Source organism: Centropristis striata, chromosome 1, assembly GCF_030273125.1.
Source record: "Centropristis striata isolate RG_2023a ecotype Rhode Island chromosome 1, C.striata_1.0, whole genome shotgun sequence".
Classification (NCBI taxonomy): domain Eukaryota; kingdom Metazoa; phylum Chordata; class Actinopteri; order Perciformes; family Serranidae; genus Centropristis; species Centropristis striata.
Window position 1 is genome coordinate 2,561,997 of NC_081517.1, and position 72,089 is coordinate 2,634,085.

Below are 72,089 nucleotides of genomic sequence, written 5' to 3' on the forward strand. Positions count from 1 at the left end.
AAGCTACATATTAACTCGGCCTGTTGTTCGCTGCTATTCTGCTCTGCTGCCATCTGGCTGAATTGGCTCCTCTCTCTCTGACAGACAGGACAGTAAGGGTCAGGTCACCTGCAGGGACAGGCCAGAGTACATTAAGGCATAATGGGTGAGCTCCAATGTGTGTGTGTATTCATGTGTATGTGTGTGTGTGTGTGTGTGTAAGAGGCAGTGAAAAGGAGAATTGTTTGTGTTGCTAGTGCAGATAGTGTGTGGTGTGGGAACTACGATTCAAAGACAGTTTGGCTGCAAAACAGAAACTCTGTGTGTGTTTTTTTTCTGTGTGTGTGTGTGTGTGTGTGTGTTTACATTTACTTTTGCACCTGTGTAAGAAAAGAAAGTGACTGTGTGCACTTTGTGTCATTGTGGTCGTCCTTTCACCGCCACAAGAGAAAGTGTGTGTGTGCAACTGCGTGTGGTAAAGTCTGTGTGTGTGTGTGTGTGTGTGTGTGTGTGTGTGTGTGTGTGTGTGTGTGGTGGCAGGGGGCCTTCCTCACTGAGCGAGAGCAGGACAGTTAAGGTGTCACCGCCATGATGGAGAGGGTCCTCCTTCACAGGAGGCCAGCAGCTGCCAGGTTTTCAGCAGCTTGTGCCGACGGACTCCACATAAGTTAGTGGTCAGAGGTTTGGGCAACTTGTGATGAAAAGGCCGCAAAGCACGAGATTTACAGCAGAGGTCGAAGGTCGGAGGTCAAAGTGTGGAAGGTCACAAGGTGCACTTTCTCCCTCTCTCTCTCTCTCGCACACACACACTCACACACACACACACACACACACACACTCACACTCACACACACAATGTAACCTTTAAGGGTCAGTTCATCCAGTCTGCAAAAATGCATTTCCTCACCTGTGGTTTATGACATCATGCAGATAATTTGGGCAGCGGTGGAAAGTAACTAAACATTTACTCAAGTACTGTACTTAAGTACACACACACACACGCACACACACACACACACACACACACACACACACACACACACACTTCACAGCCCTTACTAAAGCTAAAGTCATGTAATGTAACCTTCAGGGTCAGTCCACCCAGTCTGCAAAAATGCATTTCCTCACCTGTGCACTGTAAAAAAAAAAAATCTGTTTAATTTATGGTAAAATACCGGCAGCTTTGGTTGCCAGAACTTCACTGTAAAAAATACAGTGAGCGTATGTAAATGTAAATATCAGCAAAAACTGTAATTTATACTGAATAATCCCATTACTTTTAGGATAATTGTGTCATCATGGTATTTCTCCATTAATTTTACATCAAAATTTTATATTTTTACACTAAAACTTTGTGTTTTCTGCAGTTTATGGCAGTTGAATTTAAAGTTTTATGATATTCTTTGATTTACAGTAATTAAAAGTATTCACTACGGTGATGTACAATGTTTAATTTGACAACCTATTTCTGATGCAATTTGACAGTGTTTTACTGTAATTTCTACAAAGGTTTTTTACAGTGTGGTTTATGACATCATGCAGATAATTTGGGCAGTGGTGGAAAGTAACTAAGTACATTTACTCAAGTACTGTACTTAAGTATCATTTTGAGGTACTTGTACTTTACTTGAGTATTTCTGTTTTATGTAATTTTATACTTCTACTTCACTACATTAAGATGCAAATATTGCACTTTTTTACTCCACTACATTTAGCTGACAGCTTTAATTACTTTTCAGGACAATATTTAAAATTTAAAAAATTGATAAATTAAATGTTGTTATGCATTTTAAACTCAACAGCTTATTAAATAGGTAAAGGGAGCACTACTCACATAAATTAATCAATACCAATAATCTAATAATATATAAACAGTCTGAGTCCATTCTGCATAATAAGTACTTTCACTTTTGGTACTTTAAGTACATTTTGATGCTGATACTTTTGTACTTTTACTTCAGTAAGTTTTGAATGCAGGACTTTTACTTGTAGTGGAGTAATTCCACAGTGTGGTATTAGTACTTTTACTTTAGTAAAGGATCTGAATACTTCTTCCAACACTGCATTTGGGTTCTATTTGGCCACATTTAAATGTTTTGCCTCCAAACTAAGACAATAATAGAGACTCTTTAATGGAGAGGAGCTGAAATAAAACTGTTCACAGTGAGTCTGTGGATTATCCAGAGTGACCAGGAAACTGTGTACTCATATCATGAATTTTTAATATCTCAAGCACCACAGATGCAGTCCCATTCAGTGCTGTTATTGGGTTTTTGGTAGAAACGTCTTAGCCCTCCTGTTATGTTTGATTCTCACGTGTTTATATTTCATTAATAACTCTATTACTAACCATTTAAATCAATATTTAGTGCAATAATGTTCTTTACCTCTCACAGATCATGGTTCAATGAGGTAAATTCACTTGTTTTTCATTAAAAAAAACGCATGTTAAAACTTTTTTATGTACATTGGAACGACCTACATATAAAATACAATGGATTTACATGATTCTTTTTATGAAAACATTTTTTTTCAGGTTTCTAAACTTTTAAATCGGTCAATTAGACCCGCAACATAACAGGGGGGTTAAAACCTTATCAAATAAAACCAAAACTATCGCCAGGGCTGTAACCACCACTACTTGAAAAACAAAGTTTGGTAATGTGTTTTATTAGTTGGATATATACATTTTTTAACCTGCTCATTTATATTTTCTGCAGGTATTATTTTATAAGCAGGGTCAGGGGAAGGGAAGGGTTTAAACCAGAGCTTATAACACAAAGATGTAAGGCTCAAAGGTTTGTATGAGGCTTCAAATCACAAAATTCCTCTAGAAATCAGCAGGTGCTATTTTCTACATTTTTAGAAAACCGATTAGTTTGTGTTGTTGTCCTAAAGTGGTGAAATGAAATATTCATTCTCAACCAGTTTTGAATCATGACAACCGCTGCTTTGTGTGCCGAACCCCAAAACCTTTAAAACAGTGAATGTCACTTGTTTACAGCCATTTAAAAACACTATTTAAAAAAGTTAGTAAAAAAACTTAAGTTAATGTTAGGAATGAAAACTACTTGCTTAGGCTCGGTAAAAAGAACATGGTTTAATTTGAAAAAACAAAAACAAAAAAACACACTAATTCTGCAAAGCTTTTAACATTACATTGCTTTATCACCAGACTTTTAAAAAATCCTGCTTCAGATTGTCTGTGGTTTATAGAAATCTAAAATACTAATATTTTTTCTGACGACTGGGCTGCACAAACTAAGTCACTTAAATAAAGGTTCAACCAAAAACAGCAGCTTGTTTACATTCTATCCTCCGTTTACAAAGTTTTGACAGGAACATCTTTCTATTCCCAACAACGCTTTTGCTTTTACATTTAAACAAAATACGATATTCATCACCCAAGCAGGTATTTTTTTTTACGAATTCTGCTGTTAGTGAAGACTGAAAAGATACTTTTTAAAGTCAAAGTCCTCTTTTAACTTGACAAAAGTCAAATAAGAACCAAGAATAGCTGTTTTAATCATTCCTCCTCAATTTCAAGGATGACCTTTAAATCTACTTAGAGAAAAAGTATCTCCACAAACTGTATTTAAGGCCAGTAAATAAATAAATAGCCTCATTAATCACCACTAGATCAGAGTAGACACTTTAACGCCCTGACAGTCGACTTGGCATCCCCCCTTATTACACTGTCATGGACCAATAAACACCCATGCCAGCGCCACTCCACCAATCAAACACATGGCATTTTGCAGGTCGTTAGGGAAGACGGCGAATCAGATCCCTCGCTCACGCAGGGGAGGGGAGTCGGCTCGGTGCCCGGACCCTCCTAATCTCACCAATGGGAATGCAGCACTCCTTGTAATCCAATTAAAGGAGCGTAAGCGGTTTGTTAGACACTGTGTGTTAATGTAAGCACTATCCAATATACTCTGAGCTGGTAACAGCATGACTGGGGATACACTTTGGTCCGTGGAACATAGCGGTGGTATACAGCTGGAGGGGCTGCTGTGGTAATATCAGGGTGGTGGTGGAGGGGGCGGGGAGGGGCGGGAGGCCTGGAGCTGTCAGAATGATAATACTGCTGACCTTTGGTTGTTCTTCTTCAGGCATGATGACGGAGACAAAAGGTTTCAGGAGAAGAAGAAGAAGAAAAATGTCACACAAAGTCATTTCAGATACCTGTACACAGTGAACCTCAGGCCTGTGAAAGTATTTTGTGGTTCCCTCATTGTTATTCAGCCCCATTATCTGTGTAGATGTACAGTCGTGCATCTTAATTGCATTTTCTAAGCAGCATTTAATAACTGTAGGTTTGTACCATTTGCAGTCATTGCAGATGTAAGGACAAGTGTTTTCTCACACTGGCACCTCCCATTTCCTCCGATCCGGCAGCTGCACGAGAACGTGCCGCATCTGACACGCAGGAACTTAATCATATCTTCTTTTTTCTCTTTCCCAGATGCACCGAATTGAACTTAATTAGATGCTACATCACCTCAGTGAGGGGCTGCGTGGCAAATCTTATTAAGAAAAAGCAGTGTGTTTCTCCAACGCTCGCTGATTCCTTTACATCTTGGCGTCTGTGGGAGAAAAACCCCGCCGAGGCGTATTCTCCAGCCCCTGTAACTAATGACGGCGTTGCCCAGATCTGACAGTGAGCTGTGTCTGTATATTGTGCTTAATATCATAATAATAATGAGAGCAAATTAGAACAATCAATTTCCATGGCTGGTTGTTGATTGGAGGAAGAGGTGGAAGTGACAGGGGGTGATCCATCATCCTCGGCCAGTCACATTAAGGAGAGCGCCGTGGAGCAGGTGGGCTGGGCTGGAGGCCAGCCGCAGCCAATGGGAACGGGGCGGGGAGGGGAGGAGGGAGATCCATTACACCCAAATCAAGTGCTAATGTAGCTGTGAAGAGGGTAAAGGAGCAGAGGAGGAAAGAGGGGATGACGCTGAGACTTCAGACTGCTTCAAGTGGGCTCTTGAGCGTGTGTGTGTGTGTGTTTGTGTGTTTTCTATGAGGATTCGGCTATTCACCTGTCAGTGCGTCTTTGCATAACGTCACCTTAATGCTAAACCAAAGCTAACACAAAAAACACCCTTTTTTTCAGGTCCGTAATCACACTCACACACTCCTCATGAACTGCAGCTGGAGTCCCACAAGGGGTCACTAAAGTCTCCCACAATCCTCCAGAGCCCTTACTCTACATGTAGTTGCACAATGAAGCAGTTATATCACAGAATCAAGTGCCATTTGCAATTTATGTATATATATATATATATATATATATATATATATATATATATATATATATATAATAATTATTATTATTATTATATACATATTATTTACCCTATTAACCCTAGATACATATTATTTACCCTTATATACATAGTATTTACCCTATTTACCCTATATACATATTATTTACCCTTATGTATATTATTTACCCTATTTACCCTATATATATATCAATTACCCTTATATACATATTATTTACCCTATTTACCCTATATACATATTATTTACCCTTATATACATATTATTTACCCTATTTACCCTATATACATATTATTTACCCTTATATACATATTATTTACCCTATATACATATTATTTACCCTATTTACACTATATACATATTATTTACCCTATATACATATTATTTACCCTATATACATATTATTTACCCTTATGTATATTATTTACCCTATTTACCCTATATATATATCAATTACCCTTATATACATATTATTTACCCTATTTACCCTATATACATATTATTTACCCTTATATACATATTATTTACCCTATATACATATTATTTACCCTATTTACACTATATACATATTATTTACCCCTATATACATATTATTTACCCTATATACATATTATTTACCCTATTTACCCTATATACATATTATTTACCCTATATACATATTATTTACCCTATTTACCCTATATACATATTATTTACCCTTATATACATATTATTTACCCTATTTACCCTATATGCATATTATTTACCCTTATATACATATTATTTACCCTATTTACCCTATATGCATATTATTTACCCTTATATACATATTATTTACCCTATTTACCCTTATATACATATTATTTACCCTTATTATTACCCTAGGCCTCCTCACTGTCCGTTTTTAAAAGTAATCTTAAAACCCATTTTTATTCACTGTCTTTTAACTCAACATGAGCCTTTGCTCTGTTTGAGTTGTTTTTATCTGTTCTTCGTGGTTTTTAAAATTAATTTTATAACACATTTTTATTTAATGGTTTTTACCCAGCATGCCACTCACTCTGTTTTAGTTGGTTTTACTTATTCTCTGTTATTATTGTTGGTCTGTCCTGCCATATACAGCACTTTGTATCAGCTGTGGCTGTTTTAAAGGGCTCTATAAATAAAGTTGATTTGATATACATATACTGTTGCTGCCATTACTATAATTACTATAAACTGTGGTATACTACTATTATTATACTGGTCTTATTATTATTATATTATCATATTATTATTATTATTATTATTATTATTATCATTATTATATATTATATATGTACTGTACTCTTATTATATACTGTCTAGTCACAATAACTGATCTTCTTTTCAAATAGTGTCCTTGTTCTATTCTGTGGTTTTTTTCTATTGTTGTTTGTATTTATTCTACCTCAGTATTTTTATTCTATTGTATTTTATTGTACTTAAATACCCGACTGCTGTGACAACCGAATTTCCCTTCAGGGATGAATAAAGTAATTTATCTGTCTGTCTGTCTGTCTGTCTGTCTGTCTGTCTGTCTACCTCAATATGCATGCAAGAATGCAAAATTATCAATTTTCCTTCCACCGTCTGCTGACCTTACCACAAGCAAAGAGAGATAATTATAAGCTGTGATAACAATTGTGGAAATAATTAGCCTAGCATGGAGGTTTGCTTGATGACAGTCACTCCACTTCATGGTTTTTAAACTGTGCTGACTGACCTCACACACACACACTTCATTTCCCTAACCCGCTTTCATCACACACACCAAGGAGCACAGCCATCCCTCAACAGTTAATGTCCCACAATCCTATTGGAGTTACTCGACCACAGCCAAAACTTCTCTCCATTTTTTTTAAATAAGAAAAAAAAAGCGACATTAAGTACATTTTGCCTTTTATCAGCTCGTGTTGGAGCCTTTTCTCTCTAATCCCATTCCTGCCAAACGATGGCATGGGGCGAGTATATTAGATTTCATCAGCAGCCATCAATCATGGCCGCACTTAACACGATCAGCTCCCCAGTTTATTCAGAGCGAACAATGGGGGACAGGCACGTCCCGCCTGCAACTGAGTAAATGAGGAATTTAAATACTGCACAAGAGACTACGGCGGCTCGGAGGGGGCTGACTGATTAAAGGCCACAATATCTGCTTTTCTAGGCAGATGATCTGTCAACGGGATGCAGGAGGAGGTTTATTGAAATAATGGGCTGCTAATGTGAGGTTATTCTGGAGCACACACACACACACATGCTTGTGAGGACGCTCGCCGTGGCAACATGTCTTTGCAGCGCACACAAAATCGACCCACGGTGTAATTTTCACACACATGCACACGCCATGTTTCCCAGCAAAGCATCCCCATACTGTCTGCTATTGATGGGTAATTTATCAAATGACATCTCATTCACTGTTGAGAGGAAATTAAATCATGTAGTTCCAGATCCTGATTATGGTCATGAGATGTCCCTCTTGTAAATTATGTTCATTTCTTTTCACAGCTTTGCCAGCGTCAAAGTCTCTCCCTGGTTTTTCATCTAATCATGGTGTTAATGAGCAGATACAATCAGTTACTGGGGATGATAATGGAGACTGGAAAGACTTGAAGCATTTCTTTCGGATTGGAAAGGTCAACACTTTAGATTGCTTTTCTGTGAAAGGAGTTTGAGTGAGGAAGTGGGATAAGTTCTGCATTTATTTTGTGCTTTTGAGCAGAGAAACGACCACTACAGAGCTTCTTCCGAATGGGTGAAGGAATTAATAAATTATTGATGTACACATACTAAATTATCCGTAGCTCCAGACTGTCCTTCCACAAAAATGACCACACAGGTTGTTTGTACAAGCTGCTTATTAGATCCTTATTAGGTTTATTGTTACAGCGGCCTCTAGTGGCAGGAGAGGCTGTCATCATGAACTAACTCCACCAGTTTTAGATTATTTTTTATTCAAAATTGCTGAATTTTCACATTTACTGTTCAAATAGTGAGAAGAGACCATAGACTGTATATTAATAATGGACGTAGTCACCGTGACGTCACCCGTTGGTTTGATTTTCTTTACACTCGTCGCCGCCTTGCGTCGCTATCCGATACAGGAAGCAGACCATATATGGAGTGTGGAGGAGGAGAGGGATCTGATCACTGACTACAGCCTCAACCTGACTGAGAGAAGCTGCTGCTAATTCATGTTAGCATTAGCTGGAGCATTAACTGGGATGTGAACTGTGTCATTCTAACCTTCAGTCCTGTGTATGATAAAACATGGAGTTATATTAGCATTTCCGTAATTAAACCGATAACTTTGTCATCATTTGTGAATCAACATTTGCATTTTTTCAATGTATCTTTTCTTTTCCAACCAGACTATTTTATGTCACAGCAAAGAAGTGTTTGAACTTCTCTTCTTTACGCCATTGGCCCTGTAAGTTGCGTCCCTCTACGCAGCATAATTGATTTTTTACACAAGCCCAGCATGATACCACCGACATTTCACAGTGATAGGAGTCATGTGACACAAGCCGTTTGACTGGAGTGGTAGCTTTAACTTGGCTAGTTGGGTTAAAGTTGGAGTGTGTTGGAATGAATAGAGTGACAGGAAGTACACTATAAAAAAGAATCTGTTAAAATTACGGTAAATTACCGGCAGCTGTGGTTGCCAGAACTTCACCGTAAAAAATAGAGTGAGTGGGTTTTCCACTGTAAATATAAATATCAGCAAAATGTGTTATTTAGAATGAAAGGTCCTGTTATTTTTAGGGTAATTGTTTCATTGTGACATCATGGTATTTCTCCATTAACTTTACATGAAAATGTTATATTTTTACAGCAAAACTGTGTATTTCCTACAGTTTTTTGACAGTAAAAGTACAATTTTTGTGCTATTCTTTGATTTACGGTAGTTAAAAGTGTCTAGTATGCTGATACACAATTTTTAATTTTATGCCCTATTTCTGATGCAATTTAACAGTGTTTTACTGTTATTTCTACAAACATTTTTTACAGTGTAGCAGCAGGGAGAAGAAGCCTGGTGGAGGGGTAACACAGGTGAAAAGGTGGTCTACATTATATATTGTTTGAGGACTTTAGTGGTGATGCGGTCATAAGGAAAGAAATGCCACTGACTGGATTTGTCTCAATATATATACATATATAAAAATTATTAAAACACCCTTTTCCTTCAATTTCTTGTTCATTTTAATGCCTGGTACAACTAAAGGTACACTTGTTTGGACATATTGAATGATAACAACAAAAATAGCTCATAAAAGTGTAATTTAAGAGCTGATATCTAACCAATTTTCATAGTTTTCTTGATAATAACCATGGAAAACCATGGAAAACGGCTAAATATTAGCTTAAATTAAACCCTTATGAGCTATTTTTGTTGTTGTCATTATATTTCTCCAAACAAATGTACCTTTAGTTGTACCATTTGTACATTAAAATTAACAATAAAGTAAAGAAAACAAAAGTGGTCTAATATTTTTTTCCATGACTGTATATTCTTGTTGAATGAAAACATCTCTTTGCTGTCAATATGTACATTTAACAACATTTAATCACAAATCCTGCAACTTTAAAACGTTTATCGTTTCACAGCAAATGAAAACTTCCAGCAGGTCACATGGTTGCTTTAAAGAAAAATGAAAACTAAAATAGTTTACTATGAAATCATATGTGAAGCAGGAGACACTGTGACCAAAGCCCATGAAGAGGTGAGCAGATGCTGGGGCACATGCGAAACAGTCATGTGTACTGTAGGAGTGGACGGACGCAGAGCATCCTGTCTCTTTATATTCATTCATGCAAGACAAAACCTGTCTGGAATATCTTAAAGGGACAAACACAAGCAATACTGTGCTAACAAAAGGTTTAACTTAATGGAATAGGGCTGTACAGAGAAGTGTAGTAAAGTAAAAAGAGTTTTAACCCTCTGGAGTCCATCTATTTATTGAAAATACACATTTTATTTACAGTAATAACTTTATTTATATATGATATGTAGACAAGCTGAGAAAGCCAGTTGAAAGTGCAATCAAAGGAGCTTTCACAGTGTGACATTTATGTTTCTAGACCATTTTTTAAATGTGAATTTTCTTTTTTACAATGAAAACTATTACTATTTTTAATTTACATGCAAATAGACTGTTTTGCAGTTTTATTATTTATTTATTTTTCTGCTGTTTTTGTGTGTATAAATGGTTAAAAAAAAAAAAAAAAAAAAAAAAGTGCATTTTCATAGACACCTGTGTCTTTTTGTTTGTATTTTTGGTTCCTGGCAGCTTTATACTTATACAAAATTTGACTTATAGCCAAGTTTGTGTCGAGAAAAAAGGACAGACTGAAAGATGCTGAACAGAGACAGAAATGAATGCATGGGAAGTTGATTTATAAAATCATCCCCAATTCAGGTCCACTCAACATTATTGGCTATGAAAATAACTTAAGTAAAACATGCCATGATTTCATAAGTTAACGGCTTACCATAAATTGAGATTTTGGATTTCAAAAAGCATAAAAAACATCACATCCTATTAGCTGCTCTGCCCTCTTTTTGCATATAAGATGCAAAACAACAAATATTATATAACACAAACATTAGTAAGTCTGAAATAACTCAGTTAAAGAGGCACTGGTACAAAGTGAGTAATTGAATTACTGATTTAAATTATATCCTGAACCTAAAAACCGGATCTCAAATATATAGCAGACTGCATTCTGTTCAGTCAAATATATATAAAACAAATGACACGTGGACATAAAGTATGACAACAGTGTGGAAAACACCAAAACTCATCAGTTAGAAAACATTAAGATGCTTTATCATATGATGCACATGTCATAGACATATGACTTACTTATTAGTAAACAGAAATACAAACAGTACTACAATGCTCACACTGCAAAAAAGCCAACTTGTATTTTTTGGCCCAGTGATTTAAGTTGGTAAAACTTGGAAATATAAACTATTGACATTTAGGGCAATAATGTAAGTTAGCACAACAAAGGAAGCCAGTTGTCTGCTCAAAAACAAGTTGGTGAGTTGTTGTTACTTATATCTTTAAGTTGGGGTTCACAACAAGGGACAATAGTTCTGATAACTCTTATTTCTTTGTTGGGAAATGCGGGAAAGCTGTGAAATTCGGTCATTAGTGAAAGCTAGCGGCTAACTGATGCTAGCGGCTAACTGATGCTAGCGGCTAACTGATGCTAGCGGCGCTGCTTGTTACAGCTACAAGAGTAGCCATTAGCGTATCAATGCTAACTCAAAATTGTGGTCGCAACATTAGCTGACAAGTTAGCAGAAGTAAGGATTAAAAGTTATTACAATATAAAATTATAAGTTAGTACAACTTACAGTTGAGTTAACAAAAATCTGAATTCAGAGTTGAGCAGACTCAAAAACAAAACTTAAATTATTTTGTTCAATTGTCCAACTTAAAATTTTATCGGAGTTTGTTGCCTTGAAATTTTGAGTTCACCCAACTTTTCTTTTTTTGCAGTGCAGATCAATTCTGTACACTACAAAGATTGAACACAAAAAGCAGATTTAAACGTTTTGTCCACACGAAAATGGTTCTGTGCATGTATTAATTACAGCTAATATAACACTATCAGACCTGCAGACTCATTCATCTCACACAGATCAACAGCTGACTGAAGAAACTCATGATTCAGAGTTCTGCAGACTCACTGTACCATCAACAACAACAGATTTAACCGATCGCAGCACGTGATGACATCATCTTTATCAGGAGAAGCAGCAGTCAGGGTTTTGCGTAATGATGCTGCGTAATTATAACGTGATAATCAATCAGACAACACTCACCATCTGATTGTTCCCGCTGAGAGTCTGCAGCGTCACAGCGGCACGTTAGCGTCACATGATGACCTTTCACCTGCCGCAGGTCATGAACTCTGAGAATAAAGTCAGAACTCTGAGAATAAAGTCAGAACTCTGAGAATTTATTTAAGAGCTGATATCTAGACATTTTCCATGGATTTCCTGATAACGATTTTGGTTATTATCAAGAAATCCATGGAAAAAGTCTAGATATCAGCTCTTAAATTAAACTCTTATGAGCCGTTTTTGTTGTTATCATTATATTTGTCCAAACAAATGTACCTTTAGTTGTACCAGGCATTAAAATGAACAAGAAACTAAAGAAAACAAGGGTGGTCTAAAAAATGTTTCCATGACTGTATGTGAGGGTTAGGGATTTAAATGTTTCTACCGCCATCCAAAAAACTGAGGTGAATAGATCTTAAATTGTGAAATCTCTATTTCAAACATTCAACAATAATCTTAATTTCAAGAAAGTATGTGGATTTCCATGCACATGGAGTGTAAGTGTAATTTACGAGCTGATATCTAACCAATTTTCATGGTTTTCTTGATAATAACCAAAATCATTATCAAGGAAAACGGCTAGATATCAGCTCTTAAATTAAACTCTTATGAGCCGTTTTTGTTGTTATCATTATATTTGTCCAAACAAATGTACCTTTAGTTGTACCAGGCATTAAAATGAACAAGAAATTGAAGAAAACAATGGTCTAATAAATTTTTCCATGACTGTATATAAGCAAACAAGACCATCAAAGAGAACATTGGCTATTTCTGTATAGTTATTCATATTCTTAATGGTGTCTATAGTGACCAGCTCGCCGTGGACAGACCCGCTGCGACCTTTGACCTGCAGTTGGAGCTTCGGTGCCAGAGGTGGAGTTCAGCACCTCAGCTGCTGCCCCACCCGTGTCAATATCAACACCACCCTGCTGGAAGCTCACGCTGAAGAACCACATCCAGGACTTAGCGGAGGCCTGTCAGAGGTCGCTCCAGTAAAATGAGAAGGTTTCTAACAGCAGAGTGGTGCTCCTAGAAACACTCAGGCCCTGCCGAATTCATATAAAATAAAAAATTCTTTGTAGGTGCTTTAATATATGTACATAGGCATACACATACATGTGTAAGAGAAAGGACATAATCACATCAGGCGGCAACCTCCGGTTCTGAGCAGGGAGGCAAACCAGGAAGTGACTTAAGATGCATTCTACTGAAAATTCCAGCAGGGGGCGCTAAGTTTGGCTGCAAAAACATCTCTGTCCATTCATTTTAGTGCAAAATGAGAAAACTTCTCACTTGATTTAATACCTCCCAAAAAATTTTTAGGACAACACTATGGTCTCAATCGCTACTAAAAAATCTTCTTCAAGGCAATTTTATGTTAATAGTTCAAATAATGGCCCCATTTAGAAGAAAATAGAAGATAAAGAATCGTATGATTTGGGGCGGGGCTACCTTTGATTGACAGGTCACTGACAAGGAGAGCCGTCATTAGGAGAGAAGCAGAACAATGCGTATCCATGGCAACGTGTCAATAAAGTTATATATAACATTATATAGATAGGAAAAGGACGTTTACCGATTTGGTCTCATAAGTTTGACCCTTTCACTGTATTTTCACTTAATGACAGTTTATTTGAACGTTTTGTTCAGTAAATGTCTTGTTCAGTGTTTGGTTGGACTAACAGACACTCCAAGGAGTCGCTGGACGCGGGATAGGATATCCCGTGACTATTCCAACATACAAAGTGATTATGTACATTCACTGAGTGAATATTTAGAAAATAAAACATATATTTCTCGCTAGAAATGTGATCAAAATCCATTTTTATGCAGAAACTAAGTCAAAATATTGATTTTTTTTTCACTAAAAATGTGACTTGGAACAAACCAATAGGAACAAATATCCATGGAATAGCCACGGGATATGACTGTCATTAACTTGCATTGTAGTGAAATCCGTGTCAGTTTCACGGAAATTTGAGTGATTCCGTGGCTATTCCACGGATTTTGAGTTAAGCGAATCCGTGGCTATTTCACGGATCCCTGTGAGACCAGGTTCACCAAAACACACCCTCCATCCAGTCTGGCGGTCTATTTAAGATGAGAGTCATCCTCAAGCTTTCTCTCTGCTGCTGCTGCATCTGTACTGCCGCTTGCTTTCTCAGCCCCACCCCCGCCCAGCATCCACCTGTAAGCTCCGAAGGGAGATTTTACTACATCACCCCTCAGTACCTCGTGTAACTGCCTGAGGAGTGATAAGGTCGGAGCCTAGCCGCCAAATCTAATATGTTCTGCTGTAGCAATAAACATATACTGCGTAACGTGAGTTGACTGACTGAAATCATGTTTATGATCTTCATTAATGTTTTAGTGTCAGCCAGGGGTGGACAGGAACAACACACATTTACTGAAGTACTGTACTTGAGTCATTTTTTCAAGTATCTGTACTTTACTTGAGTATGAATTTGTTGGAAACTTGAAAGACTATATTTCTATGAAGGTTCCAGTACTTGTTACTTTGAAGCAGAGCTTTGAAGTCAGAGGATGAATTTTTTTTTCTTCTAAAATGGGAAATGCAGTACATTGTGCAAAAGTATAAAAGTAAAAGTAAGTACATTGACACTTCAGTGTCAATGTACTTACTTTTACTTTCACTCACAGGTGCAACTCAATAAATTAGAATATCATAGAAAAGTTTATTTATGTCAGTAATTCAATTCAAAAAGTGGAAATAACACATTATATAGATCCATTACACACAGAATGAAACATTTCATGTCTTTATTTATTTAATTTCTTCTAATTATAATGATTATGGCTTACATTTAATGAAGTGTCTAAAAAAATAATCTTTTTGGTCATTATGTGTTTGTTTTAGTCATTTTGTGGGGGGGGGGGGGGGGGGGGGGGGGGGGGTTTGGTCATGTTGTGTCTTTTTTGGTCATTTTGTGTCTTTTTTGATCAATTTGTTTCTTTTTTGGGTAATTTTGTGTTTTTTTGGTCATTTTGTTTCTTTTTTGGTCATTTTGTGTCTTGTTTGGTCATTTTGTGTCTTTTTAGTCATTTTGTGTCTTTTTTGGTAATTTTGTGTCTTTTTTGGTCAATTTGTTTCCTTTTTTGGTAATTTTGTGTCTTTTTAGTCATTTTGTGTTTTTTTTAGTAATTTTGTTTCTTTTTTGGTCATTTTGTTTCTTTTTTGGTCATTTTGTTCCTTTTTTGGTCATTTTGTGCCTTTTTTTGGTAATTTTATGTCTTTTTTGGTCAATTTGTTTCCTTTTTTTTGGTAATTTTGTGTCTTTTTAGTCATTTTGTGTATTTTTTTGGTAATTTTGTTTCTTTTTTGGTAATTTTGTGTCTTTTTTGGTCATTTTGTGTATTTTTTGGGTGATCTGAACTGTGCGTGTGAGATTGTGTTCAGTGAGCGGGGGTCGTGGACAACATGGATGTTAAATTGTGGGTTGCGAGTCAAAAAGGTTGAGAACTACTGATCTATATGACTCAATACTTGGTTGGGGCTATTTGACTTGAACTACTGGAAATGGACTTTTCCATCATGTTCTAATGTATTGAGATGCACCTGTATATTACCAGGACAGGTATAACTACTTTGACCTAAGTTGGGTACTATAAGACATCTAGAGGCTGAAACCAGTGGTGGATAACCACTGGTTTCAGCCTCTAGATGTCTTATAGTCTTACTTCATAGAGTCCAATGATTCATTTTTATTTTCCTCCTTAAACCTGCACCCAAAAAAAGAAGAAGTGAGTCTTTAATTGCTGACAACCCCCCTCTCTGGGTGGGGGTGCCCCTGGGTCTGAGCCAAGCCCCTTATGTTTACTTATCGTGAAAACGCCCCTGGATACACTTAGTCATAGGCTATTTAATAAGCACTGTGGGCACTTCGGGACGCAGGATGAAACCACTTGGCTCATGTGATCGCTGATGGACCGGGGAGAACGACCGGCGGCTGGGACGGGCCCGCCCCGCGACGCGCTCCGGTGATTGGAGATCGGGAGTTTGACAAGCTTGTTAATTCCGCCCATCAACACGACACGCCTCCTCTCTGCCTCACGAGCATGTCTGGAAACTACAAATGGGGAGTGAAGAGTTAGAAAAGTTGTGCGGATGAGCTGTTTCTCATCTCCAAGGAGCAGAGGACACCGGGAGGAACTGTTCATGACTTAATGGCGGAGGAACTACTGATAGAAGACGATGGGAAGCCCTCCACGGTGAGTGATTGTTTCATTAACACTTTGATTGACATGTAGATACACTCTATTATCAGCATCTGTTGGAGTCACATCAATAATCAATAACCATTAACCGACCTGGTTAAATAAAAAAATTAAAAAAAATCTTTGGAGTTCATCCTGACCCTTGAATTTAAACCATTATTCAATCTATCTATCTATCTATCTATCTATCTATCTATCTATCTATCTATCTATCCATCAATCTATCTATCTATCTATCTATCTATCTATCTATCTATCTATCTATCTGTCTATCCGTCTATCTATCTATCTATCTATCTATCTATCTATCTATCAATCTATCCATCCATCCATCCATCCATCCATCTATCCATCTATCTATCTATCTATCTATCTATCTATCTATCTATCTATCTATCTATCTGTCTGTCTGTCTGTCTGTCTGTCTGTCTGTCTGTCTGTCTATCTATCTATCTATCTATCTTTCTATCCATCCATCCATCCATCCATCCATCTATCTATCTATCATCTATCATCAAAATCATTGGAATCTAGTTTGAGTTTGAGATTATTAACGGTTAATAACAGAAATGTATCAATACAAAACTGTACATCGTAAAACTATACATTGTTCTAATTGAAAGAACTGAGTTTATGACTAATTATTACAGTTATTCTCTGTAAAATGGTATTCTAAGGGCTCTTAAAACAGGACAGCCCCGCATTACCTTTAAAAAAAAAAAGTAACATTTCAGCACTGTGAATGAATGTTGTTTTGACAAGTTGTCTCGTCTTGTTCAATATTTGCACTTCAGCCAAGCAAATGCTCACTTCCAGCTAAAAAACATCTTTGCTTAGGCTTATCTTACTACAATAAAGCTATAAATCTGCCTCATTTTGTTTTCTCAGTGTGATGTTTGACCAAAAACCCGTTTGATTTTCTTTCCTTGGCTGCAGCACTTCTAGTCTAGTTTATTGGTCATGTTTGCATTTCTGTATGTAAATAATGAGATATATTACTGTACATACCATAAAACAACCATATACAAAACTAACATTTAAAAAAAGATGTTACATTGACAAACAAACAAACAAAAGACGAGGACTAAAAAGACGATAGTAGAAGTCTTAGTAGTTGCTCAGAGCTTCAGCCAAACTGATGCAACATGTGAAGAGCGCCACATCCGACAGATAATCAACCTAAATTGAATGCAGACTGGGAAGCATTGTCTGCTCTGAGCTATTTTCACGTGTAGTCGTCTGACTCGGTCCAACAGGCTATTAACCGGCTAAATTAGGTTTCTTTAATGCATCTATGGTATTATTGTTCAGCCTGAGCCTCCCCTCTCCGTTTCCTCTTCTATAACACCAACATCCTACTTTTTCCGCATAAATGGATTCCTTTGGCTCACCAAAATATGCAGATATTGTGTTTTTTAGAACTTGATTTTAAATCAAATCGAATCAAATCAAGTTTATTTGTATAGCCCTTTACAGTAGCCAGAAGGTACCCAAAGTGCTTCACAGGAAATCCATAAAAACAATGCATAACACATGCATAACATATAAGTACAAAATAAAAGTGCTGCAGTGCTGCAATGTAGTACGAGCCATAGACCATAGCCACACATAGAAAGGAACAAACAAAATGAGAAAATTTATTCTCCTTGGCGTTCGGTCCCAGCTAGGCAAGAATCCTTGGCTTTCTTTTTACTTTTTTACCCTTTTATTTGTCTTTTTTTTAATCTCTAACTCTGTTTTGGATTGAGTTTTTATTACTATTTATTCTATTTTATTTTATTGTTTTACTGTTTTTAGTATTTTTTTCTTTTTATTGTTTTTATTTATATCCAGTTGTGTATGATTTATTCTATTTTAATAACTGTACAGCACTTTGGTCAACTGAGGTTGTTTTTAAATGTGCTCTATAAATAAACTTTGACTTGACTTGACTTGATTTTATTTAAAATGATGAAAACACCAAAGCGTGGTGCTCCATTCAAAGGTATGGACATCCAAAAAGCTCCTGACCTTCTTCGCTGGAGGTCAGCTAAGCTCTCTGTGCTGGAATTTCGGACGGCAGCCAAGAGGGTAGCTGCAGTGCATTCCTAATGAAAATACAGTGGGCGACAGTAAAGAGCTAGTGGGGCTCATGTGACTTTGGCGTGGTCCATCAGAAGTGCACAGCTGAGGCTTTAAACTGCCATATGCAACACCAAACGCCCTCTACAAAGCTGCAGTTTTCCTGAGAAGTGGAGCTTTCAGGAAATCTGTGTTTTCTGCAAATGTGTGATTTGTTCCAAACGCCTCTCTCTCCCAGAGCTAAATGTGTTTACAAGTGAGCACGCTAGCTGGATGTGGCCTGGATCCAGGTGCCAGTTTGTGTCAGTTTCTTCTGATTCAGTCACATGCAGCTTGGCACCTGTTCAGCTCTGCTGCAAAGTCCAAAGGTCACAGATTTGTATGCAACATATACTCTTATAATAATGCTGTTAAATACTGTGGAGCTAATCCTTTTACAAGCTGCTGACAAGTCTAATGTGCACAAAACATGTGCTTTGCTGTTGATTTTAAATGTGGAGGTTTTTTTTTTTTTTTACCTGAGATGCCTTGAAAGGAACATAGAACCCTCATTTGTTATGAATATCTAATAATAGAGTCTTTTTACTGTAAAGCTGCTTATTTTGAAATGCATATTGAATATGAAGTTAACTGGTTCTTATTTCTATCTTATTACTTAAACGGGGCAGATGCATGTATATGTATAGGGTTATATATACTGTATGTGTGTAAATGTTTATATGTTTATGTACATCTGTTTAATGGTGTCTATGTGAGTATGTGTATGAATATGTATATGCATCTAGCCTACGCTGTTGTAGTTTATGTTGTTTATTTTTTTTCGGTTCGAAAGAAGAATTAATAAAATAAAATTAAAAAAAATAAAAAATAAAAATACATTGAAGGTAATAGCTTACACTTCCTGCATTTTAAAGGGGAAAATCCAGTTGCTATGTCACAGTTTTATAAAAAAAAATCCTTTTGAAGCGTAGCGTACAGGCCTTGGGACATTTTATTGTGTAGCTTTAGTTGGTATGTGACTTTTTTTATCTTGTTTCTTCAGCACCTTACGAAGCCTCTGCTGGCGGTGGCTTTCTTGGCGTCGTTTGGTAGCTCCATGCTCTACGGCTTCAATCTGGCGGTGGTCAACTCTCCTGCACAGGTTTGTGTCTCCACCACACACTGTAAAAAATAATCTGTTAAATATACGGTAAATTACCGGCAGCTGTGGTTGCCAGAACTTCCCCGTAAAAAATACAGTGAGGGGGTTTTCTACTGTAAATTTAAATGTAAATATCAGCAAAAACTGTCATTTAGACTGAATAATCACATTATTTTTAGGCTAATTGTGTCATTGTGACATCATGGTATTTATCCATTAACGTGTGTTTTCTACAGTTTATGACAGTAAAAGTAAAAGTTTTGTGTTATTCTTTGATTCACGGCAATTAAAAGTGTCTACTACGGCAATACACAATTTTAAATTTTCCGCCCTATTTCTGATGCAATTTGACAGTGTTTTACTGTAATTTATACAAACATTTTTTACAGTGCAGCACCAACATCAACATCAACAACAACAACAACAACAGTTTTCACACTTAACCTGAGAGTTCAAGATGTTCTCAGAATGAATGAAAGAGTCTCACTCTTTATCTCCAGATGACTTTTAGTTGTTAATGGACATATTGAAGTTGAGATTGTATATTATTGTCATGTGAAGTCATGTGGCTTTGTGTATCAAATCTCCAGGCTGCTGTGAGCCTCGCCATGTCATCGATTTCCTGTCGTTTTTATCCATCACGTGCTTTACTCTGTTCCCTCAATGTACGATTTGAAAATTACCAAAAAAAGACACAAAATTACCAAAAAAGACACAAAATGACTAAAAAAAACCCACAAAATGACAAAAAAGACACAAAATTACCAAAAAAAGACACAAAATTACCAAAAAAGACACAAACTGACCACAAAATGGTAAAAAAAAGACATAAAATGACCAAAAAAAGACACAAAATGACCAAAAAAGACACAAAATTACCAAAAAAGACACAACATTACCAAAAAAGACAAAGAAATGACAAAAAAAGACAAAGAAATTACAAAAAAAAAGGACTGAAATCTCACTAAATGACCAAAAAGAGTTTTCACACCTGAGAGTTCAAGATGTTCTCAGAATGAATGAAAGAGTCTCACTCTTTATCTCCAGATGACTTTTAGTTGTTAATGGACATAGTGAAGTTGAGATTGTATATTATTGTCATGTGAAGTCATGTGTCTTTGTGTATCAAATCTCGAGGCTGCTGTGAGCCTCGCCATGTCATCGATTTCCTGTCGTTTTTATCCATCATGTGCTTTACTCTGTTCCCTCAATGTACGATTTGCCGCGGTGCAGTGACTAAGCTGTGAACCATTCCTGTTTGGACACGGACCCCCCACACCGTAGCATGTGAGCATCAGTGCCAAGTCTCATGCTAGTGTGAGCTAGCCTACTGTGTAGAGTCACGGAAAGAGCCTCACCTGCTGCTATGGGCCCTCTCATGCTGGCTCACTTAAACATTTCTGTCCTCAGTGAAGCAGAAGAGACACTCATTGAAATTATTTTTCTACTAATTGATCAATGGACAAGTAATACAAGTGAAGTTCCAGCTCTCATTTAAATCTAATGTGTGGATTTTTTATGATATTTGAGTACCTTTAAATTAAATTTTCTTCACTTTTGTTAGTCTAAATGGATGTAGATAGACATTAGCATTGCTGTTTGCCACAGTCTCTGTTTTGATAGTCCTACCACTGTGGACACCTTCAAGAATTTTATGTTTTATCACACAACAGGTTTAACCCTCTATGGTGTTTCCCTCAGGCAACATACCCATTTTTGGCCTGTCAAATTTCTACAATGTATGTTTTTGAGTGATTTTTACATTACATTACATTACATGTCATTTAGCAGACACTTTTGTCCAAAGCGACTTACAATAAGTGCATCCATGACTTAACCGAGGTATTGTTGGAAGAGATAGGTCTTCAGCCTGCGACGGAAGATGTCCAGGCTGTCTGAGGTCCTGATGTCGGTGGGGAGCTCGTTCCACCATTTGGGAGCCAAGACAGAGAAAAGTCTGGAGGAGGTTTTGAGGCGAGTTGACTCACGCAGGGTGGGAGTCGCCAGCTGTTTGGCTGATGCAGAGCGGAGAGGACGGGCAGGAGTGTAGAGTTTGACAAGGTCCTGGATGTAAGTAGGACCTGAACCGTTAGCAGCAGAGTACGCCAGAGCTAGAGTCTTGAAGCGTATCCGCGCAGCCACCGGTAGCCAGTGGAGGGAGCGGAGGAGGGGTGTTGTGTGTGAAAATTTGGGAAGATTGAAGACCAATCGAGCAGCTGCATGATGCGTGATGCGATACTAAAAAAATAGGGAAGAGTATAGGGAACCAATAGCAATGCTTTAATTTGTCACATGACCTCCAGGAGGCCATATTGAAACCCTATTTTGCAGACTTTTCCAAAGGAAACAGCTTTGCCATTTTGCGCCACAAAAAAAAATCACTCAAAACATAATTTCCTGGCCCTTTTCCATCTGGAAAAAAAATATTCCTACTAATAGGAGAGTAAACCTTCATTTTTGATAGTTTCATACACTTAGACTGTTCAAGACATTCATTTGAATGGGTCGTTGGTTCAATGGTACAATGATTCCTACAAAAAAAAAAGTTCCTTTTATAATGTTTTTAAATTTAAAATGTCATGTATTGTACCCTGTTGAAGCTACTGAATCTTCTTTTTTTTCCTAACTTGCATCATAATGCGTACCATAGAGGGTTAAAGAAATTCATAGACAATTTTGGAATTTGCTTTTTCACTTTCTTATCAATACATTTATGTCATTACGTAAGTACAGAGCCAGTCAGGAGATGGTTAGAATAGCTAAGCATAAGTAGGGGAGATTTCTAGCCTGGTGCTGTCCAAAGTTTAATACTTTTACCTTTAAAGCTCATTTGTTGTACACACAAAAACGTGAAGGTGACAATATGTAGTTTGACGGGAAATTACATGCTGTAACTAATCTTGTAACTGATGTCAGCCAGGCTAGCTTTCCCTGCCTTCAGGCGCTAAGCTAAGCTAAGCTAAGCTAAGCTAGCCTCCTCCAGCTCCATATTTAATGGATAGATGAGAGTAATATCAAACTTCTTATCTAACACTTCTAACAGAAGTGAATGAACAATGTCCCAAACTACAAGTAATGAACACAAAATGTACATATCATCAACTTTTAAGTTGACATGGAGCAAGTAAAACTTGTTAGCAAACAGTAGTTTATTTACACATTCGGCCGTTTTAAAGTGACTTTTAACTATTCATTTGAGGTTGTCTGAGTCCAATTTTCACTCTCTTCTACCTCTGTTTTGGCCTCCACCACTTCTGAGGGAAATATCTGGTTCTTTAGTAGTTAAATACGTCACTATGTTCACCAAGTTGCTAACTGTGTCTGTCTGCTCTTCATGACAGCAGGTTTTTAAAGCCTTTTCACCGAAAACGATGCTATGTTGGAGAGTTGTTTGTAGATTTGACATGTTGCACATGGCTCCTAACGGCTCCACCTCTCATTTGTAACACTTTACAAGGTTTCACCAAACTTGAACGGTGCAGCATTTCCTTGTTAAATTCAGTGGTGGAATGTAACAAAGTACATTTACTCAAGTACTGTACTTAAGTACAATTTTGAGATATTTGTACTTTACTTGAGTATTTCCATTTTATGTTACTTTATACTTCTACTTCACTACATTTTGAGGCAAATATTGTACCTTTTACTCCACTATATTTAGCTGCCAGTTTTAGTTACTTTTCAGTTCAAGATTTAACATAAAAACATAATTAATATGAAATGTTTGCTAACATGTTAACATGTTTTAAATTGAACATCATAAGAGTATATTAAGTAGTAAAAATGAGCCCTACCTTGGGAAAATTAAAGCGGTCCATACATAAATGCATCAAAAATAATAACCAACAATATAATTTTAGAATATATAAAACAATCTGAGTGGGTCCATTCTGCATAACGAGTACTTTTACTTTTGATACTTTAAGTACATTTTGATGCTGATACTTTTGTACTTTTACTTCAGTAAGTTTTGAATGCAGGACTTTTACTTGTAGTGGAGTAATTTCAGTGTTGTATCAGTACTTTCACTTAAGTAAGGGATCTGAATACTTTTTCCACCACTGGTTAAATTAGAGGCAAAAGCTCACACACTGCCCACATATTTCAAACTGCTGCTAATGTGGTGAGGTCAGGTCAAAACTTTAACCATGGTCCATGTGACTTCAGTGCCCTTTGTAGGATTCTGACTGCTGTGTGTCATCTGACATTGGTTACGCCCCTGAACTCCAAATCCAATTTTAGGTGTGGCAGAGTGCTCAGTTGGTGCACCAAGAGAAAATTGTTAAAGAGGTTTTTCTAGGATACTTAAAGAATAATGAACTCATTTTGCATGTCTTATCAGGCCTAATCAGACCACATTATTAAAGAAATCAACTTTGTCTCTGCTTTTCTCACAGCAAAATTAGCATTTTTCAGTTTAGCAATACTACAGTCTTTCAATCTTTAAAATCATTATGTGTCTATAAGCCTTCATTTAAATGTATCTGGCCTTGAAATGGCTATAAAAGAAAAAGAAAGTCAGATAATAACTTCCTTTGGGGGTCTCCAGACTTCCAGTAGGACTATATTTTTTGTGCAGGAACACTGAATGATAAAAAAGACACAAATTGACCAAAAAAAGACACAAAATGACCAAAAAGACACAAAATGACCAAAAAGACACAAAATGACCAAAAAAAGACACAAAATGGCCCAAAAAAGACACAAAAGGACCAAAAAAAAGGACACAAAATGGCCCAAAAAAGACACAAACTGACCACAAAATGGTAAAAAAAAAAAAAAAAAAAAGACACAAAATGACAAAAAAAAAGACAAAGAAATTACCCAAAAAAAGGACTGAAATCTCACTAAATGACCAAAAAGATTACGTGTCTATAAGCCTTCATTTAAATGTATCTGGCCTTGAAATGGCTATAAAAGAAAAAGAAAGTCAGATAATAACTTCCTTTGGGGGTCTCCAGACTTCCAGCAGGACTATATTTTTGTGCAGGAACACTGCACACTGTGCAGGGTTACAAATTGAAGAAGTTTTCCCCTCCTCCTGTGTACCTTTAGGTGTTTTGCTGACTTGCCATGTGCCCTATGCGATTTTTTCTCTCTGGACACCGATTCTGATAACGAAACTGGGGTCCAGGCTCCCAGAGTGCTGCACTGACCAGAGCTTTTTCAATGTGTACCTTACTCCATGGCACTGATTAGGATCATTTCTCTTAAAGGAAGGCAACATGAGATTAGAACTCTTTGCATCTGAACTATAAGTGAAAATTACAAGTAGCCATTTAAATTGCGACATTAAGTCGCTGCAACAAATGAACAGAACAGAAAACAATGGTGCTCCTGCTGTGAGAATACAGTTAAAGTGACAGAATAATAACTGCTGGTAATAATAAGGTAATATTATCATTATTATTATGCACCAAGGATTGCTGTGGTGCTCAAATTTCGGTTAAGGGGCTAGTGCAACTGCATAAAGGTAGATCACTGAATTTTACAACAGTCAATAAGAAACGTTTTTAATGAAGATTGGTCATGTCTGACTGATAACTGAGGATTATATTGATACTTGGATGGATATTAGATTGGTCCCACTGGCAGACTGCTTCACCAGGAGGAGAGGAGATCATAGAGCAGTAGTTCTCAACCTTTTTTGAGTCGCGACCCCCTAATTTAACATGCATGTTGTCCGCTCACTGAACACAATCTCCACGCACAGTTCAGATCATACAAACTCAGTTGATACGACGTATTTTGGACAAATAATGAAGCAGACAACAGCTAAAAACAGTCAGCTTCAAGCCAGAGACTCCTTGTAAAGTAATAACTTGCTACTTTGGCATTTGTCAGAAAAGACACAAAAGTACCCAAAAAAGAATCAAATTGACCAAAAAAGACACAAATTGACCAAAAAAAAGACACAAATTGACCAAAAAGACAAAATGACCAAAAAAGACACAAATTGACCAAAAAGACAAAATGACCAAAAAAGAAACAAAATTACCAAAAAGACACAAAATGACCAAAAAAGGACACACAATGACCAAAAAGACACAAAATGACCAAAAAAGGACACAAAATTACCAAAAAGACACAAAATGACCAAAAAAAAGACACAAAATAGCCCAAAAAAGAAACAAAATGACCAAAAAGACACAAAATGACTAAAAAAGACACAAACTGACCACAAAATGATAAAAAAAAGACACAAAATGACCCAAAAAAGACACAAAATTACCAAAAAGGACACAAAATGACAAAAAAAGACACAAAATGACAAAAAAAGACACAAAATGGCCCAAAAAAGACACAAAATTACCAAAAAAGACACGAAAATTACCAAACAAGACACAAAATGACAAAAAAAGACAAAGAAATGACAAAAAAAAAGGACTGAAATCTCACTTAATGACCAAAAAGATTTTTGGACTAAATGACCAAAAATACTAAAACTAAAACTACTTACCATGACAGAAACCAACTTTGGAAAACTGTCTTGTATATTGTATTGTATTGTATATATTCTGTAGCAGTGTAGCATGAAATGTGGTGGAATAAGCAAGCTAGCAAGCTAACTAGCTAGCAGCTCTACACAGTGCGTTTACTGTATGTAGTCTGTGTTTTTGGCTTTCCGCAGCACATTTTGTAATATGCCGCACTTGTCGACCACTGTAGATCTCTCTGAAATCACATATAAACCTTTTGCTTAGAGGTTTCACTTTAATTAATTACTCCAACCAGTAAAACTCATCTAAATAGACAGGAGGAATATTTGGCAATAAGGCCAACAAGGCTGAGTAAAGATCCATGTCTGATTATTACCAGCATCTGTCATCCACAACTGCCTTTCCTTTTAAACAGCAGGTATCTTGATTACACACACAACATCCACTGGTTACCTTAATTAATTCTTGCTCAATCAGCACCAGGCTGTTGCAGGGGAATAATCATGAACATTAAACTGGTCAGTTATACGCCAGAACTGTACACAGAAAGTTTCTAGATTTAATCTCACGAGACATTCTTGGACAAATTGGACACATGCTGTCCAGAGGTCCATGACAAATTGACAAATTAAAACTACTCTCTTTCTTTTCATCACTGCACTCCCTCCTTTTAACCAGTAAAATAAATCATCTTTTAATATGTTGATCAGTGTGCAACTACAACTACAATTATGCAATTAAATTAAAATTAACTTTTATTTTACATTTCCTGTTTTGGCTTTCTGACATTTCATTTTGCAGAGAGTGACTGAATGGTGTCTCTTGAGATGCATTGGGTTTAATTTAATGGCTTCTCCAGGACAGTCTGATCTCAGTGGAGTCTTCAACCTGAAATCTGGAGCATGTAGTGTAAATTTTTTGTCACACCACAAGAAAAACCACTGTCATTTTATCAAGCATGCAGTTTATGATCCCTAATTGCTGAATTTGATTTGACTTTGACTGTGGGGGCTCGATGAGCTTCCTGTCTGCTCAATATGGCTGCCGGCCTCTCCCGCTGATTCAAACATCTTTTCATTCCATCTATCCGAGTTCATCTAACTACTAGTGTTGACATTTGGATGTGTGGCACAGTGGAAAGTCATGTGACGATGTTAAATTTAATGGCCATTTTTTTTTGCACATGGTTTTTTGTGAGTGACACACTCAACAAATTAAATATTGCAAGTTTATTTTTGTCTGTTGTAAAGGCAAAAGATGATTTATTTTTTTACTCCTTCCCTGCTGGACAATGTTAACTGTGGGAGACATCAGGAAACTCTTTTTTTGCAGTGCTTCCAACCAACCTTTAAGCTGTGAAACAAGACAACTCAGTAATTTTGTGGGCTGCTTATGTTAGAAAATACACTACCGGTCAAAAGTTTTAGAACACCCCAATTTTTCCAGTTTTTTATTGAAATTCAAGCAGTTCAAGTCAAATGAACAGCTTGAAAGGGTCCAAAGGTAAGTGGTGAACTGCCAGAGGTAAATAAAAAAAGGTAAGCTTAACCAAAACTGAAAAATAATGTACATTTCAGAATTATACAAGTAGGCCTTTTTCAGGGAACAAGAAATGGGTTAACAACTTAACTCTATGGAGTCTTGGGCTATTTTGTCCATTTTTTAATTCTTTTCATGTCTTTGTAAGTCATTTTGTGTCATTTTTTGGTCATTTTGTGTCTTTTTTTTAGTCATTTAGTCCAACATAAAATGTGATTTTGAATCTCTTTTTTACTTTCAAAACACTATCATGCTCAATAAAGAATTTTAAATGTTGCAAATGTGCATTAATTTCAGAGTACACTGAGACATTAAACTGCATCATTTTCAATTAAATTCTGGAAAAGTTGGTGTGTTCTAAAACTTTTGACCAGTAGTGTATGTTATTCAAAAAGCCATTGAGTCATTCAGTAGCCCTGCCCTAAACCCTGCTTTACCGTCTATTTTACTCTAAATGGGACCATAGCTTACAAAATGAACATCATGCTGTGTTGAAGAGACTCAAAACTAGTGATTGAGACCATCACCTCATTAGGAAAATGTTTACTGAGGCTCCGTTTACACGAGGACGGTCTGAACAGAAGACGCAAAAGTGGCGTCGCGTCTTCACTTTTTATTCCTCGTTTAGACGAGCGTTTTCGGGAGGAAATCTGCTGCATACGGTGACGCAAAAGTGTGTGAAATTGGATTGTATGCAGCCAGGCGGCATCACTTAAAGCGATAAGAGCATCTTTGGGCATGCAGAAGTTTTCACATTTTCATCAGCTACTCCTTCCACAAAGTTCTCCACCATCACTAGATCTCCCAGGTCTCGTTCACAGCCGTCTGGCTCCTCCGACCAATTGCTGCATCCAGAATGTGATGGAGGTAATTCCAGATCCTTCTCTGTTCACTAATACTATCTGTACATATCCTGGACATTTGGTGGAAAGACTCCTGTAAGTTTATTAGAGCTGCCAGAGCAGCTTGAAGGTCCCACCATGGAAATAATCCCACGTTTCTTTATTTCCTGTCCTGGAGCATGTATGTGACGTAAACACATACGTGACGTGAGCAGATCAGATCAGAGTTTTGTGTCTTGTCAGTGTAGACGACACGCTACGGAGGAGAGGATTTAACTTTTCCACTTTGGAGGGTGGTTTCAGATTTTTGCGTTTTTAAGCCCCAAATACGCCGTCACCGTCTAAACCAGGGGTCTCAAACTCAAATTACCTGGGGGCCACTGGAGGCAGTATCAAACCAACCAAAAAAAGACACAAAATGACAAAAAAATACACAGAATGACCAAAAAAAGACACAAAATGACCCCCAAAAGATAAAAAATGACCAAAAAAGACACAAAATGACAGAAAAAAATTAAATTACTTAAAAAAGAAACAAAATTACCACAAAAAAAGACAGAATTACCCAAAAAGACCCAAAATTGTTTTAAAAAAGGCACAAAATTACCAAAAAAAAATAATTAAAGGGAGCTTCCACACACAACACGGTAAAGTGCCATTCATATAAAACTCACATTAAACTTTCATATCAAGGTGGGGGCCACAAAATATCGTCACGAGGGCAGCAATTGGCCCGCGGGCCGCGAGTTTGAGACCCATGGTCTAAACGAAAGGCACTTCTGATAAAATATTTTTACCCGCAAGCGTCCTCGTGTAAACGGGGCCTGAGGTAAAAAAAAAAAAAAGATAATAATTTGAGAGGACTTAAATACTAGCTGACTTCTTTTTGCAACCAGTGGAGTCGCCCCCTGCTGGACATTAGAAATACTGCAGGTTTAAGGCACCTGCATTTTGGCTTTACTTTTCAGACCCCAAATGAACTTATTTCTTTTTTCCCCCAGTACATCAAACAGTTCTACAATGAGACGCTGGTAGAAAGTTACGGCTGGAGTCCGGATGAGGAGCTCCTCACCGTCCTGTACTCCCTCACCGTGTCCATCTTTGCTATCGGTGGGATGACCGGGGCCCTGCTGGTGGGCAGACTGGTAACCAAATATGGAAGGTTTGTGTGTGTTTATCAAGGTTATAATAGTTTTGGATTTTTTCATTAGTTTTAGTTTTAATTTTGTTGTGAATTTTTGTTTTCAAATTCAGTTAGTTTTAGTTAGTTTTTAGAGTGAGTTTTCTAGTTTTAGTTTAGTTTTTATTTTTTGAAAATGCTTAGTTTTAGTTTTGTTTTTATTAGTTTTAGTGTTAGTTTTAGTTTTTTTTGTAATGGGGCATTTGTTGGGTGATTCAAAGAGGTCATAATAAATGTTTCCTTTATTTCCTTTGGTTTATCATCTCAGCCCCAATAAGGTTATTAACTGTTTTGAATTTTGGTTCTAGTGTAAACATCCCAGTCTCAGTAAACATATTCACCATGTGTTGCATGTTCAAATAGAAACACTGAATTATGAATGAAAAAAGTTGACAAAAACAAAAACTAAGGACATTTCCACTATAATTTCAGTTAGTTTTAGTTAGTTTTGTAACCACACAATACAGTTTCAGTTAGTTATTGTTTTTTTTTAAAAACTCTAGTTTTTATTTTTATTTCAGTTAACTAAAATGTTTTTTCAATTCTAGTTTTCGTTATTTCATTAGTTTTTGTTAACTATAATAACCTTGCTCAGTGGAAGTTTGTAAAATGCTGTCTGCTTGTGCTTCTGACAGTTACAAATATCTTATTCTTTGGACACACTGTGATCCGTCTTTATTCAACGTTCTCAAACAGGAAAGGGACGCTGGTGAGATCCACGGTGCTGGTGTTTATAGGAGGAGCTCTTATGGGCTTCAGCCGAGAATGCAGAATGCCTGCGATGGTCATTTGCGGACGTTTCATAACAGGAGTACACTCAGGTAGGCCTGCCTCTTTCCCAAATGACTGAAATTATTCAAGTCAAGTCAAACTTTATTTATAGAGCACATTTAAAACAACCGGGGTTGATCAAAGTGCTGTACAGATATCACAGTTGCAGGAAATACGGTAGAAACTAAAATACTAAAATACATAAACACAGTGCAACAATAGAATAAAATAAATTAAAAATATAATAAAATAAATTAAAAATTAAATTACTTACAATATGTCACAATTATCCTCAACATAAAACAGATGCAATTTCAAATGCAAAAGGGAAATTTTGCAGATGAATATCACAAAGCTAAATAAGTAGCTGCATGTTTTTGTACTGCAGCCTGTTTCTGCAGAGCTGTTTCACGTGCTATTTGATGATTTGCAGTCTTTTATTTTGAAAGTGCTTATAATGTTTAGATTTTGTTCATTAGACCTTTTTGGAATCAAATTGTCCATTTGTGATATTCAGTGTGTTTTTTAGTTACTGTATAACAATTAAATATTAAGATGTTCATACTTTAAAAAAACTAAATTAACAAATAAAAATAAAAAGTTTGCAAAATTTTGACACATGAAGAAATTTGCTTTGGTTTTCTTGGGATGATTTACTAATGTGACAAAATTGAACCTGAACACGAGACCATTGAATCATATAAACAAACAATCTGTATTTTTTTTTTTTAAATGTGCCTTACACCCATTATACACAAAATCAGAAAATTACACACAAATTTCATTAATGCTAATATTGCATTGATGTAGCCCTTTTTAATCCATTTCTTTTTCCTTTTTTTTTTTTACCTCAGGTATCTCTCTAAGTGTGGTCCCCATGTACCTCGGTGAGATCGCCCCTAAGAACCTGCGAGGCTTCCTGGGTCTCGTCCCCAGTATTCACATTTGTCTCGGAGTCTTCACGGCTCAGGTCCTGGGACTCCATGAGCTGCTGGGAAAGGTACATTACACACTGGCCCCCTGCGCCACAGTTAGGACCTGTGTGAATGTAACCGGTCTGTATTTTCTCTGCGTTGTGTTCTGGTTAATGATGAGTAAGGAGACCCAGGATTTCCACACACGGCACTTTACTGCAGTGGCACAAGAAACAAAACAGCATACAGTGTGATGAGCAGTGGCGTGGTGTCTCTCATAGCTCTCCGGTCAAACAGAAGATAGATTTTTGTTACTTTAACATATGAACATTTCAATTTACACATAAAACAATTTCAATCAAAACAGTATCAAAATTTCAGTCCACAGTACAAATATTATTACACAACCATAACAAAAATAATCTCCATAACAAAATAATCTCCATACCTGCAGTGGCACAAGAAACAAAACAGCATACAGTGTGATGAGCAGCGGCGTGGTGTCTCTCATAGCTCTGATGGGAGCAAGACGGATGCCGTTAGTAACAGAGCTAAACAATGCTAGCGAATTTAGCGGCAAATAAATACACCCAAAAAACTCGACATAAACTGTACAGACTACGGCGAAACTAACAGGCAACATCCGTGACATCATCATCCATTATATATGTTAATCCGACATTGTTTCAACTGTAAATGACATTTATATGAACTTTTAATGGAAGAGAATAGTAGTTTTGTGCTTACCTCCGGTCAAACAGAAGATAGATTTGACCGGAGCGGGCACGTACGGTCCTACGTCATCACGCCGACAGTCGCCGCACACATACACACAATTCAGGTAAAACTCACATACAGGCAGGAGATTAAAACAAAATATAACAAATAAAAATAAATGTTTTTTGTGGAATTCACATCTGAACCTGCTACATGAACAGATTTAATATATTGTGGTAGTGAATTTGAAGCATAGACATTAATTTAGGAAGATGAAAAACTATATTTATGTCATACAGATGACACAATAAGTTAATCAGTAAACTCTGCTGATTGTTACATGAAGTAAGCTGTCTGTAATGTTTTTTGTTTCACACAGGAGGAGCACTGGCCTCTGCTCCTGTCTCTGGTGGTGTTTCCTACCACGGTCCAGCTGATGCTGTTGCCATGGTTTCCTGAGAGCCCACGGTACCTGTTGATAGAGAAGGGAAATATTCACGCCACCATCGCAGGTAATAAACTGGACTCTTTGTTTTCAGAAAACCGTCTACCCATCAACAGCAGATTTTTCAGATCTGCAGGTATATAATCAAGAAAGGGTGTCCAAACAATTAAGAACAATTCGTCCTTTCCCTTTACAGCAGCTTGTAATCTTTCATGAGGCAGGATATCAAAGATCTCCCTGTACCAAAGAGTGACACTAGGCGGAAGGGTTTTGATCCAATTTTTTGATATACACTTTCGAGCAACGAGAAGGAGTTTATCAAGGAGCTTATGATGTGACACAGTGAGATGTAAGTCCCTAGAGGGAAGGCCTAGGAGGAAAACCCCGGGGTCTTTCTTAGGCCCCGTTTACACGAGGATGCTCGCGGGTAAAAACAACAAAATATTTTATCGGAAGTGCCTTTCGTTTAGACGGTGACGGCGTTTTTGGGGCTTAAAGACGCAAAAATCTGAAACCACCCTCCAAAGTGTAAAAGTTGAATCCGCTCCTCCGTAGCGTGTCGTCTACACTGACAAGACACAAAACTCTGATCTGATCTGCTCACGTCACGTATGTGTTTACGTCACATACATGCTCCAGTACAGGAAATAAAGAAACGTGGGATTATTTCCATGGTGGGACCTTCAAGCTGCTCTGGCAGCTCTAATAAACTTACAGGAGTCTTTCCACCAAATGTCCAGGATATGTAGAGATAGTATTAGTGAACAGAGAAGGATCTGGAATTACCTCCATCACATTCTGGATGCAGCGATTGGTGGGAGGCGAGCCAGACGGCTGTGAACGAGACCTGGGAGATCTAGTGATGGTGGAGAACTTTGTGGAAGGAGTAGCTGATGAAAATGTGTGGCGTGAAAACTTCTGCATGCCCAAAGATGCTCTTATGGCTTTAAGTGATGCCGCCTGGCTGCATACAATCGAATTTCACACACTTTTGCGTCACCGTATGCAGCAGATTTCCTCCTGAAAACGCTCGTCTAAACGAGGAATAAAAAGTGAAGACGCGACGCCACTTTTGCGTCTTCTGTTCAGACCGTCCTCGTGTAAACGTAGCCTAAAAATTTGTATTTTAAATATCCCACTGACCACCTTTGAAATAAGTGACCAAAATCTGGAGATTGCAATGTACCTTTTTGATGTCAGGACTGGTGTTTCTTCTTCTTCTTCTTCTGGTAAAAGCTTTTCTTTCTGTCCTTTCAGCCCTGAAGTGGTACCGTCCCAAAGGAAACATCCAGGCGGAGGTTGATGAAATGCAGGAGGAGCAGCGCTCCCTGTCCTCCATCCAGACCATCTCCGTCCGCGGCCTGCTCATGGACCGCTGTGTCCGCTGGCAGGTCATCACCATCGTGGTGGTCAACATCGGCATGCAGCTGTCTGGCATCGACGCAGTAAGTGTAAAAAAGCATCGTGTGTGCTTCTCTTTGTGCATGTGAGTGTGCAAAGAGTGTGCAGCCATCATGAGAGTCAGAGCTCATATTGCTGTAGTTCCCAGCTGTGCTCCACCCATCTCCACCTCCTCCTGTCCATACATCACAGTCTCACATGCAGCCTCTCAGTGACTAAGCAGGGGGCAACAGGACCACGCCTCATTATCTCACTCTCTCTTAGTGTTACCCCACATGAGAAGGCCCATCCATTTACACACAAAGTCAAACCCATTTCATATGTGGATGGAGGCTCACATGCTAGCACCATTTCCCAGCGGGGGTACACCCCACTGGGTCCCACTGTCCCAGAAACACTAGCAGGCCTCAAACATCCACAAGAACCCATGTGTAGAAACACTGTGTGCTATAAAACCAGTGGTGGAAAAAGTATTCAGATCCCTTACTTAAAGGAACACTCAGCTTAGCCCAGTTCATTCATTAGGATCCAAACAGATGGACAGTTAGAAGCGACCAAACTCCTCCACGTTTTCCCTATTTAAATACAGCTACACGAGTAGTTAAACGACCAAGTATGGCGACACAAAATAAAACGTGGCGCTTTTCGAAGCGGATAAAAAGGATAACTATAATGTATGGCGGAATAGCACTTGGGAGCACTTCGACTCGGCGCAGTAATATCATCACTCCTGACGGAAGTGAGAGGGAGCGGAAGTGATGATATTACTGCGCCGAGTCGAAGTGCTCCCAAGTGCTATTCCGCCATACATTGTAGTTATCCTTTTTATCCGCTTCAAAAAGCGCCACGTTTTATTTTGTGTCGCCATACTTGGTCGTTTAACTACTCGTGTAGCTGTATTTAAATAGGGAAAACGTGGAGGAGTTTGGTCGCTTCTAACTGTCCATCTGTTTGGATCCTAATGAATGAACTGGGCTAAGCTAAGTGCTAGCCAAGTAGCTCCGCGCGCCAGGGCGATTGAGTGCACGCATTGAGACGCAAGAGGTCTGTATCAACTCGTCTTACTTACCCGAATAACATGTTTTAATATGAAAAAACGGTGGAGTGTTCCTTTAAGTAAAAGTAATAATACCACACTGCAGAAATACTCCTCTACTCGTTATGCAGAATGGACCCACTCAGATTGTTTTATATATTCTAAATATATTATTGCATTATTTGTATTGATGCATTTATGTAAGCAGTTTAATTTTGTAAAGATGGGACTAATTTTACAATTATGAGGTTTAATGCATTTATATAAAAAAAAGTCAAATCACTTTAAATTGATCATGTTTTTTTATGTTAAATCTCGACCTGAAAAGTAACTAAAGCTGTCACCTAAATGTAGTGGAGTAAAAAGTACAATATTTGCCTCAGAATGTAGTGGAGTAGAAGTATAAAGTTATATAAAATGGAAATACTCAAGGAAAGTACAAGAACCTCAAAAGTGTACTTAAGTACAGTACTTGAGTAGATGTACTTAGTTACTTTCCACCACTGTATAAAACTGTGACACAAAATGCTGAATGCTGAACATTTTCATCCTGAGCGTTTAGAATTGTATTTATATGGAGCACATTTTTGGCACATATTAGTGAGAGAGTTATTATGGGGACCGGCACATCTGGAACCACTCGACCAGCGACAGAATCTATAACTAGTTTTCCGACACCTCCATCAATCTTTAAGATACGACTAGCTGTCAGAGCATTCTGATCATAAAGTTGCTCTCCCTCCCACCATTGCTATTTCTTTCTTTCTTGCTGGCTTTCTTTTGATCAAGGATAGAGGTATTTTTATCAACAAAAAAACAATTAAATAATTAAATCAAGGACAGACAACATCAACAAAAAACAAAAAAAACAAAAAAAGAATATACATATATATGTATTGTTTGACGGACAAGAACAGTTCAGTAAAACAAACTACTTAGAAATGAATCAAACAATGACTAAACTAAGAAGGAAAAAAAAGAAACAGCAATAAATATTTAAACAAAAATTATGGGGAGTGACAAGCTTAACGATAGGGGCTATATATTCCCTAACTCTTTTTGTTTGTTGATGATCCAGCTCTCAAAATGAGAAGAAGCCAAGCAAAAACAAAGTGAAGTGGAGGATAACATGCTTTTAACTTCAGACACTGATGATAAATACACGCTGATCTATTAGTACAATCTGACAGTGCAGGGCCAAGGCAATAACAATAAAATGTTAATGAAAGTGAATAATTTGTGTATCTGCTTTGTAATTTGCTGCAAAATTGAATGATTTCTTCTTTGGCCCACGCGACACCCTTACACCAAGTTTTTTATCTTGAAAATTGGACCAGTAGTTTTTCTGTAATTCTGTTGACAAACAGATTATTAAGAAAAATTGAGTAACAAACAAAACAAACTGAAAACATAACCTTCTTGGTGGAGAAAAAAAGAAATGCGGTGAGTTTTATCCTAGTCATTAAAGAGTGAATCAGTTTATATTTTTTTCGTATTAGGAGAAGGAGGCACTTTAAAAATGTAGGCTGTGCTATGTTACAGATTGCAAAACAGTGAAAGTGAGGTTTGTTGTACTCTTGACATGTGGTGATACTTTTGAACACATTCCCCTTTCTTCTCTTCAGTGATAGTTCATCAAGACAGCTGTCAAGTTTAGTGACATTAGAGTCGTATCTGCACTTTTGCAGATGATGATGTCGTTTACTATTAACCCATTGAGGCCTAAAACGCCTGTAAAACCTCTGGGCGATTTTAAAATAACCCCTAAAACCTGAAGTTTTTCTGGAAATTCAACAGAAGTGTCAACGCTTCTACTAAATAATAGATTTTTCAGCTTCTGTAGCAGATAGAAATGAAATTCAAAAAGTACTTGAGAGCTTATACAAATACTACAAAATGACGTATCCGCTTTCCAGGCTTCAATGGGTTAATGGACTGTAACACAAACCAGATAAATCTGTGGTTGAATGTGATATCATCAGCCACAGAGTCATCAAAGTCACGGTAATTTCTCCAGCTTAAGGAGTCTGGTTGATTTCATGCAGAAAATGGGAAGCTAATAGAAAGCGGATGAGTTTCCGGAGTAGATCCTGCAACAATAAAATTGGACCCACAAAGCAAGCCTCCTGATTTACAGGCCTGTCTTCATTCTGACCATTGATGAGGTAGTGGCCTAAAGAAGTGATTTCAACACAGCATTACCAGCTCACTCCTAAACAGGGCGAGGAGCCAAATTAAACAGGAAGACGTCAGAGTTTAGAGGATTCAGATTAGACGGCTGAGACAGGTGCAGAGTGTCCTTAAGGTGCCTCCCTCTGGCTGTGTAATTGGGAGAAGACCTTGTTGTACATCCAGAGCACCAGAGGGACGACATAAATCAGCTGGTCCAGGAACAGCTTGGGCTTGGCCTAGAAGAACTGGAGGAAGTCTCAGAGGGAAATATGCCAGAGCAGCTATGCTAACCCAGTTAGCCTACGGATGGATCGATGGATGGATGGATGGATAAATATATGGATGGATAGATGGATGGATGGATGGATAAATATATGGATGGATAGATGGATGGATGGATGGATAAATATATGGATGGATGGATGGATGGATGGATGGATGGATAAATATATAGATGGATGGATGGATGGATGGATGGATAAATACATGGATGGATGGATGGATAAATATATGGATGGATGGATGGATGGATGGATGGATGGATGGATGGATAAATATATGGATACATGGATGTATAAATATATGGATGGATGGATGGATGGATGGATGGATGGATGGATAAATATATGGATGGATGGATGGATGGATGGATGGATGGATGGATGAATGGATGGACAAATATATGGATGGTTGGATGGATGGATAAATATATGGATGGATGGATGGATGGATGGATGGATGGATAAATATATGGATGGATGGATGGATGGATGGATAAATGGATGGATGGATGGATGGATGGATAAATATATGGATGGATGGATGGATGGATGGATGGATGGATGGATGGATGGATGGATAAATAAATAAATAAATAAATAAATAAATAAATAAATAAATAAATAAATAAATAAATAAATAAATAAATAAATAAATGGATGGATGGATGGATGGATAAATATATGGATACATGGATGGATAAATATATGGATACATGGATGGATAAATATATGGATGGATGGATGGATGGATGGATGGATGGATGGATAAATATATGGATACATGGATGTATAAATATATGGATGGATGGATGGATGGATAAATATATGGATGGCTGGATGGATGGATGGATGGATGAATGGATGGATGGATGAACGGATGGATGGATGAACGGATGGATAGCTAAGATAGATAACACAAGATTTCTGTTGAGCAGGGTAAATATTATATCCCTTGTATTTTTCAAGACAATTCATGTGTTTAAAACAATACATCTGGTCATAATTCTATAATTTTTCCAACTAGTTTGTGTTTGTGTATGTATGCTGCTGTTATAAAGACATGTGTATATGTATACTTCACTGCTGCTATGGTGATGAAATGGTATATGTATGGTTACTAAATCAACAAGACAGCATTTAACCGCACCAATCATGATCTTGTCCACACCTCATCAATGATGGATGTTGCATCAGCAAAGTGTGATTAATGAGAATACACAAATTAATTTCAAGGGGAGCACTTGTCAGAAGTCCATACTGATGAAACACTGCATCTCAAATGCATGAGTGATGGTCGGCGGGATGATAATGATCACAATGATGAATCACGTGGAAACGCCAAATAAGCAGAGCGACTTTTGGCTACTCATGGAAAAAAAAGACAAACTTTCAAGTTTAAAAGTGTCTGTCTGTGTGTGTGTGTGTGGTCCAACATATTCAGCATATTAATTAACTTTATGTCACTGTCAATTTCAGATCTGGTTCTACACAAATGACATATTTAAGAATGCAGGAATCCCAGATCCGCACATTCAGTACACAACTGTGGGAACCGGAGCCATCGAGGTCATCTCTGGGATGTTGGGGGTGAGTGAAGCTTGTCATGTGTCTAATATCGAAGCAAAAGGCACACTTTAGTGTGTTTATCAGACAGATCAGGCTTTCTGTTGACTGTTATCAGATATAGTTGTATAAAGCAGCTATTCTCAACCTTTTTGAGGGGCGACCCCCAATTTAACATGCATGGTGTCCGGGACCCCCGCCCACTGAACAGAATCTCACACGCACAGTTCAAACATCTCTCTGTCTGTGCATTGATATATTTTTTATATTTTATTGTTACTTTTAATCTAAGTCCTTTGCTATAAGTTTAAATGTCCATTCTGACCTCCTGAGTGTGTAACAGTCGGCTTCAAGCCAGAGACTCCTTGGAAAGTAATAACTTGCTACTGTGGGATTTGTCAGAAAAGACACAAAATTAACCAAAAAAGAATCAAATTGATCAAAAATGTAAATAAAATTAACCAAAAAAGGACTCAAATTGACCAAAAAAGACACAAAATGACCCAAAAAAGACACAAAATGCCCCAAAAAAGAAACAAAATGACCAAAAAAGAAACAAAATGACTAAAAAAAAGACACAAAATGACAAAAAAAAGGAAACAAAATGACAAAAAAAGACACAAAATGGCCTTAAAAAGACACAAAATGCCCCAAAAAAGAAACAAAATGACAAAAAAAGGAAACAAAATGACCAAAAAAGACACAAAATGACAAAAAAAAAACACACAAAATGGCCAAAAAAAGACACAAAATGCCCCAAAAAAGAAACAAAATGACCAAAAAAGACAACCAAGGTTGAGAATAGCTGGTATAAAGTGCTTAAATAGTTAATAGATTAGTGGATCCAATGTGGGGTTTCATTGCTTTTCTCCATTTTTATCAACAAAACAAGTAGTTTGCTGACGTCACCTTTGGGTCTGTGACGTTTTAATGAGCATCTTTATAGACTTGACAGTTAATCAATTAATCATAAAAACATTGAGTGATTAATTCTCACTGGAAATAGCCATTAGTTGTACCCTGAATTCCATTTATTATCCTTAAACAGCAGAATTTAAGTGACAGTTTTGACGGTCGACTGATCATTTTAGTCATTAATCAAGTAGAAATCCAATAATAATAATAATAATAAGAAGCTGTTTTTTTCTTTTTCGTATTGTTGAATCTTCCTCATGGACTTTGAGACTGTTGGTGACACAAAATAACACAGAAGAAATACTGAAAATGTCACTTTCCTACAGTTGTTTTTTGTTGAAAAGGGTCATTTGTTTTTGCATTTTATAAAATGAATTAGTCAACGAATTGAAACAAGTAATTGGCAGATTAATCAATCATACAATTGTTAGTTTCTGCTCTAATAAGATGCTGTGTGAGAGTCATTTGTTAATGTATGACTAAATGAAAAGAAAATAAGCTTCACAAATTCACAACTTTTGTCTCTTTAGCTGTCTTTCTCTGTTCAATATGTTACTCACAGCACTTCAACTTAGAAAACAGATCATAGAAGAGGTTATTTATCATTCATGTCGTCTTTTCATTACGTTTTTGTGGTAATTTATTGTGTTGTAAATTGGGGGTTGTTGTTTTTTTTGGGTCTGTATGCAGTGGTGGAACAAGTATTCAGATCCTTTACTTAAGTAAAAGTACTAATACCACACTGTGAAATTACTCCACTACAAGTAAAAGTCCTGCATTCAAAACTTACTGAAGTAAAAGTACAAAAGTATCAGCATCAAAATGTACTTAAAGTGTCAAAAGTAAAAGTACTTGTTATGCAGCACGCCCCCACTCATTGTAATGTATTATCTAATATATTAGATTAGATTATTATTAGATTATTTGTATTGATGCATTTATGCAAGTAGTGCTTTAATTTTTTTTTTTTAATGGGGCTGATTTTAACCACTTAATATACTGTTGTGAGGTTTTAAAAAAAAGTTTTCAAGTTTTTATGTTAAATTTCGACCTGAAAAGTAACTAAAGCTGTCAGCTAAATGTAGTGGAGTAAAAAGTACAATATATGCCTAAAAATGTAGTGGAGTAGAAGTATAAAGTCACATAAAATAGAAATACTCAAGTAATGTAAAAGTACCTCAAAATTGCACTTAAGTACAGTACTTGAGTAAATGTACTTAGTTACTTTCCACCACTGTATGTATGTGAGTTGTGTACAAGAGAACGCTTTTGCAAACTAGAGTTATGCCATAGACCTTTATCACAGCCGGCAGATTGACTTTTACTGCTATGAAATCAAAATGATACTGTAATATGTAGCAGAGGTGGGACCAAGTTATGTTTTGCAAGTCATTTGTAAGTCTCAAGTCCCAAATATTTACCTTTGAGTTGTGAGTCGTAAAAACAAGTCATAATGCACTCTTCATTCATTTTAACAACAGAGTAATACCACAGGAAATTACCAAAACATCATGAATGCTTTTTAAAATGTGTATGAATTTGTTTAAACCAGTTTTTTTGGTAACACTTTACAATAACCAACTAAATAATTTTTACAGATGGTTTATAGACCAATTATTAACAATTTACAAAGTGCTATATACATATTTAATCTTTAAATGTTTTCAACCAATTTCTTAAAGGTATATGAATCATTTCAAAATCATTAACATACTTAATATGGTGTTAAAAATGAAATAATGAGTGCAAGTAAAACTATTAATAAACTATTAATTATAATTTGATTGTTTGTCAATGGTAAATTAACTATAAACTTACATTAATATACCATCTGTTTGTCATTTATAAATGATTTAGTTTGTTAAAAAGTAATAAATTATCTATTTACCACTCTAAATGGCTTATAAACAGTTTATAAATGATGATTAAACATTAATAAACTATCTGTTTACCGTTAATAAATGATGGTTATTGTAAAGTGTTACCGTTTTTTTAAACAAGTGCAATTGAACTTGCACTTTCATAGCATAATGCACGGTTAATGGGAAGATATCAAGTATTTAATTATATAATTATATCATTGAGTGTGTTTGTAAGAACACATGATACTATGTTATCCACCAGGCTTCTTCTTATTCTCCCGTTTCTTCCGTGTTTTTTTTCAGAGTTTCGGTCGCACATACACTACTGGTCAAAAGTTTTAGAACACACCAACTTTTCCAGAATTTAATTGAAAATTATGCAGTTTAATGCCTCAGTGTAATCTGAAATGAATGCACATTTGCAACATTTAAAATTCTTTATTGAGCATGATACTGTTTTGAAAGTAAAAAAAAGATTCAAAATCACATTTTATGTTGGACTAAAGGACTAAAAAAAGACACTAAATGACCAAAAAAAGACACCAAAAGTCACAAAATGACTAAAAAAAGACACTAAAAGTCACAAAATGACTAAAAAGACACCAAAAGTCATAAAATGACTAAATAAAGACACTAAAAGTCACAAAATGACTAAAAAAAGACACCAAAAGTCACAAAATGACTAAAAAAAGACACTAAAAGTCACAAAATGACTAAAAAGACACCAAAAGTCATAAAATGACTAAAAAAAGACACCAAAAGTCACAAAATGACTAAAAAAAGACACTAAAAGTCACAAAATGACCAAAAAAGACACAAAGGTATCAAATCGACCGGCTCGGCCATGACAAGTGTCTTTCTAAGGGTTTTGGCAAACATTTTTCAAATTATTTAGTAAAAATACAGCAAAAATCCCTCCAATGTTACCTTATGGAGAGGCTAGAGTGGATGAAAAAAATTTGGAAACTGCACTTGAGGCCGTAGATGCCACTCTACAGAAATAATCTATACATAGAAACATATGAAAATAAGTCGTCTCACTCAAATTTGTCTGCTAAAGCTGTCAGAGTTATAGTTTGGGCTTTGAACTCTCTGTATTATAACAATGATTGTCAATAAAACATTTCAGGCATTTCAGCATCCTCACCGCACTTTCTGGAGGAAATGCAGTTTATTTTTTACGCCCTTTCACAATATTTCTAAGCAAACTGTTAATGGTACATTTTTAACAGCCTATTTGTTCCCTTATATTTCATTTCACCTTTATTTATTCAGGGAGGGCCAATTGAGAGCAAGCTCTCATTTCCAATGGCGCCCTGATTACAGTACAAATACAATTTTAACACATTACACTACATATCCATAATAATATATAATCAACAGAAGCACAATAAATTCAATGAGTACATACACATTCAGAAATCATAAGATTAATAAGAATGTCTTTAAAATGATTAAAAGGAATCAGTGTATCCAACTGAAGCTGTGACAGTAAATTATTCCATTTAAAAGGAGAAAAATAAACAAAAGCGAATTTCCCAACCTCCGTTTTAATAGCAGGGATATTAAGAGCCAGAGGGTTATATGAACCAGTTGGAAAGTTAAAAGATCTGAAGCTCACTAGGCTCGATAAGTAGAATGGTAGTTTTTTAGTAGTGCCTTATAAATAAACAATATATTTATAAGAACACACACATGTTGAAAGCTTGATCTGTCATATAACTAAGCAATGGTAGAGATAATATATTGCAAACTACTTTGCAGTGTCAATAATGTAAGGGCCAGAGTCAAGCACACTCAGAATTTCTTTCGAAATGTTCTAGTTATTATTGTTATGATATAAGTCCAAGTGAAGTCACAAGTATCAGGTTTTAAAGTCCAAGTCACGTTGCAAGTCTTTGTCAGTTAGAAAATTTGTGACTCGAGTTTGGCTGGAATCCAAATCATGTGAGCAGGTCCACAGTGCTCCAGTTAAAAATCAAACAGGCTAAATGAACGATCAGAGCAAGGTTATTATAGTTAACGAAAACTAACGAAATAACGAAAACTAGAATTGAAAAAACATTTTTGTTAACTGAAATAAAAATAAAAACTAGAGGTAACTAACGATAACTAACTGGAACTGTATTTTGTGGTTACAAAACTAACTAAAACTAACTGAAATTATAGTGAAAATGTCCTTAGTTTTCGTTTTTGTCAACTTTTTTCATTCATAATTCAGTGTTTCTATTTGAACATGCAACACATGGTGAATATGTTTACTGAGACTGGGATGTTTACACTAGAACCAAAATTCAAAACAGTTAATAACCTTATTGGGGCTGAGATGATAAACCAAAGGAAATAAAGGAAACATTTATTATGGCCTCTTTGAATCACGCACCCAACAAATACCCCATTACAAAAAAACTAAAACTAACACTAAAACTGATAAAAACTAAACTAAAACTAAGCATTTCCAAAAAATAAAAACTAAACTAAAACTAGCAAACTCACTCTAAAAACGAACTAAAACTAACTGAATTTGAAAACAAAAATTGACAACGAAATTAAAACTAAAACTAATGAAAAATCCAAAACTATTATAACCTTGGATCAGAGGATAATCAACTCACCTGTCTGTCTCACTTTGATGATGTCACAGTTGTCTCCTCTCTGTTCGTTCTGCAGTGTTTCACCATCGAGCGTCTGGGCAGAAGGCCTCTGATGATTGGCGGTTTCCTCTTCATGAGTCTGTGCTGCGCTGGGATCACCGTGTCTGTCCTCTTCCAGGTAAAGTGTCCTCTGATGCCCCGCTCAGCTCAGAATATATTAACATTCATAGGGCATAGGGCATACAGTAAGTTGTTTTCAGTGGGGCAAAGGACATTACCACATTTCCATAATAATTTCCATAAACTACAATTTATGTCTAATTTATGGGTATTGTTTTTTGCTCCCTATATAAACTAATAATAAAGAAGAAAACTAATAATAAACTCTTTGAAAACTCTTGGATCAGAAGGAAACTGCATCATGACAAACCTGAAAAAAAGCTGTTTTTTTTCTGACAAAGTGGAAAGTTGACTTGTCTTGAGGACAGGACGCTACAAAAATATGATGATGTTACAGAATTTAATTCATTGCTGTAGATTAAACCAGTAGTTCCAGTAGTTCAGATCAGATCAGACAAAATCAAGACGAATTTTGGACAAATAATGATGCAGATGACAAGTAAAACATCTCTCTGTCTGTGCATTTATATATATTTTTTATATTTTTATTGTTACTTTTAATCTAAGTCCTTTGCTATCAGTTTAAAGGTCCATTCTGACCTCCTGAGTGTGTAACAGTCAGCTTCAAGCCAGAGACTCCTTGGAAAGTAACAACTTGATACTTTGGGATTTGTCAGAAAAGACACAAAATTACCCAAAAAAGAATCAAATTGACAAAAAAATTACATAAAATTAGGCTAGGACTGAAATTGACTCCAAAATTGACCAAAAAAGACACAAAATGGCCCAAAAAAGAAACAAAATGACCCAAAAAGACACGAAATGAACAGAAAAGACGCAAAATGACTAAAAAAACACACAATGACCATAAAAAAAGACTCAAAATGACCAAAAAAGACATAAAATGACCAAAAAGACTAAAACACTTCCAAAATGATTTGGCGACCCCCAGAAATCATCTCACGACCCCAATTGGGGTCCCGACCCCAAGGTTGAGAACAACTGGATTAAACTACCCAACAGTATATAAAAGAGTTGAAATTAGCACATCCTTAATATTTTAATCTTAAAGGTAAATAACAAACACTTACTTGGAAATTAATTTATTTTTATACTGTATATAAATAAATCAGAAAAGACACAAAATTACCCAAAAAAGAATCAAATTGACAAAAAAATCACATAAAATTAGGCAAAAAAGGACTGAAATTGACTATAAAATGACAAAATTGACCAAAAAAGACACAAAATGACCAAAAAAGACACAAAATGAACAAAAAAGACACAAAATGAACAGAAAAGACACAAAATGACCACAAAAAAAGACACAAAATGACCAAAAAAAGACACAAAATTTCTAGAACAAAACATACACAAAATGGGCAAAAAAAGACATAAAATGACCAAAAAGACTAAAACACTTCCAAAATGATTTGGCGACCCCCAGAAATCATCTCGTGACCCCAATTGGGGTCCCGACCCCAAGGTTGAGAACTACTGGATTAAACTACCCAACAGTACATAAAAGAGTTGAAATTAGTACATCCTTAAACATACAGCAGTAAAATACAATAACAGGCTTTTCTCTTGAACGGTTCACGATTTATGAAAAGTTATGCATAGAAATGTAGCTTTCCTACAGAATTTAGTTTGGTGGCATGTATAAAAGCTTTGAGGAAAAGTTTGTAGGAAAAAATGCACGTTTTCATCCTTCTTTTTGTTACTAACCTTAACCAAGTAGTTTTGGTGCCTTCACTTAACAACAATTCTGTTTAACAGCATTAACAACAGTGATCTGTCATATTCCATAAGATATCATATGAACCTGTTATTACATTAATGTAGCAGTAATAATGACCCTAAAATATCATATATAATAGCAAACTGACAGGAAGCATTTTACCACTATTATTTTTTTATATTTTAATCTTAAAGGTAAATAACAAACACTTACTTGGAAATGTATTTATTTTCTATACTGTATCCTCATTAACGATAACTGACTGTTTACTTTCAACCCCAATTTTAAAAAAAAAGTGGGGATGCTATGTTAAAATGTAAATAAAAACAGAATGCAATGCTTTGCAAATCTCATAAACCCATATTTTATTCCTAATAGAACTTAAACAACATTAAAAAAAAATTTTAAAAGTACAAAAATTTGGTGTATTTTGCTTTAAAATAGCATTATTATCTGCCAATGGAACAAGAAAATTTGACTTGTCAAGACTTTCCAAAACAAGTAAAAATATATAATCTTAACAAACCCAAAAATATCTTAGAATTAGTGTATTCTAACTAATAAAAAGTGATTTTTTTATTGTTGTTGTTAAATGTTTCATGTTAAATGTTTAAATATCAAGTGTCAATTTACAGCTCTGTGCCAATGTACTAGTTAATTACATACATACTACACAACAATACACACTTCTATGGTTTCATTAATAATAAAACAATTGATTCCATAAAAAAAAATAAAAAAACTTAAACAACATATCAGATGTTGAAACTGAGACGGTTCAAAGTCAAATTTATTTATATATCGCATTTACAGACGGCTGAGCCGCACCAAAGTGCTTCACATAGAAGTGCAATAAAATACAGAATTGACAAAGGTAACAAAAAAAACAAAAACAAAACAAAATTAAATTTAAAATAAATTAAAAGAAGATGGGATACCATTTCATGGAAAATATTAGCTCATCACTGCTGGAGTTCAGGGAGAGGAATGGCAATAAGAAAGTAATTAAGACTAAATGTCAGGAGCCACAAATAGTAGAAATCCTATAACTGATATGTTACGTATAATCAGAATGATTTAATATAGTCAAATGAATAATCATGAAAATCTGTGCAAATTGTTACTAAACTGGTGACTCATGACTTGTGTTTGACCAATCACAGGCGGAGCTGTCCTTGATACTTTGATACTTTGGGATTTGTCAGAAAAGACACCAAATTACCCAAAAAATAATCAAATTGACAAAAAAATTACATAAAATTAGGCAAAAAAGGACTGAAATTGACTACAAAATTGACCAAAAAAAGACACAAAATGGCCCATAAAAGAAACAAAATGACCAAAAAAGACACAAAATGACTAAAAAAAACACACAATGACCACAAAAAAAGACACAAAATGACCAAAAAAGACACAAAATTTCTAAAACAAAACAAACACAAAATAGGCAAAAAAAGACATAAAATGACCAAAAAGACTAAAACACTTCCAAAATGATTTTGCGACCCCCAGAAATCATCTCGCGACCCCAATTGGGGTCCCGACCCCAAGGTTGAGAACTACTGGATTAAACTACCCAACAGTATATAAAAGAGTTGAAATTAGCACATCCTTAAACATACAGCAGTAAAATGCAATAACAGGCTTTTCTCTTAACCCTTTGATGCACAACATGGGTCTAAAGTGACCCGACTAAGTTTTAATGTTCTATATCTTTGCAATAAATTAATTTTATCATTTAATATGGCAGGTTTTCCTCAAATAACTTGTTTTTGATCATCATACATCCTCATTTTTGACCCATGGTTTGCATTAGAAGGTGTTTATATGTTGTGCATCAAAGGGTCACCAATTTAAAACCTGACAAAGAAGACACAAATATAGACATATAAAATATAGACACAAACTATCCTATTTTGTTAAAATGGTGTTTTTCCAATGGAAATTATTATTTAATAAGTCTCAAATGTTCAAATATGTGATTTTCCAATGTAATCTGGTGGTTCTAACAACTATTTTAGAGTTAAATCACTTTTTGTGTAACTGCGCTTCTAATGCACAAGGTCATTTTTGACCCATGTGTGTAATACAAAAACTATTTTTCTTCATAAAGGAAAAATCAATAAAATGATCTGATAATCTGTTATAATAATAAAAAAAGATATTCAAACACACAACCAGCATGAAATAACATGGGAAATGAATGTGGGTCATTTTTGACCCATGTTGTGCATTAGAAGGTGTTTATATGTTGTGCATCAAAGGGTTAAACGGATCAAATGGTCAAATGAATAATCATGAAAATCTGTGCAAACTGTTACTAAACTGGTGACTCATGACTTGTGTTTGACCAATCACAGGCAGAGCTGTCCTAACAACTTGATACTTTGGGATTTGTCAGAAAAGACACAAAATTACCCAAAAAATAATCAAATTGACAAAAAAATTACATAAAATTAGGCAAAAAAGGACTGAAATTGACTACAAAATTGACCAAAAAAAGACACAAAATGGCCCAAAAAAGAAACAAAATGACCAAAAAGACACAAAATGAACAGAAAAGACACAAAATGACTAAAAAAAGACACAAAATGACCAAAAAAGACACAACATTTCTAAAACAAAATGGGCAAAAAAAAGACATAAAATGAACAAAAAGACTAAAACACTTCCAAAATGATTTGGCGACCCCCAGAAATCATCTCGCGACCCCAATTGGGGTCCAGACCCCAAGGTTGAGAACTAGTGGATTAAACTAGTTACTAATAGTCACATACTAATAGTACTAATTACTAATAGTCACATACAAATATGGCATGGCAATAAGAAAGTAATTAAGACTAAATGTCAGGAGCCACAAATGGTAGAAATCCTATAACTGATATGTTACGTATAATCAGAATGATTTAATATAGCCAAATGAATAATCATGAAAATCTGTGCAAATTGTTCCTAAACTGGTGACTCATGACTTGTGTTTGACCAATCCCAGGCGGAGCTGTCCTTCATGCGCTACATCAGTGTGGGCTGTGTTGTTGGGATCATTGCTGGTTTCTGCATCGGTCCAGGTAAACGCTCCACTGCACCTCAACATGTGACCTCCATTAAAAAATGAACAACTCCACTCCATACATTCTGCAGTACATTACAGCTGCCTGTCTGTAAGATAACACTGCTCCCTGCTGGAAGCTTGCACAATAGCAGCAGGCACCACATCTTAAAAAAAGAAGAAGAAGAAAAAAAGCAGCAGCAGCAGCAGCAGCAGCACTCCCTCCCTCTGACTGTGAAGAGATATTGTATTTCATTAGTCTTGTAAATTAGGAAATCATCACTGCCACACTACATCCATTCCCACAGCCGTTTGTACTCTGGCTGAGTTGAGTGAAGTGAATTAAGAGGCAATAGTTTACAACTTTGGGAGGCGCGTTGAGTGGACCTGCGAGGATGATGAATTAGAACGAATCTGGTTTACATAGCGTCATTCGTCAAACCGGAAAAAATCTATACCTCGGCACGCGGACGAGGATTTCTGTAGCTGCAATTAGACTTTTAATGGCTCATTGTTCATAAGCTAGCCGTGATGAATACGCTTTCCTTCAGACGAAACCTCGCATGCACGATGACGGCCCCCATACATACCGCAGATGTTGACAAATTATGGCCTCGTTATTGGTTTGACGATATTAAACCTTCCTCTATGCAATTATCGTGCACAGATAATGAGGACATCATTCGGAAAGCTCATCATTAGAGCTTTTACTAATGCATATTTCTCCTTCATAGCTTTCACTTCTAACAATGAAGAATTATGTGTTTAAACTACAGGACAACATCTCATAGATCCTGCAGATCAAACTAATGACTTGCACAAGTCCTGGCGAAGCCTTTTCTGTTTTTTTTGTGATTCTGAGTTGGACTTTTGCCCGGTTTGACAAACATCCTCTTCTCTTTGTCAATCTATTATCACTGAGAAATAATGAATACATAATGAAGCACATGCAGAAAAAACAGTATAATACAATAGCAAACGGGGCTGGAGGAAGGTTTGCCATTTGTTATATCATTGTTTTGTTGATTTTGAATGACTGCCAAAGAATAGTCCTGGGTGGGGATATTGATAAACTAATTGATAAATTAAGATGCTGGTGTTAATTTCACAACACCCAATAGATTCATACAACACTGAGTGGTTAATGTGGTTTGTGTTATGATGGCTTGACAGGATACAGAGTTAGATCTGTGTGGAGAGAAACATGTTGTCAAAAGGTGTCCTTTTTAATTTAAAGGGGACAAATTGTGCAAATTTTTTTAGGCTCATACTTTCTACTAGAACAGCTGTTCTCAACCTTGGGGTCGGGACCCCAATTGGGGTCGCGAGATGATTTCTGGGGGTCGCCAAATCATTTTGGAAGTCAGCTCTGTCTCCACTGTGTTAAAGTGTTTTTGTGTTAATGTGTTTTAGTCTTTTTGGTCATTTAATGTCTTTTTTTTTGGTCAGTTTGTGTCTTTTTTGGTCATTTTATTTCCTTTTCTGGTCATTTTGTGTCTTTTTTTTAGTAATTTTGTGTCTTTTTTTGGTCATTTTGTATCTCTTTTTTGGGTCATTTTGTATCTCTTTTTTGGTCATTTTGTTTCCTTTTTTTGGTCATTTTGTGTCTTTTTTTGGTCATTTTGTTTCCTTTTTTGGTCATTTTGTGTCTTTTTTTGTCATTTTGTGTCTTTTTTGGTCATTGTGTGTCTTTTTTGGTCATTTTGTGTCTTTTTTTAGTCGTTTTGTGTCTTTTTTGGTCATTTTGTGTCTTTTGGTCATTTTGTTTATTTTTGGGTCATTTTGTGTATTTTTTGATCATTTTGTGGTCAATTTGTGTCTTTTTTGGTAATTTTGTGTGTCTTTTTTGGGGGAATTTTGTTTCTTTTTTGGTCACTTTGTTTCTTTTTTGGGTGGTCTGAACTGTGCGTGTGAAATTCTGCTCAGCATGCACGTTAAATTGGGGGTCGCGACTCAAAAAGGTTGAGAACTACTGCACTAGAACAGGTTTACATGCTTTAATGTTAAAAAAACAGGTTATTTTTCTCACATGGTCCGTTTGAAGATACCTGTATTCACCCTCGCTCTGAAACGCTCCGTTTTAGCACCTGTCACTTTAAGAGAGTTTCTGGGTCTCACTGCACCTCTGCACTTCTTTTGCAGCCAGGGAATGATTGTAACGGCACTGTACCTGCACTTTATACATATACAGTAATGAAAAAAATTGTTAGACCACCCTTTTTCTTACATTTTTTGCATTTTAATGCCTTGTACAACTAAAGGTACATTTGTTTAGACAAATATAACGATAACAACAAAAATAGCTCACAAGAGTTTAATTTAAGAGCTGATATCTAGACATTTTCCATGGTTTTCTTGATAATAACCAAAATCATTATCAAGAAAACCATGGAAAACGGCTAGATATCAGCTCTTAAATTAAACTTGTACCAGACATTAAAATAAACAAATGCAATAAAGAAAACAAGGCTGGTCTACTATTTGTTCCATGACTGTATTTTGCTATCAAGGTGACTCTTCAAGCATCATGCTGTCTCTCATGACACTCCCCTTTGTGGTAAAATAAATAAATAAATAATAATAATATGCTCATGGGAGCATGATGTACAGTAGTATACACACTTGGAATGAAAGCCAACAAATGTGAGAAAACAAACGCTGTTCTAACAATCTTTACAAGTGGAACTTGTCCAAGAAAAGCAAAAGGAGACAAACTAAAGGTACATTTGTTTCGACAAATATAATGATAATAACAAAAATAGCTCACAAGAGTTTAATTTAAGAGCTGATATGTAGACATTTAACATGGTTTTCTTGATAATAACCAAAATCATTATCAAGAAAACCATGGAAAATGTTGTACCAGATATTAAAATGAACAAGAAAATTGAAGACCAAGGCCAATTTTGATCCTCTTACTGTATTTTTATAGCACCTAGACATGTTAAATAAAGGCATGGAAATCTCATTTTTACATTGTGAGACCTTTAAAGTAATATAAATATGTTTTTTGTCTCTTCTGTGTAGCTGGTGTGCCTTTCCTGATCACTGCAGAGCTGTTTAAGCAGTCTCATCGACCGGCTGCCTACACGGTGGCCGGATGCCTCAACTGGTTGTCCAACTTCACCATCGGCTTCCTCTTTCCCTTCCTAGAGGTGAGAAAAACTCAAATTCTACTTTTATCAGTTTCAGTGCTAGCAGATCGCATTTGGTAAAGTCTTGGTTTATTGCCTAACACAGCCATTCTCAACCTTGGGGTCGCGAGATGATTTCTGGGGGTCGCCAAATCATTTTGGAAGTCAGCTCTGTCTTCTTTGGTCATTTAATGTCTTTTTTTTGGTCATTTTGTGTTTTTTTTGTGATTTTGTGTCTTTTTTGGTCATTATGTGTCTTTTTTGGTCATTATGTGTCTTTTTTTGATAATTTTGTGGTCAATTTGTGACTTTTTTTTTACATTTTGTTTCCTTTTTTTGGTCATTTTGTGTCTTTTGTTTCTTTTTTGGGCCATTTTGTGTCTTTTTTAAATTATTTTGTGTCTTTTTTAGTAATTTAGTGTCATTTTTTTGGTAATTCTGTCTTTTTTGGTAATTTTGTTTCTTTTTTAAGTATTTTAGTTTTCTTCTATCATTTTGTGTCTTTTTTGGTAATTCTGTGTCTTTTTTTGGTAATTTTGTGTCTTTTTTAAATAATTTTGTGTCTTTTTTAGTAATTTAGTGTCATTTTTTTGGTAATTCTGTGTCTTTTTTGGTCATTTTGTTTCTTTTTTAAGTAATTTAGTTTTCTTCTATCATTTTGTGTCTGTTTATTTTTTTGGTTGAGCGGGGGTCGTGGACAACATACATGTTAAATTGGGGGTCGCGACTCAAAAAGGTTGAGAACTACTGGCCTAACATACAGTTATTGTAAAAAAAGAACAACATCTTATGTGCCCAAATGTTTTGTTCATTTTGCATCTTTAGCCAAATTGGCATTTAGAATCTCAAGTTCATGGTGACATTGCATCCAGGATCTGCTGCACTGGCTCCACTGGCAGTGTCAGACTCATGGCATTTATGATATGGGCTGTCTGGTTTTGTTTGAACAGAGGCGACTCCCCAAATACCAATAAAATTACTAATTAAAATCGACCTTGCTGTCTCACGTCGTCCTCGCTGTTGGTCGAACACACACAGAGTAAAAAGGACAATGATCTGTGTTGTGGATAGGGATGTAAATCTGTATGAATTGTGGTCACACGTTAACAACACATGGGCTCACTTTCAGTTTAGATTTAATAGAAAACATGTAAATAGAAAAGCTTCAGAGCTGTTTAAAGCTGTTTGGGGTTTTTTCCCCCATTTGGAGCTATGCTAACAGTTTGCTAGTTAGCTGGTGAACATAGCATTTAGCAACTAAAGAGCCAGATATTTATTTAATTCTCACAAGAAGTTAGTGAAAAATAAATAGAGGGGAAAAAGGACTTAAATTTATCAGGTGTCTAGAAACATGACTCCAAACTTGTGCTAATTTTCTTCGAATCTACTGAATATGTAAATAAGCAACTTTTAGCTAACAAATTGCCCATAAAAACTGTTTCTGTTGCCCCTAAGTGGCCAAAAAAGGGTCAGACAAAACTATTATTGCAGCTTAAAAGCTTTTTTTCATTTGGAGCTATGCTAGCAGTTTGCTAGCTAATTGGTGAACGTAGCATTAAGCTATTAAAGAGCCAGATATTTTCATATGAAGTCGGTAAAAAAATAAATAGAGGGAAAAAGGACTTAAATTTATCAGGTGTTCAGAAACATGACTCCAAACTTGTGCTAATTTTCATTTAAATCTACTGAAAAAGCAACTTTTAGCTAACAAATTGCCCATAAAAAGACTGTTTCTGTTGCCCCTAAGTGGCCAAAAAAGGGTCAGACAAAACAATTATAGCAACTTTAAAGACACAGTTCACTCTCAAATAAAGAAAAATAAATTTCCTTTATTTATTTCATATAATATACAGTAAATCCTCATTGTTTTGGTGTGAGTTGCTGAGTGCTGAAGGTATCAGTGATAGAGATGTCTGCCTTCTCTATAATTTATTAGACCTATGTGGCACTCGGCTTGAGGTACTCAAAGTGCGAATAAAAAATGCATTTGTAAAACTCAACAGCAATGTCTCTTTCCAGAAATCATGACCCTGTTACTAAAGATAAAGTTTCATGTCTCCTTTTAGTAAATAGGCCTAGTTGTTCAGAGGTAGAAACTGCAGCCAAACTATAACAGTTTGTCTCCTTTTGCTTTTCTTGGACAAGTTCCACTTTGTAAAGATTGTTAGAACAGCATTTGTTTTCTTACATTTGTTGGCTTTCATTCCAAGTTTGTATACTACTGTACATCATGCTCCCATGAGCATATTATTATTTATTTATTTATTTATTTAGTGTCATGAGAGACAGCATGATGCTTGAAGAGTCACCTTGATGGCAAAATACAGTCATGGAAAAAATAGTAGACCAGCCTTGTTTTCTTTATTGCATTTGTTTATTTTAATGTCTGGTACAAGTTTAATTTAAGAGCTGATATCTAGCCGTTTTCCATGGTTTTCTTGATAATGATTTTGGTTATTATCAAGAAAACCATGGACAATGGCTAGATATCAGCTCTTAAATTAAACTCTTATGTTCTGTTTTTGTTGTTATCATTATATTTGTCCAAACGACAATTGGTTGTACCAGGCATTAGAATGAACAAGAAATTGAAGAAAACAAAGGTCTAATAATAATTTTTCCATGACTGTAAATACATGTTGCTAGGGAATGTATTTTTTAAGGGGCATCTCAATAAATTAGAATATCATAGAAAAGTTTGTTTATGTCAGTAATTCAATTCAAAAAGTGGAAATAACACATTATATTAGATCCATTACAGACAGAATGAAACATTTCATGTCTAAATGTATTTAATTTCTTCTAATTATAATGATTATGGTTTGCATTTAATGAAGACCTAAAATTAATTGTCTCAAAGAAATGTGAATATTACAAAAGACCAATTTTAAAAATTGTCACTAGCACTTATTGATGCACTAATAGCTCTTATTGCACTAGACCTTGATTGTTTGCTTTTACTCTTCCTGGAAGTCGCTTTGGATAAAAGCGTCTGCTAAATGACTAAATGTAAATGTAAATGTAAAAAGTAAGTTTAATATGGAAATGTTGGCCTCTGAAATATGTCCATCTATATGACTCAATACTTGGTTGGAGCTATTTGACTTGAACTACTGGAAATGGACTTTTCCATCATTAGTCTAGACGGATTTCAGAATAAAGGCCTCCTATAAGAAGTGAGGAGCATTTATGTGTACAAGTCAGGAACCGGCCTACCTTACATATCTCAAGGGTGCTGAGTCTAAAAAAAAATGGTTCCCAAGCGAAATTTTGAGTTTTTGACCTTCTAATTTGTATCAAATGGCCACCAAATTGCCCATCTTGCACAGTCGATGGACCATTTCCCCTTAGTTTTTTTGTAAGTAGGCAATCAAAGATGAGGAAATTAAGTTTCTGGATCTATAGTCTAGGGTCAGAGCAAGGATATAGTGGAGGCTTAGTGTCTTTTTTATGTATATATATGCATATATATATATATATGCAAAATACCACTTGGAACATTTAAAAGTGATATTGATTGAATATTTATGTCGGCCTTAAAAAAATGACACAAATAATGCTTAATTTCACCTTAAAAGTTGGTATTTTGCACACATATATATATATATATATATATATATATAAAAGACACTGAGCCTCCACTATATCCTTGCTCTGACCCTAGACTATAGATCTAGAAACTTAATTTCCTCATCTTTGATTGCCTACTTACAAAAAAACTGGTCCAACCACCAACGGCCGCCATTTTGATATGCAAATGAGAAGGTCAAAAACTCAAAATTTCGCTTGGGAACCATTTTTTTTTTGGATTCAGCACCCTTGAAATAAGTAAAGTAGGCCAGCTCCTGACTTGTACCCATAAATGCTCCTCACTTTCACTTTTTGGTCAATTCCGTCTAGACTACATGTTCTAATTCATTGAGATGCACATGTACATATACTTCTGTCCAGCACCTAGTATTCATGGCATGGATGTGTTTGTATACTTGTTAACACTGTGTCTTCCCTCCACAGATGACTATGGGTCCGTACTGTTACCTGCTCTTCTGTGCGATCTGCTTGGGAGTGGCCCTCTACACCATCTTCGTCATTCCAGAGACCAGGAACAAAACCTTTATGGAGATCAGCCAAATGTTCGCCGTCAGGAACAAGATCCTCAAAGAAGAGCTGACACCCAACGGGCATCTGAAGTTGGCCATGATGAACGGCTATGGAACTCTTGTCCTCGGTGACAAATAAGAAAGGACAGAGGAGGTGGACCTGCACTGCAAAAAAGCCAACTTGTATTTTTTGGCCTAAAACAGTGATTTAAGTTGGTAAAACTTGGAAATATAAATTATTGACATTTAGGGCAATAATGTAAGTTAGCACAACAAAGGAAGCCAGTTGTCTGCTCAAAAACAAGTTGGTGAGTTGTTGTTACTTATATCTTTAAGTTGGGGTTCACAACAAGGGACAATAGTTCTGATAACTCTTATTTCTTTGTTATAAAATTCGGTCATTAGCGAAAGCTAGCGGCTAACTGATGCTAGCGGCTAACTGATGCTAGCGGTGCTGCTTGTTACAGCTACAAGAGTAGCCATTAGCATATGAATGCTAACTCAAAATTGTGGTCGCAACATTAGCTGACATTCCATAGCAGCGTTACAATCGTGCCAATTCAGCACATTGCAGAAGTTAGCAGAAGTAAGGATTAAAAGTTATTACAATGTAAAATTATAAGTTAGTAAACCTTACAGTTGAGTTGATAAAAAATTTTATCGAAGTTTGTTGCCTTGAAATTTTGAGTTCCCCCAACTTTTCTTTTTTTGCAGTGTGCATGGAAGTGTTGGTCTCTTCTCTCCGTGTGCCTTCTTGGTTTGAAATAACTGTAGCAGAGACAAAGGGTGAAACTTATGTGGCTATAAAAGGATCTGCTGCTTTATGTGAAAACAAAGACCAATGCATACACACACACACACACACAATAACTCCTTTTTGTTACAGTTCATCTCTAGTCAAACTGTAGCTCCCGTGCGCTGCATGAGACAGAAGTCATGTGGTTATGTGTTTCAAATCAACCATCAGTGACATTTTAATCCATTTTCTGCATTTGAAAGAATTTCTACGGGAACCAACTTGGTTTCTCACAGTGTTCTCAGAAGTTTTAATCTTCGCTTTAGCTTCACTTTATTTTATCGCACATCCCATGATCACTTTATTGTTAATTGTTAAAATACTGTCTCGTTATTGCTCAGTAAAAGACTGGATATGTTTATTTCGTTGCACAGCAATAACTCCTCAGAGGCAGTGCTTCCATCATGTGAATAATACAATATTTTATGTTACTGTGTTTACGGCTCAAGGGGAATGTCTTGACCAAGAACTTGAGCCTGTGTTTGTTCAGTATTGGTGAATTTTGTGTCTATTTTAAAAGAGCTGGAAATTGTGGCTGCTGTCATTTCATAAGTCTTGTCCAAATATATGTACATATATGTAAAGCATGTTAAAAAGCTTTTATTTATCAATATATCACAACAAAGTAGCTGTACAAGTTTGTTCAGTCTTTTTTTTACCTGACCTGTTAAACCTTGCTGTATAAAAATTGGTGGAAATAAAATGAAGACTGTTCGGAATTACAGAAACATTCTTATATGTCTTTTTCTTTCTTGTTATTATGCTGTTTTGAGCTGGAAATGGGTTTTTTTTCTGATTGAGCCACACAAAAGATTAATATACAGTGAGCTAGTTTACCCCAATGTACAATCAAAAGCAGCGCAGCCGTTATCTGTGCTACCACAGTACTTTAGTTTCTTTTGGGGCCAATGTTTACTTCACATTCATTTAGCTGTGGTGACACAAATAGCTGGAAGTCGCTTCCATACATTGAAAATTACATAAAGAGAAAAATCATTAGCTGGGATTATATTGTTTTGCCAAAAGCAATACACACTCACAAAATAAAAATGCAATTGCAGCAGAAATATGCATATATCTTTAAAAGAAACGTAGGAATGATATGAAAAAAGATTCATATTAGATAAAGATTGTGGAAGAAACACCAAAAAACTTTTGGAAAACAGAAGCCTGAAAGGCACAAATAAGGTATCAGTTACTGTTTAATGGGTTTATAATTTGTAACTTAAACTGTATATAATGCTGGAAATCCTGACAGCTTCCCAAAAGTGAAGTCAAAACATTTCAATCGCCCCCTAGTGGCTGGCTGCAGTATAGGTCATAAACCCCGCCCCCTCCATGTTAGTGGATGGGAGATGAGCCCAACTAAAAAATCGAATTACATGTCAAATACATTTTCCTTAACCCTTTATCAGGCGAAGAACTATATTTGGTAACTTCAGTGGATATCAAAATGGGGTTGAGAAAAAAGTTGCAAATTTACTAGATTAAAGTGGCAAATCTACAAGAAAAAAGTCGCAGATTTACGAGATTTAAAGTGGTGAATCTGTGAGAAAAGTTGCTTTTTTTCCCACTTCTTTCTCATAAATCTGTGACTTTTTTCCACGCAGATTTGCTACTTTAAATCTCTTAAATCTGCGGCTTTTTTTCTTGTAGATCTGCCACTTTAATCTAGTAAATTTGCTACTTTTTTCTCAAAATATTTTTATTTTTTATTTTGGATATCCGCTGAAGTTATCAAATACGGTTCTTCGCCTGATAAAAGGTTAAAGATAGTTTCTGTCATTGTTGATCGTTCTTATCATGCTGATGTTGTTCAAATGTGATTCTTGTTCAAATGCTTTTTTTTTATATGTTTGGTTTCAATTCATTATTTAATTCTATAAAAACGAGTAACGTCCTGATTGAAATGATTGCTGTAATGGACTCTCAGGTCTTTGGGTGGGAGCCGATCACTACTGCACACACTTCCACTCAAAATGACATCACCAGTGAAAGATGGACATTTCAACATTTCCATGGCTTCAATTTTATAACAATTGGGCAAGAAATTGTAACGCTGTTAACTCTAGTAGTTTGGCTAGGTTTAGGAAACAAAACTACATAGTTAGGCTTAGGAAAAACATTGTTTGGCGTTAAATAATTACTGTCGGATTTGAGGTAGTTACAGTGGTTCCGTAAAAAAAAAGACGTAGCTCTGCACTATCTATGCATGGAAGTAAGTTTATGTAATAAAAATGAACAGCACTGATATTTGGGTTAAATGGAGATGCAAAGACCAGTCTCCTGGGAGAATGTCCTGTGTTTTCTGTGTGTATTGATTTATAGATTCATTAACAGATATCAAGAACAACTAGTTGAAGAAAATCAATTTGACATAATTAAATTAATCAATTAAATTATGTGTTTCTAGCTTTCTAAAAGGCCACATAATCTTTCCAAATCGACACGCCAAATCACCTCGCAAAACAAGCCCAACTTCCAGACAAGATATCCTGACATGCTTGGTACCAATGGATTGGAAATAATATGATATAAACATTGTCTCTGTAACCATTAAATTAAACCCGCTTTAGCCCTGTGAGCTCACCATGACAAGGGCTTAAGGTATATTGAAATACTCTGCACAGTAAAAAACTACACTGATGGGGTACAGAGTGTGTTAAAAAGTGACGACAAGGAGTGTTTAGGACATGTTTAAACCAGAATGCTTATAACCTTATATTCTCATAACCTAAATCGTTAAGTCTATCTTTATAAAGGTAGAAGTATGTATACATATAAGTAGTTTATTTCATTCCTGTAAGGACTGATCTGAGGTCGGTAACTCCAGAACAGACAACACATGGTCTTCTGACGGCCTCAAGGAGAAAAAAAAATCTTTAAATGTCTCATTCATGCAGCCAATACACTTAGCCTATATCTCTATTTCACTATATGGATCTATGATAGTGTGTATTTAACATTATCTTGTTTTCTGTCTCTAGTAGCCACAACAAATAAAACTACAGAACTGCAACTCTGTCCTCATCATGTAAACAAGACATTTTGGAGTTGAAGTCTCACTGAGGGAGGTTATGACCATCTCCTGATATTTTTTTCATTCACCTCACACTGCGTAGTGTGATCATCGTGTGAAGAATCCCACAAACAGCAGCGTTCTCTCAGTGTGTAGAGCTGCCATCATCGTGACTGCAGTCGCCTGCCAGCCAGAGTTGCAAATGTGCCATACCATGTGACGCTGTATGGTAAATCTGGGAGTCATACAGTATGTTGAAGGATGAAAAGTGGCACTCGTTTCTCTCTCATCTCTTCTCGCTGCCTTTAGGCTGGCTGATCCATCTGTCAGCTCCTGCACAGGGGCCCTGCAAACCCCCGACTGAGGCTGAATGGATCCACGTTGTCACATCCCCGCTTGTCCTCGTCTCACAGAGGAGACGGAGAAGAGGGTCAAACATCGGCATCACATCTGGATTGTTTTGGAACAGTAAAGAGTGTCACAACACTTTCAGACTTGTCACAGAAAGTGAAGGGAAAAGGTGAAGCGAGCCGGGTGATTGAGAGTCAACCTTTGGAGTTGTTGATTTGCTGCTGAATGACAAATGGACAGCAGAGTTTGAGTCCGGAGAGAGGACAAACAGGGGCCGTGTGGCTGTTCATATGTAACTTCACTTCCCAAACAAAGGGCTCCTTGTCACTGAGACTACAGTACATTTCTGTGGATAATGCCACAGCATTGTGCACATGTGAAAACACACTCACACACACGCAGGCTCACTTCGCCTCGGGCAGGCAGAAGCTATAAATCAAACAAATAGCATCACAGCCTGGCGAAGGAAGCATTCCAACAGATAAAAAGCTCTCCCACACAACAAAGCCACACTCACTGCGTAATTAATTGCAACAAATTACCTCTTCCTCTCCCTGTCGGCCCCCACCTCGCCTCTTTTACGGCACTGACAAGCGCACTACACGCTCCTGCGCGCGGGTGTCTATGCGCACGCAGCGCACGCTCTGCCGCGCACCGTGGCACCGGTGCGTACACACACATACCCGCACACACACTCGGCCTGCACCCTTCATAAGTGCTTTAATGTGGCTTATTGCAGTGTGCGGTCCCCTTAGCCGTGGAAATATTCGCTTGACGGATGTGCTTTGTCGCCGGCGCTCCCCGGCGGAGGGCGGCTGTCAGGGAGGAGATGATAACATTAACAGGGAGGCAAGGCGATGACAAATGCCTGTTATCAGCGAACGAGGCCGGTGACAAATCGAACGGCAGCGCCCAGGCAGCCCCGGCGCGGCGTAATAAAAAAGAAGATGGATGGCACACCCAGGCAGGGCCCGCGTTAATGCGATTTCCACTGCTCTCCCTGACTCCCAATTAAGGCTGGGAGGGAAGGAGGGGGGGAGGGGAGGAGAGGAGGAGGGAGAGAGATGTGGAGCGCAGGAGAGAGGAGATAGAGAGTGTGAGAGAAAGAAGAGGAGATAAGGATGCTGTGAGGAGGGAGGACTGAGGGGCATGAAGAGGAGAGGGGTAGAAATGTGAGGGCAGGAAGGAGGTAGAGAGTGAGGTAGATGATAGAGTCGGAGAACCTTATTGGTCGGACGGTTTTATCGGCAGATATTAGCCGGTATTTATCGGTACCGGGGTAAATGTTGTCTGATAAACGCTAATGTCATGGCTGGAATCTGGTCTCACAGGAATCAGTGAAATAGCCACGGATTCGCTTAACTCAAAATCCGTGGAATAGCCACGGAATCACTCAAATTTCCGTGAAACTGACACGGATTTCGCTACAATGCAAGTTAATATTTTTTCCTATTGGTTTGTTCCAAGTCACGTGACTTTCAAGGTCCCGGCGGTCAGAACAAAAAACATGGCGGACAGTTCTCTCATTTTTAGTGAAAAAATCTATATTTTGACTTAGTTTCTGCATAAAAATAAAAAAGATAAAATAAAAGACTTACAAGGGCCTTATTACTTGTTAATTAATGGTTATTACAAGGACCTTAATATAAAGCGTTACCATATAATCAACCCTGTACAGTTACAATAGTCATGAACTGGGAACTTAGCTTTAGAAACAGAAGCAGTTTTCTGTACCAGACTGTTCAAGGTCCCGGCGGTCAGAACAAAAAACATGGCGGACAGTTCTCTCATTTTTAGTTAAAAAAATCAATATTTTGACTTAGTTTCTGCATAAAAAAAGATTTTAATCACATTTGTAGCGAGAAATATATGTTTTATTTTCTAAATATTCACTCAGTGAATGTACATAATCACTTTGTATGTTGGAATAGCCACGGGATATGATAACGTGTAGCTGTGGATGTGAAGCATATCGATGACTGTTACTAATTTCGGTGTTGTGCATTTTAAAAACAGTTAGGTTTAGGCAACAAAAACACTTTCCCATGGTGAGGAGGGGGAAAAAACAGGGAGAGGCTTGAAGTATCTCGACTTACATGGCTTTTAACGTTACATTAATTACATACTTCATCAGCAGACTAAATTGAATGGGATATCTATGAATACCAGTGCATTGCATAGGAAATTATGAGGATCATTTATTAGAACAGCCTGTTTTAATGCATATTTTTCAATTGTCGACTCCATACTAGCCTACACTTTGCACTTTTGATGCACCATCATTTCACTTTTCATTTTTTGTATGGGTCAACATTGTAATACATTGTATGTGGCCTATAACGTCTTCTGATTTCCTTTGCGTTGTCATATCGGTGCAAAATCCATATAGAAAAAGGTCCATTTTCATTACAGCTAAAAAAATCACTATATTGGCCGCCATCAGTAATTGAAGTCTAAAGTCTAGCAAGTGCTTGAAGCTATATGACCACATAGGCTATTTGTTCTTACCCTCAAATATGTCCCACAGGATTGTGTCTAAAATTAACACCCTTAGTGGTGACAAGAGATCAACACATCCTCAATCCTAAACATAACCGCCATTTTAACCACATTGTTTACATGAATAAGTGTTAGTTTCTTTAGGTTTATACAAAAGTACGTGGGCAAAAATGTACATGGTTTGGCTTTATAAAAGATCGTTAAAAAGAGAAATAAATGCACATTACTACGAGATGTGAGGACATAAATGCCGGCGATCCTGTGTTTGTCTGACCCTCTCACCCTCCCTAAGTGGACCTTGTCGTTCTTCATACTTTGTATCCTAACTCCCCATAGCCTTTACTCTAGGCGGCAACCTCCGGGTCTGAGCAGGGAGACAAACCAGGAAGTGCCTTAAGCTGAATTCTACCGAAAATTCCAGCAGGGGGCGCTAGGTTTGGCTGCAAAAACATTTCTGTCCATTCATTTCAATGAAAAATGATAAAACTTCTCTCTTGATTTATTACCTCAGAAACTTTTTCAGGACAACACTATGGTCTCAATCGCTAGTAAAAAATCATCTTCAAGACAATTTGATGTCAATAGTTCTAATAATGGCCCCATTTAGAAGAAAATAGAAGACAAAGAATCATATGATTTGGGGCGGGGCTACCTTTGATTGACAGGTCACTAACAAGGCGAGCCGTCATCAGGAGAGAAGCAGAACAATGCGTATCCACGGCAACGTGTCAATAAAGTTATATATAACGTCAATACATATAAAAAAGGATGTTCACCGGTTTGGTCTCATAACTTTGACCCTTTCACTGTATTTTCACTTAATGTCAGTTTATTTGAACGTTTTGTTCATTAAATGTCTTGTTCACTGTTTGGTTGGACTAACAGACACTCCAAGGAGTCGCTGCTCAGTTTTCTGAGGTAAGTAACGTACATTTTGTTGTTGTTTTTTGCTAGCTAAAATTAACATCCCAGTTAATGCTCCAGTTAATGCTAACATGAATTAGCAGCAGCTTCTCTCAGTCAGGTTGAGGTGTAGAGAGGCTGTAGTCAGTGATCAGATCCCTCTCCTCCTCCACAGTCCAAATATGGTCTGCTTCCTGTATCGGAAACAAGATGGCGACGAGTGTAACGCTGAACTCGAGGCTTCCAACGGGCCACAAACCAACGGGTGACGTCACGGTGACTACGTCCATTATTTCTATACAGTCTATGTGCTGTACAAACACTACATGAGGTGGTACTTTGTGCTACAGTCTCCTCATATCGGTATCCGTCTCAATCCCGTATCGGTCTCTGGGCTCCACATGCAGCTGCGTATTAAGAGGATAGATGTCACTAATGATGAGGCAGGAGTGACAGGAACAAAGTGGAGGAACCACAACAGAAGATGCAGCTTTAATTGTCTGCAGAGCCCATCTGCTCCCCTTCCCCTTTCTCCCCTCTTTTACTCACATCTCAATCAGGGCCGTGTCTCAGAGGTGCAGGGTTGTTATGTGTCTCAGCGGCCAGGTGGAACACCATTAGAGCCTTTCAAACAGCGACATTAATGAACAAAACCTCTCCCTCTCTCCACTCCTGCTTCGACAGGTTGACGCTCCTTGATTAGCAATAGACCATCAGGTGTGTCAGAACTGGATCGAAGTATAAAAATTAAAAAAAAAGGTCCTGCATGCTCCTGTGGTTCTCTATTGGCTCAGGATTCAAGGGCTGCTCCCTAAATCAGCTCTTATAAAAACAGAGCTGACAGACAGCCTATGGCTTATGGGCAGACAGAGCTATAGAGATGAGCTACGACTCTGTCCAGGATGACTGTTCCAACTCATCCTGTCCAAGGACCCAGATGTTATCTCTTTGCTAAAAGGATCAGCGCAGGATATTGAGAAATCGCCTCGGGATGAGGGGGGCATCTGTGCCCGAATACCCAAGGGCTGCTGTTTTGTCACTCTGACAGTGTTTTATAAAAGGCTGAGGAAGCTCCGAAGACTGCAGAAGCGAGGGGCCATATATCTCCCGCTATTACATCCAGGCTAGGCAGAGAGGGTTGAAATGACAATGAAATATAGCTCCGGCTCAAAGGGAGAAAAAGAACAGGGTCTAAAGAGGGACGGCTGAGTCTCCTCGGGAGCCTGCAGGGGCTGTGCTCCAAATCGGAGACAGATGCGCAGCAGTCCCAGACACTAACCCTGTGCTATACTGCAAGTACACAGAGGTGAAAAGGAGAAGATATGTGGTTCAGAGAGGGAAGTCCTGAGAGAGAACAGCCTCTCTGTGCCTTTGCTGATATTAGTCTGAAAGAACAAGGAGAAATTAGAGCCCTGCAGGAGGAGAGAGAAAGGCAGAGAGAGGGGGGGTGAAAGTCCAAACTCGGCAAGGACCCCTGCATCATTAAGTTGTCAAGTGGACGAGAGGCCCCGAAATATGACTTGGAGTTATTGCTGGGGCCGGGGCTGATGATATAAGAATTACAGTACATGGATCATAGCCGGATCGATAGGTAGACAAAGTCATTATGGAGGGGCTAGAGTTCAATGCCTCCCTGGGGCTGCGAGCGGGGACAGAGGGCTTAAATTTATCACCAACACACAACACACAGGTGGCTAGCTGTGTAGTTATATTTCGCTTGTTGCCCTTATTTCCAAAGCTATCTGTTCCTGCCGTATTGATTGTTTGAGTCGTGTGCTGCTGCAGAAATGGATCTCTGTGTGCACGTGTGTCTTGACGTGGCATTTATTCGCCGATGTGTTTTGCACCGCGTGAAGGATGTCCGCACGTATCTGTGTTTACAGGTAAGCTAAATGTCTTGGTGCATGCACATCACTCAGCAGCCAGCATTTGTCCTTCTTTGCTCTCTTGTCTTTGCAGCAGAGGGATGGGGAGCACGAGCAGGGCAGCATCGATCCTCTCTGTGCCGAGAGAAATTAGGCATGAAATTAAAGCTCCCATCAAAGGCCAGGGCCGGCACTGTCACCTGATCCAGCACTATTTATACTCCCGGGAGACGATGATGATGTCTCCATCACACTGATGATAACAGGACAGAGAGAGGAGAGAGAAACGGAGGTGGAGAAAGAGAGTCTCTCCCCTCCATCCACGGTGCCACTGACCTGCCATCATTTATACTGCCAGGGCTCAAGTGCAAGGTTAGCGCCAGCCTGAGCCCCCATAAATCACTGCTCTGCTGGACGGAGAGAGGCCGGGGTCGAAGCCTCTCGCAGCCAGCCTCTGCTGATGAGAGAGTATTTATAGATCAGGAGGGAGGGAGGAAGAGGAAGGATGTGTGTCTAAGTGGTTCATGAGGAAGTGTGCGCGCAGAAATACAGACATGACTGGAAATATAGATCTAAATGCATCAAATCTACTTTGTGTTGATTGCAAGTTGCTTTAGCACATTAGCTGAGCTCTTCCTCTGCAGTAATGTAAAGTGAGTCGGTGCAGAGGCGTCACGGAGGTGTGAGGAGACGAGGAGCCAGTAGGGGGCGCCCATTAACCACACATCAGACTCCATATGTGAGGAAGCTTCATTCACACTTTGACTTCACTTAAAACCAGTGGTAGTACAAGTACTCAGGTCCCTTACTTAAATAAAAGTACTGATACCCATCTGTGAAATTACTCCACTACAAGTTAAAGTCCTGTAGTAGTGAAGTACAAAAGTATCAGCATCAAAATGTCCTGAAAGTATCAAAAGTAAAAGTACTTGTTATGCAAATTGTTTTATATATTCTAAATATATTATTACATTATATGCATTAATGCTTTTATGTAAAGATTGTTTTAATTTTGTAAAGATAGGGCTCATTTAATTACCTTATTTACTGAGATTTAATAAAAAAATAAAAAAAAGAGTCTAATCACTGTAATTTCCCAGCTTGGGATAAATAAAGTCTATCTATCTATCTATTTATCTACTTATCTATCTATCTATCTATCTATCTATCTATCTATCTATCTATCTATCGATCTATCTATCTATCCTCTGTATTTCTTTAAATTGATCATGCGTTTCATGTTAAACTTCACTTAAAACCAGTGGTAGTACAAGTACTCAGGTCCCTTACTGAAGTAAAAGGACTGATACCCATCTGTGAAATTACTCTACTACAAGTTAAAGTCCTGTAGTAGTGAAGTACAAAAGTATCAGCATCAAAATGTCCTGAAAGTATCAAAAGTAAAAGTACTTGTTATGCAGATTGTTTTATATATTCTAAATATATTATTACATTATATGCATTAATGCTTTTATGTAAAGAGTGTTTTGATTTTGTAAAGAGAGGGCTCATTTAATTACCTTATTTACTGTTATGAGATTTAATAAAAAATAAAAAAAAAAGTCTAATCACTGTAATTTCCCAGCTTGGGATAAATAAAGTCAGTCTATCTATCTATCTATCTATCTATCTATCTATCTATCTATCTATCTATCTATCTATCTATCTATCTATCTATCTTCACTTTAAACCAGTGGTAGTACAAGTACTCAGGTCCCTTACTGAAGTAAAAGTACTGATACCCATCTGTGAAATTACTCTACTACAAGTTAAAGTCCTGTAGTAGTGAAGTACAAAAGTATCAGCATCAAAATGTCCTGAAAAAAGAACCAACTTAATTGAATTGTTTCATTTGGTAACACCTAAATGAATTAAGTTCTTTCAAATTAATTTAAAATCAATTGTGTTAATCTAACTTATTAAATTAATTTGAAAGAACTTAATTCATTTAGGTGTTACCAGATGAAACAATTCAATTAAGTTGGTTCAACTACTTTCTTTTTTCAGTGTGTACTTAAAGTATCAAAAGTAAAAGTACTTGTGATGCAGAATGGACCCACTCAGATTGTTATATATATTCTAAATATATTATTACATTATTTGCATTAATGCTTTTATGTAGTGTTTTAATTTTGTAAAGATAGGGCTCATTTAATTACCTTATTTACTGTTATTAGATTTAATTTACAAAAAAAGAGTCTAATCACTGTAATTTCCCAGCTTGGGATAAATAAAGTCTGTCTATCTATCTATCTATCTATCTATCTATCTATCTATCTATCTATCTATCTATCTATCTATCTATCTATCTATCTTTAAATTGATCATGTGTTTCATGTTAAATCTCGACCTGAAAAGTAAAGCTTACAGCTAAATGTAGCGGAGTAAAATGTACAATATTTGCCTTAAAATGTAGTGACGTAGAAGTATAAATTACACAAAATGGAAATACTCAAGTAAAGTACAAGTAGATCAAAATTATACTTAAGTACAGTACTTGAGTAAATGTACTTAGTTACTTTCCACCACTGCTTAAAACTGACACAAAATTTATCTGTTCAAAACTTCCATATCAAATCCACAACTTTAAAGCTGCTACAATGAGTTTTTATCTGGTACTGAAACAGTCTCAATTTAATACTGATGTCTCTATGTGACCTACATGAGCAAACAGGACCATCGGCGAGAGGATTAGCTTTTTCTATATGATAATTCTTAATGTCTGTCAGAGGAAATGACTCCCCAAAAAATCAGACAAAACAATTACGGCACACAGACCTGAATGTTTACATTTTCCCAAGCAAAGTTTGGCAAAGAGAAGTTTCTTTTCTTTAATTTTGGCATTATATTTTGTGGTTATGGCTGATACTGATAGGTAATATTAGTAAAGAGAGAAAAGAAAAAGAATTGATTGAAAAAAAATAATAATCTAAAGGCACAGGAATAGAGAGAATTGTGGGATATGAAAGGACTCAAAACTGATCCTGAATTGGTCCTTTTCCCCCTGTTATATGTCTAGTGGTGTCAGGATATCAAATTTTATAACGATAACGATATTAGCGCGGTAACATGTTTGAGAACATAAATGCTGTCAAATTCATCTTTAACTTTCTTTACCATTAAAATATGAGTGTAGTCAGCTGGAGAGAGTCTGTAACCACAAAAAGGTAATGAAAAATTATTTAAGACTTTGTTTTTATTTTGGATTGTTTGCACAATATTATAATGTATTTATTATTATTATCATGATAAGAATATTTAATTTAATTTTTAAAATATCATAGTCAATACCAGTGTATCATGACACCCCTAATCTCAATGTTTTATTAATGAAATACATTACAAGACGTGGTTTTACATCAATACATGAATTTATGTTGGTGGATTAAATATCACTGACTTTGTTTCACCATCGTCATATTACAATTTTTAATCGTTAATAGCCACATAATTACCTCATCCCTATGCATCCTGCAAACAACTGTGTTTGAAGAAGAACATTAGTAGACTAAGTTATATCCTTGCAATTGCTTTTGAAACATAGACTGTATATAAATAACGTGACGTCACCCATTCGTTTGTGGCCCGTTGGAAGCCTCGAGTTCATCGTTACACTCGTCGCCATCTTGTTTCCGATACAGGAAGCAGACCATATTTGGACTGTGGAGGAGGAGAGGGATCTGATCACTGACTACAGCCTCTCTACACCTCAACCTGACTGAGAGAAGCTGCTGCTAATTCATGTTAGCATTAACTGGAGCATTAACTGGGATGTTAGTTTTGGCTAGCAAAAAAACAAAAACAAAATGTATCTTTCTTACCTCAGAAAACTGAGCAGCGACTCCTTGGAGTGTCTGTTAGTCCAACCAAACACTGAACAAGACATTTTTACTGAACAAAACGTTCAAATAAACTGTCATTAAGTGAAAATACAGTGAAAGGGTCAAAGTTATGAGACCAAACCGCTAAACGTCCTCTTTTATATCTATATAACGTTATATATAACTTTATTGACTCGTTGCCATGGATACGCATTGTTCTGCTTCTCTCCTGATGACGGCTCGCCTTGTCAGTGACCTGTCAATCAAAGGTAGCCCCGCCCCAAATCATACGATTCTTTACCTTCTATTTTCCTCTAAATGGGGCCATTATTAGAACTATTGACATCAAATTGTCTTGAAGATGATTTTTTACTAGTGATTGAGACCATAGTGTTGTCCTGAAAAAAAATTCTGAGGTATTAAATCGAGTCAGAAGTTTTCTAATTTTGCACTGAAATGAATGGGCAGATTTTTTTTGCAGCCAAACTTGGCACCCCCTGCTGGAATTTTCGGTAGATTGCAGGCTTTATGCACTTCCTGGTTGGCCTCCATGCTCAGACACGGAGATTGCCGCCTGCTTTTGAAACAAATGCCGCGCTAGCTGCGTTAAAATCTTTGCACACTACCACTTTTGTCCACCGGGGGCGTCAAAATCAACACAAAGTGGAAGTCCCTTGTGGAGGCTTTAAACACATATTTTGTCCAGTCACATTCTGATGTACCGAGCTCCTGCCAAGCACAGTGTTTTGACAGCAGAGCGGCGGGCCCCGCATGGTGCTGTAATGACCAGTGGCCCCGGATCGTCAAGGCTAAACACTGGTTATGGTTAACCACAAGATGACTGGTTGTCACTCAGTGTCACTTCTTTCTCATCAGCTTTTGCATGCTGCTGGTGTGATGCACGGCATCCTCCTCTCCAGCAAAAATAAACTGTGGTGCAGCACCAGATTTTGAAGAAAGAATCACTTTAAAAAGATGTTTTTTAGGATCACCGCTGATCCTGTCAGAGCTCATGTGGGGACCGGTGATTTGATGGTTGACTCAGAGAATCTGCAACGGTTTCACTAATTATGAAGAGAGTTTCATATGTGTGTGTGTGTGTGTGTGTGTGTGTGTGTTCTTGTATTTCCCACATAGTGAGGACCGGAACACGTTTTTAACCAACAGAGTGAGGACATTTTTGCAAAGTGAGGACATTTCTGCCGGTCCTCACTTCTTTAAAGGCTTTTTTGAGATTTTACATTTTTAACAGGGTTAAAGGTTACACTACATCTAGCTGACAGCTTTAGTTACTTTTCAGGTCGAGATTTTTTTATTTATACACAGTGTGGTATTAGTACTTTTACTTAAGTAAGGGATCTAAATATTAATTATATAATAATACATATTAATTATAATAAGTATTAGTAATCTTAATACTTCTTCCAACACTGCAATGCAATACCTTAAAAAAATAAAATTATCCATTTCATGAAGGAAAATTGACACAGCCGTTGCTCAAAAAAATTAATTTTGATGTGATTTCAGGGTGATTTCTGTTTAAAATGATCTGGGGACCAAAATGCTACTTGATTCTAGATTCTTGATTCTTGTTTGTGTCTTGTCTTCCTCTGTGATCGCTCTATCAATTCAATATATTAGTGCTGCTGGGAATAGGTGTTGTTAAATAAATATTGGATGCTTTGAAAATGGTTGCTTACTTATTTTTTTTTTATAAAAAATTGAGGACACTTCCTTCCCTTTCTTTTTATATCTTTTTGTAGGTGTCCTTGAGTGCCAAGAAAGGTGCCTTCCAAATAAAATGTATTATTATAATTATTATTATCTATGCAGTGGGTCAATTTTCCCAGATTATACTGTCCGCTTTTAAAAGAAATCTTAAAACCCATTTTTATTCACTGGCCTTTGCTCTGTTTTATTTTTTGTTTTTATTTGTTCTTTGTGTTGTTTTTTTTTAATTAAGATTAATTTTTAAATTGAGATTAATTTTAAAACCCACTTTTATTTACTGTTTTTTGTTTTACCCAGCATGAGACTCACTTTGTTTTAGTTGTTTTTGTTTGTTCTGTTTTTATTGTTGGTTTGTCCTGCCATGTAAAGCACTTTGTATCAGCTAACGCTGTCTTAAATAAAGTTGATAAAGTTGATTTGATGCTGATGTGTTTTGTTTTCATAACATCGTATGTGAGTAAGTGGCCTTAACAAGAGGACATGGTGGTGCATTCATAGTTCTATGAGCGTTTGCACATCTCTACATGAAAATGCACTTGATGACAGTTAGTTATTGATGTATTGAGTATATTAACGAGTATATTAACTGTATATTACAGTAATTTATTCTGTATTTTGCCCGATTATGGTGATTCTGAGGTGTTGTTGCCCAGGTTACAGCAGAGTGTTAATCTGGCCCTGGTCCTCCACGGCTTATTTCTGAACTTTTTTAAAGTCAGAAAC

General features: G+C 36.7%; 1 protein-coding gene across 1 annotated transcript; it reads left to right on the forward strand.

The window, feature by feature from the left end:
* Positions 1-16,024: 16,024 nt before the first annotated feature.
* slc2a15b (solute carrier family 2 member 15b) lies at positions 16,025-56,826 on the forward strand. Its single transcript, XM_059353511.1, has 12 exons — positions 16,025-16,357; positions 19,467-19,565; positions 29,388-29,548; positions 30,263-30,387; positions 31,192-31,337; positions 32,348-32,480; positions 33,671-33,858; positions 38,780-38,890; positions 44,314-44,415; positions 49,091-49,166; positions 52,175-52,302; positions 56,296-56,826. The coding sequence occupies exons 1-12, from the start codon at positions 16,313-16,315 to the stop codon at positions 56,518-56,520; spliced, it is 1,539 nt and encodes a 512-aa protein (XP_059209494.1). The 5' UTR covers positions 16,025-16,312; the 3' UTR covers positions 56,521-56,826.
* Positions 56,827-72,089: the final 15,263 nt, after the last annotated feature.

Coding starts and splice junctions, on each gene's coding strand:
- slc2a15b (XM_059353511.1), top strand. CDS start 16,313: ATGGCGGAGGAACTACTGATAGAAGACGATGGGAAGCCCTCCACG. Junction 16,358..19,466: donor ACGATGGGAAGCCCTCCACG/GTGAGTGATTGT, acceptor TTGTTTCTTCAG/CACCTTACGAAGCCTCTGCT. Junction 29,549..30,262: donor CTGGTAACCAAATATGGAAG/GTTTGTGTGTGT, acceptor GTTCTCAAACAG/GAAAGGGACGCTGGTGAGAT.